Raw genomic sequence first — 53,735 nt, 5'->3', positions numbered from 1 at the left:
TGCCACCCAGGCGCCCCTGTTTTTTTTTTTTTTTTTTTTTAAGATTTTATTTATTTATTTGACAGAGAGAGAGCCAGTGAGAGAGGGAACACAGGCAGGGGGAGTGGGAGAGGAAGAAGCAGGCTCCCAGCAGAGGAGCCCGATGCGAGGCTCGATCCCAGAACGCTGGGATCATGACCTGAGCCGAAGGCAGACGCTTAACGACTGAGCCACCCAGGCGCCCCTGTTTTTCTTTTCTTTGGAACTTTAATAAGATGGATGTTGGAATTTCTAGAGCTATTAACAGTATCTCAACATTTCATCCTTTCTCTTTGTGCTGAGTGCTGTTTGAAGTGTATTTCCTCGGCCCGTCGTTGAGATGGCTGTCCAGAGTTCCTTCTTTCTGTCCAGGAGTACAGCGTATAAGCTCGAGTGCCTTGGGATTCATCTTCTCCTGCTCTTGTTTTGAAATTTGGATTCCCCCCTCTTAGTAACAGCTCCCTATCTTGCAGGGATTCAGCAAAACATTCACGCACCATAAGACATAGCTTTAGGTTTTTGATATATATTTTTTAAGATTTTACTTATTTATTTGAGAGAGAGAGAGAGCACGAATGAGCACGAGCAGGGGGAGAGGCAGAGGGAGAAGCAGACTCCCCCCTGAGCAGGAAGCCGGATGCAGGACTCAGTCCCAGGACCCTGAGATCACGACCTAAGCTGCAGGCAGATGCTTAACTGACACCCAGGCACTCCAGGTTTTTGTTATTTAAAAGTCTTTATAACTTAGTTAAGCCAGGTCAGAAACTGCTCTCCTTTAAGGAATGTTCAGTGAACATGGTCTTTTGAACCTTAGCTAGAAGATCCCATAGTGACACAAGTCAACAGTCAGCTTTTCTCAGAAGCGTCCCCCGACATCTACAGCGGCGGCACAAGGATAGAACCGGCCTAACTCCTTCTTCCATGGCGCGCTGATAAACTTCAACGCTTTATTATGGTTTTCGGTAATTACACTTCTCCCTGCCAACTGGTTTAGTGTAAAGTACATTTTTAGCTGCTAGCACTGGATTCATGTGTATGGCCGTGGAATGAAGAGGAAGGAGGAAGTGCCCTCCCCTAATGGAGCTGGCCAGATAGGTTTCAAGCAGGAAATGCCGGGTATCGATAATCTTAAGTCACTCTCGACTGCTGAGCTTTATCTCTAATCACATCATTCTCCCTTAGGTACTGCTTACTCCTTGTTTTTAGAGATTTCTTTCCTCTGGATATTTCCAGGCTCACGCTCCCAGGACAAGATGTCTGAATCCTTTTTTTCGGACTTTGGCTTGCTGTGGTACCTGGAGGAGCTCAGAAAGGAAGAGTTCTGGAAATTTAAGGAGCTCCTCAGACAAGAGCCTTTGCAGCTTGACCTCAAGCCAATCCCATGGACCGACTTAAAGAAGGCTTCACGAGAGGATCTAGCGAAGTTGTTGGACAAGCATTACCCAGGAAAGCGGGCATGGGAGGTGACCCTGAACCTATTTCTACAGATCGATCGGCGTGACCTCTGGACAAAGGCTCAGGAGGAGATCAGAAGTAAGTGTAGGGTGAAGGGGCAGGGACCTATGGAGGAAGGTTGGTCTGCTGCGAGCTTATAAGAATGAAGGTGATATTATTGAGTTAGTGGCCATCCTCCATCAGTTGAGAATGTGTTGTGGGTTGAGGGAGCCTTGGAGTTCATGGAGGAATTGCAAGGGAACTCTGGTCATACATGGCTAGTGATGGACCGTGGATGGGTGGTATCCTGCTCATCTAAGGGGTGTCTTCCTCTTTCCTGTCCAAAGCATAGCCCGTGCTGTTATGAGGGATGACCTGGGACTTTGTGTCTACGTCACTAGGTATGCTGAGATTGAGTTCTGTTACGGTAGTCGACTGTCCTTTTGACCAGACCACCAGGGGTGATGAGGCAGAATCCTATAATTAGGAAATAACTATAGAGAGAGCTCCGCCCCCTACAGCGAACACTTCCGATGCCTCAGGTCCTTTTACTCCCACCACTACCCTGAGGTTTACGAATGGAAAAACCATGGTCCCAGCATCATTCCCCCATGGTAGACGGCTTTTGCAGCAGGGACAGATATGACTCCAAATCAGTTATTTTTTGACTTATTGATGGGATTTACACCCTCTGCTGGGAGGATAATTTTTTTTAAATGGGGAAATAGGTTGAGTTGTAAATCCTGGCAAACAAAGAGACAAACTGTCAGACAAGTCATTTTTAAAAATTTACCTTTAATACAGTAGCTGAAGGCTGTAGGATGTTTGCCCAATTTTACATGTTATTCTCACTGATTTCTGTCTATTTGTGGGAGTAGACATTCTGTTCTGATAAGTAAGCTGAGATTCAGAAGAATTGTAATGGCCCTAAAGTCTCACTGTGCCAGTAGTTGGACCGAGGCGTGTCTCCCGGCTGTGGACACCATGCGTAGTGGCTGGACTGCTCACCAGGGCAGTTCCTGAGCAGCAAGCCACTGTTAGGTCAGCTTGCCACACGCCCATAAATTTGGTCTGAAAGGACATAATGAGCCCCGATGGATTTAGAGGGGTCATTGCTACCACACAACAGGAACACGAGATTCATGCTCATGTCCATTCCTCTTGTCCCTTGACTCTCTCGGGGTGGGGGCGGGTGGGCTTTGGAGATGAGCTCAGGCAGATCCGTGTCATTGGAGCCCAGAAAGTCAGAGATCCTGATCTTGCGTAATGCCTGCTGACTGTCCTGTCCCCTGCCCTCCAGAGACAGATACTAGCTTTATGACCCTAGCATGTCTCTGCAGAGTGAGAGACCTCTCTGAATTTCTGCAGAGGGGAAAGAAAGACCTGTTTTTAGAAACAAATCTTCCTTTGCCCCAGAGAGAGGAAGGACCGTTGCTACATCCTAAGAATGTTTTCTAGTCCTAAATCCTTGAACAAAACCATCAACACCCCTTGCTTGGAAGACATGCAGAAATTCCTCACTGAGGGTGGCGTATGTTTCTCTGGTATAGGACATGATCCTTGGCCACTTGTGTGATGTGTTGCCTTGAACACGGAAGGTACATCATAAGGGCGGGTTGAATGAACGATGGTTCAGTGGTCGGTTTCTGAAATTCACCTGCGGTCAGCATGGTGGAACAGAAATTGCTTATGGTTTCAAGTCAGACAGATGTTGGACAGACACCTGACCCTGATATTTATTCACTAGTGCAAATTAATCAGGTGATACATTCTGCCAACACCTTTTTGGTAAAGTGCGAGTAGAATGAGTCTTGGTGGGTTACTGACATGGAAGACATGGTATCGGTAGGAACATCCTCAGCCCTGGTTCCTGGCTGGCACTCAGTCCATGATAGTGCTTATGGATTCTTTACTGGGGAGATGCGACCACTCGCCTTCTGGTTGGGAATGTAATTCTGAAGCATTCACACTGTGTAGCCTGTAACTCTGAGACAGGCTTCCAGTTCGCATCAGTTTCCATGGACGTGATTTTAGACGGATTGTGGTCCTAACGAAAACTAAGTTAATCAGCGTGGTCATCCGTGGACACGCAGTAGTCCTCGCTCACGTGCTCAAGTAAATCTCTAGGGGTCATTCTGAGTGCCAATGACTATGCTTTGTAATTGTCTGGTATTCTCTCCCTGTGAATTCAGATAAGCCAAACCCATACAGAAATCACATGAAGGAAAAATTCCGTCTCATATGGGAAAAGGAAACCTGCCTTCCGGTTCCCAGTGATTTCTACAAAGAAATCACAAAGCGTGAGTATGAGAAGCTGTGTGCCGCATATCACGCCAGCCAGGCAGGCGAGCCCTCACCCACTGTGGTCTTGCAAGGCCCAGAAGGAATCGGAAAAACGACGCTTTTGAGAAAAGTAATGCTGGACTGGGCGGAGGGGAACCTATGGAAGGACAGGTTCACATTTATCTTCTTCCTCAATGGCTGTGAAATGAACGCTATGACCGAGACCAGCTTAGTGGAGCTCATCTCCAGGGACTGGCCTCCGTCTTCAGACCACATCGAGGGCATCTTTTCTCAGCCGGAGAGGATCCTGTTCATTATGGATAGCTTCGAGGAGCTGAGATTTGACTTGGAGCTTACAACTCAGTTGTGCGATGACCAGAGGCGGCGACAGCCAACGCAGGTCATCCTGAGTAGTTTGCTGCGGAAAAAAATGCTTCCACAGTCTTCCCTGCTTATCGCGTTGGGAACAGTGGGCATGAGAAAAAATTATTTCCTGTTGCAGTGTCCAAAATACATAACCCTCTCAGGACTCTCTGAACACGAAAGGAAGCTGTATTTCTACCATTTCTTCCGCGAGAGGAGTAAAGCCCTGAAAGCCTTCAGTTTTGTGCGGGGCAATGTGCCGCTCTTTCTCTTCTGTCATAATCCGCTCGTATGCTGGCTGGTCTGTACCTGTATGAAATGGCAGCTGGAAAAAGGAGAAGACCTCAGCATTGTGTCCGAAAGCACCACTTCTCTGTATGTGTCCTTTTTTATTAGTGTCTTCAGATCAAGAAATGAGAACTGTCCACCGAAGCAGAGCAGAGCCCGTCTGAAAGGCCTGTGTGCCTTGGCTGCAGAGGGAACGTGGACTCGCTTGTTCGTGTTTGGCCGTGGGGACCTCCGGAGGAATGGGGTGTCTGAGTCCGATGCCTTGATGTGGGTGAGCACAAGGCTCCTTCAAAGGAACGGAGAGTGCTTTACCTTCACGCATGCGTGCCTGCAACAGTTTTTTGCCTCCATGTTCTATCTGCTCAAAGAACCCAAGGACGGTGCTCACCCGGCCATTGGAAGCGTGACCCAGCTGGTAACAGCAGGCGTGAGTCAGGTCCAGGGCCACTTGTCCCAGATGGTAACATTCTTGTTTGCTTTTTCAACTGAAAAAATAGCCAACATGCTGGAGACATCCTTTGGTTTTCTCCTGTCCAAAGAGATAAAGCAGGAAATAACCCAATGTCTTAAAAGTTTGAGTCGGCGTAACCCCGATCAGGAAGCGGTGAATTTCCAGGAATTGTTCAGCGCTTTGTTTGAGACCCACGAGAAAGAGTTTGTAGCACAAGTGATGGATTTCTTTGAGGAAGTCAGTATTTACATTGGTAACATGGAAGACTTGGTGATATCTGCATTCTGCCTAAAACATTGCCAAAATCTGCAGAAACTTCACCTGTGTATAGAAAATGTCTTCTCAGATGACTCTGCATCCAGCACAAAGTGAGTCCGTCTATAATCTCTCCCACCCGCCATGCCACACACACCATACTTGTCGCTTGTCTCAGGTCCCAATGGGTCCTTCATGGATCCTTGACTTAGAGACAACATGGCTTTTGTACTTAGACTTTAATTCGGTTCTGGCTCTGCCTTCTGCTGGCTGTGTCACCACGAGCAGTAACTTCTTAAGTTTTTCTATCTGTATAAAGAAGGGTGACACTTTACCTACTTCATAGGGCCGGTCTGCAGTGGAAAGGTAAGCGGCTTTTATAGTTGCCACGAGTATGCTCCCCCCGCCCCCCCTAGCATTTGAGCGTATCCACCAGGAAGGGACTCTTGGAAGCTTATGAGTGGTTTCCTTGGGCTTTTCCTCTTTGCTGGTCTAACCTGTATCTTTTCACTAGCTGGTTCAGATTAACAGCTCACACTTCGGATCTCGAATATATATCACCTTTCATGGTCACATTTTTAGTTTTTTTTTTTTTTAAGATTTTATTTATTTATTCGACAGAGATAGAGACAGCCAGCGAGAGAGGGAACACAAGCAGGGGGAGTGGGAGAGGAAGAAGCAGGCTCATAGCGGAGGAGCCTGATGTGGGGCTCGATCCCATAACGCTGGGATCACGGCCTGAGCCGAAGGCAGACGCTTAACTGCTGTGCCAACCAGGCGCCCCCCCATTTTTAGTTTTTTAAATTGAGGTATAACCGACACACAACATTACGTGAGTTTCAGGTGCACAACACCACGATTCAGTATTTGTATACATTGCAAAATGATCACCACGATATGTCTAGTTAACAGCCCTCACCAGTAGTTACACTATTTTTTTTCTTGTGAGGACAAATTTTTTTTTTTAAGTGAACTTTATACCCCCTGTGGGGCTCGAACTCATGACCCCAAGATCCAGAGTTGCATGGTCTTCCGACTGAGCCAGCCAGGCGCCCCATGATGCGAACTTAAGATCTGCTCTCTCAGCAACTTTCAAATATGTAATACAGTATTTTTTTTTTAAAGATTTTATTTATTCATTTATTCGACAGAGATAGAGACAGCCAGCGAGAGAGGGAACACAAGCAGGGGGAGTGGGAGAGGAAGAAGCAGGCTCATAGTGGAGGAGCCTGATGTGGGGCTCGATCCCATAACGCCGGGATCACGCCCTGAGCCGAAGGCAGACGCTCAACCGCTGTGCCACCCAGGCGCCCCTCAAATATGTAATACAGTATTAATAGCTACAGTCACCAGGCTGTACATCACATCCCCATGGCTTTATTTCATACCTGTGTGTTCATAGTTTTGGACGTAGTTCTCCATTTCACTGGTTGATCCGCGAATATCAACCTTCATTTGCACAACAACCAAGCCTTGTCACCTAAAGGAGGAAGAAGTGGAGACTGAATACGGTTGAGTAGCTTGTCCAGAGTCACATAGCTAATAAATGGTTCAGCTGGGGTTTGATCCCGATTGCTCTGGCATCAGGGTCCATTTCCTTAACCCCTAGGCCACACTGACTCAGTGTACCTGGCTGCCCCTCTCCTTGTCCAGGTGCGGGCTCCGTCCGTCAGCTTTGAGGGGCCCTGGGAATGGCATTCTGCTTGTTTTGTGAATGAGTTGAGTTGCTTCGAGCCACTGGACAGTCACCGTCTTTGTTCTCCCCGTAGTCTCAGTAAGAAGCTCTCCTTTTGGGAAGACTTTTGCTCCGCGTTCACCACCAGCAAGAACTTCCAGATGTTAGATTTGGACAACTGTACTTTCAGTGAGGCCTCCCTGGCGATTCTCTATAAAGCTCTGGCTCAGCCCGTTTGTAAACTCCGAAAGTTCACGTAAGTTGGATGTTAACCTGTTCTTTAAATAACCGTTTCATTCTTTCTACTCTGGCTTTTTTTGGAAAGACCAGTATGTAAGTGCAGGGCTACAATCCAATGTCTCAAGAGAAGTTTTGGAGCACTTTCCCTGATACCCATGTTTTATTGAGCAAGAAGCAAACTGTTGGCAAGTGGGGACTTCAGAACCAAACATGGCCAAGGGGCTCAGTCCGCTGTTGCCACAGGTCAGTTTCTAAGCACGAACAGGGAAGTGCTTGGTTTTCTGTGGCAGGTGGCCGCCAGAGAGCACCCCCCCTCTCAGCACACCGGCTCACTTGCATGTAGCCTGTACATGGAAAGCTACAAGTTCATGCTGGCACGAAGAAAGCATAAGTCTTTAGACCAGAGTATGCATTTTAGGGACATCAGTCTTACATTTGGGTTACGTGACCATGTGTGTTTTGGTTTAGGGGTACATTTGGGGGGGTTTTCTCTAACATGTTTTAAATGTAGTGGTTGGAGAGCTGCAGTGGGAATTTGGTGACACTTGTTGGGATGTTGTTAGGTGAATAAATGTTTCCCAGGTAATGAAGGGACCAATGGGAAGGTAGCCTTAAATTCATGAAGGAGAAAAATAATAAGAATATGCATAGAGACTAGGCAGCATTTAGGAAGCCGCCCTTTAGCACAGAGCTGGATCCTTGACGCACACTCATTACCTGTATTGTTTCCTTTTAATCTTCGAACGATCTCACCATCACCTTAATACAGATCATGTGCAGAAGCCCAGAGGAGCATGCTGCTGCTCCGGGCACTTTGGGTATCTGGGTTTGCCTGGGCCGTGCTCTTCTTTTCACCCTCAGAAGCTTATCTCTTTCAACTTAAATGTAACTCCTCCTTCAGCTCAAAGCTCGCTTCTTTTTTTTTTTTTTTTTTATAAAGATGTATTTCATTATTTGAGATGTGGGGGGCAGAGGGAGGGAGAATCTCAAGCAGACTCCCTGCTGAGCATGGAGCCCAAAGTGGGGCTTGATCCCAGGACCCTGGGATTATGACCTGAGCTGAAATCAAGAATGGGCCACTTAACCTACTGGGCCACTGAGGTGCCCCAAAGCTCACTTCTTCATGGAAGATTTTCTATGCTCCCAAAGCACTTTCTAGATGTCTTTTTGGTCATAGTTACCACACGTCTAATTATTGGCTGCTATCTTTGTGCAGAAGAGTTAACGTAGCAGGTCAGAGATTGTTGTCCTTAGAAAGTCCTGCTTACTGGGTTGGCCCTTGGGTGGCATGTTGGAACTTGGATTTGGGGGAGAATTCCCACCACCCTAATTGATAAGAGGGGCTCACTGTTCCCATACTGTGTAGATAATGTGGTTTATGCTGAAGGCTTGCTTTCCTTCTGTGTGAGTCTGAGATTTTGGCTCGTGCTGGGCATGGGTGTCTCTGTGACCACTCCAATAACCCCCTGGGTGCTGAGTCTCCAACAAGCATCCCTGGTAGATGACATTTCACATGCATTGTCACAGTGCATTGCTGGGGGCATTTAGCACGTCCAATGGTGACTCCATTGGCAAAGACCCTCGGAAGCTTGCGCCTTGTTTCCTCTGGATTTTGCCCTTATGCCTTTTTCCTTTGCCGATTTTGCTTTCTGTCTTTTCACGGTAATCAATCATAGGCATGAGTGCAACTATCTGCCAAGTCTTGTGGGTCCTAGCAGGTCACTGAGGCCAGGGGAGGTCTTGGGGACACAGTGTTTCTGTGTTGAGTACACCACCATGATGGGAGAGATAACACGTCTGTCCTTTGCAGAGGCTCATTAAATACCTGTTGATTTCACATAAGGAAACCCACTGAGAAATGAAGTGGTAAAGAGCCCACACAGAGCAAAATGTGGATCATGGCATTTTGTTTTCCTTTGGAAAACGTGTTAAAGTAGGGGACTGGTGTGCTCATAAAAGAGCTTTCAGCGTGAATTTTAGTGCTAGATATGAGGAAGAGTAAAGCAAGGGAGAGGTTGGAGTGGGCTTGAAAGTGAGAGGTCTGTCAGGGAATCCATTAAATGCTTAATTAATTTTATTGGTGAATTTAGATGTGGTCAGTGTGATGACCGCATGAAGGAGATGAGTAACTCGAGGCATCCGGCTGAAGGCTGAGTTAAAATGTGCACGTCTTCCCTCAGGTTGCAGAATGAGGAAGACAGTTCTCTTCATAGCGCGTGTGGAGACTGGTCCGTGGATTTCGGCCTGTGGTTCTTTAGCCGCAGGATCACTGGATTCATTTTTAAGTGGTCAAACAAGACAGATGACGGGTTTGGTCATTTGTCCCCCCACATATCTAGCCATATGTCCTGGAATCAAGAGGTAGTGTTCCTCCTCTTTCTTCTCCTGTACACGAGATTTTAAAATAGTGTGATTGGAGGCGCTGGGTGGCACAGTCGGTTTAGTGCCTGCCTTCAGCTCAGGTCCTGGTCCCAGGGTCCTGAGATCGAGCCCCGCTTCTCCCTCTGCCCCTCCCCTCTGCTCGTGCTCTCTCTCTCTCTCTCAAATAAATAAATAAAAACCTTACCCCCCCCCAACAGTGTAATTGCTAGGATGAATAAAGAATGGGGAGCCTGGCTCATTCCCTGAACTTCAACTCCAATCTCTGTCCAGACATAGGGTTTGGGGAATGTTGGAGGTAATGGTATTTGGAATAGACCAATCTGTCTGTGATTCCTAGGCCATCCCCCTCCGTGAGCCAGGGAATCCATTTCTTTCTCTTAGTCTGTGCTGCTGCCACTAACCGCCAGCAACCAGCACCATTCACCCGGGATGGTCACTCCAATAACCTGCCTCAGTGTCTCGGATCCTGTTTTGTCTTCCATCACTGTGTGTTTTCTTTCCTCCGTATACAAGCCAGAGCAATCTTAAAAAATAACATACACCTTAAAATCCTTCCCATGATTTCCCATAACTAGGAAAAAAATTCCAATGGGTGTGAAGAGAAGAGCATGGCCATGTGGTCGATCCCTTCCTTCCCCCTGCTGCCGTCCTCACTACAAGCTGTGGCCCGAGGGTGGTGACTCTCTTTCAAGCCCTTGACCGAGCTCATTCCTGCTCAGAACCTTCATTCTGGCTCTCCTCGTTTCTAGACAGTGTTTCTCTAGACTTCTGCTTGGCAAGCTCTTCCAAATGCCTTCCCTGACCACCCCTTCCCCCAAACGGAGCAGCCCCTGCCCCAGTCACTCCATAACCACATCCTGCGTGCTCTTTTATGAAGTCGTGTCTTCCCCTTTGTCCTGCATGTCCCCTGAGCACGGGATATGTCCTGTGTGTGCCTGGTCCTGGACCATCCCATTCAGAGCTATACCCTCCACACACCCTGGCCCAGTTTGGAAGTCAGGATTTGCTGGATGAAGAGAGGGCACAGGCAGTTTGTGGTGGTTGGATAGTTTAAGGATCATCCTTTAAGGCAGAAGATCTCGTGTCGATAAGTATCTGTATCTTTCCCCGGGAATGCCTTTGGAGCATGGGTCTTTCTTCTGTTACTTACCCCCCTCCCACTTACACCACTGCTACCTCTCATGTAGGTATCACAAGACGCCAGATTGTTACAGAAAGTGTGTGCCTACTTGGGACAACTTTACTGAGTTCTTAGCTTATTCTTGCTTCTGCGTCTTGTTCTGTCCAGCTGAGTTCATTGTTCTATGTCATTGTGTCCTTTGGCTTTTCCAAGAGGCTCTATGAGTCCAAAGTTGGAGTAAATTTGAGGCTAACATCCTCTCCCATTTAATGGTACCTTTTAATGATGAGAATGCACATTGAGTATTTGAGATGCTTTTCCCTTATATCTTTGAGTCTATTGGTTTATTTCTTAAATCCAGCTTTGTAGAGTAGAGATTCCCCCCAGCTTTATGGAGGTGTAATTTCCTTATAATACTGTATTCGTTTTAGGCGTACGCCATGATGATTTGATAAATCTACACATTGTGAAGTGATCACTGTGATAAGTCTGGTGCACCACTTCTCAGAGGGACACATTTTTTTTTTCCTTTGGAACTTTAAGAGGGGCGCCTAGGTGGCTCCATCACTTAGACCTCTGCCTACGGCCCAGATCATGATCCTGGATCCCGGGATTGAGCCCCACATGGGCTCCCTGCTCAACAGGAGCCTGCTTCTCCCTCTGCCCCTTACCCTGCTCGTGCTCTGTCTCTGTCTCTGTCTCAAATAAATAAATTAAATCTTTTAAAAAAGAGAAGTTTAGGGGCGCCTGGGTGGCTCAGTCGTTAAGCATCTGCCTTCGGCTCAGGGCGTGATGCCAGGGTCCTGGGATCGAGCCCTGCATCGGGCTCCCTGCTCCGCTGGGAGCCTGCTTCTTCCTCTCCCACTCCCCCTGCTTGTGCTCCCTCTCTCACTGGCTGTCTCTCTCTCTGTCAAATAAGTAAATAAAATCTTTAAAAAAGAGAGAACTTTAAGAGAACTTGAAGATCTGCTCTCTTAGCAGCTTTCAAATATACAAGACAGTATTACCAACTGTAGTCACCACGCTGTACGTTATATTCCCAGGACTTATGTATCTTATAACTGGACGTTCCTATGTTTAGACCCCCTTTACCCCTCTCACACACCCCTCTGCCCCCACCTCTGGCAGCCGCCAATCTGTGCTCTGTATCTAGGAGTTAGTTTGTTTCTAGATTCTACATAAAGTGGAAACACACAGTACTTGTCTTTCTCTGTCTGACTCATTTTATTTGCAGATACAGAGATTGATGCCATTTTCATTCTTGTTCAGTTGTAGGTCATCTCTTTAAAAAAAAAATCTGTTGGTGGTGTTTCAGATTCTTCTTTATCCCTACTAGTTTACCAGTTTCAATAGAATGGGTCCCTTTAGGAAGTTTGTTTAATTTTCCTGGCATTTACTGGGACTCTTTCAATTGTAGAACTGACAAATGATTAATAAAGTAAATAACTTTTGGGAGTTGTGTTTAAGTTCAGAGAAACTGTCAGAATTGCTTACTTCTGCTCTAGTGGGGAGGTAAAAACTTGAAACCATTTGTCTTAATGTCATCAAGATAAACTTAGATTTTTATAGGGTTTGGACATAAAACTTTAAAGAAAGATTAGCAAGTTAGGGCGCCTGGGTGGCTCAGTTGGTTAAGCGTCTGCCTTCAGCTCAGGTCATGACCCCAGGGTCTTGGGATCGAGCCCTGCATTGGGCTCTCTGCTCAGTAGGGGAGCCGGGTTCTCCCTCTGCCGCTCCCCGTTTGTGTGCTCTCTCTTGCTCACACTCTCTCAAATAAATAAGTAAAATCTTAGAAAGAAAAAGATTAGCAAGCTCTTTATACAGGCTTCTAGTGAAGTCACAGGAATAAGGGATGACACACAGCGAATACGGTCAATGGTATTTTTTAAAAGATTTTATTTATTTCATTGAGAGAGAGAGTGTGCGTGCAACAGAGCACGAGCTGAGGAGAGAGCATGAGAGGGGGAGAAGCAGACTCCCAGCCGCAGGGAGCCCGATGTCGGGCTCGATCCCAGGACCCCGGGATGACGACCTAAGCCAAAGGCAGAGGCTTGACCGGCTGAGCCACCCAGGCGCCCCTGGTCAGTGGTTTTGTAACAGGGTTGCATGGTGACGATGTGGCCACACTTGCGAGCACAGCATAAGGCGTACAGACGCTCAGTCGCCGTGCTGCGCACGGGAACTAAGGCAACGTCATGTGCCAACTGGACTCAAGCAACCACAAAACATTCGTCAGGGCTCGTGCATCATACCAACTGGATTTCACACCGACCGTTGTTTGACTCCATTGCTCTCTCAAAGCCAAGGTCCCAGGCAGGGTCCCTAATTCTCACCCGAAGAGAGAAGGTGCTCACGGGCATGAGAACCCTGGGCACGTCCAGTACCTGCTCTCGGGGTTCTGTTCATTAACTCAGTCTGTGCTCACAACAACCTGCTGAGAGGTAAGCACCTTCCTTTCCTCCTGGCAGATGGGGACACTGAGACCTGGAAGGGGTAGGGGCTTGGCCAAGGTCACACAGGTGGTGGTGAGCCCGTCCGCCTGGCCCCTGCGGTGCAGGGCTCTGAGCTCACTAAGGTCACGGGGTGCTGGTGATTGCGGTGCTGTGCTTTTTGGTTTGTGGACTCCTTTTCCTTAACTCTCAGGACGGCAGAAAGTGAACCAGCTTGGCTGTTGTCAACACTCCTGTTTCAGCTTGTCTGCTTTCCACAAGGCTGAGGGCTCAGATGAGGTGATTCTCCATTACGATGACGCCCACCGCGTTCTCTGCTGGCTCAGCACTTGCTGCCACCTGAAGTTGGGGTGTTTTCAGGAATGAGGTGCTTGGGGGCTGCCCTGTGCGCCTCCGTGTCTCACACGTGTCTCCAGATGTCATGGGCACCCCGTCTTCTCCTTGCTGGCTGGTCAGCCTGTCTCCCCTGCCTGTGCCGATCCTCCCTCTCCACCCCCTGCAGCCCCCCCTGCCGGCCCTCCGCTCCCTCCGTCTCTGGGCCCGAAGTGCCCTGGGTGCCACTCGCACACATTTAGGGAACCCCTCTGCCAGAAATTGCCATAACGCGCCCAGGCTGTCATTTCCCTCCTCCGTCTGTTCTCCTCTGTCTCTGGCCTATTTATAATTCCCGTGCCGGCGTTCCAGTGTGGTGCAATATTTGCTTGTTGTGATCTCGTTTCTCGAAGTTGACCGGGGCGGGGGGAGAAGTCAGGAGCCATATTTTATATGGCCTGTGTTTATGAGTACATATTAATGAATATAAAATATAAATATAATACGTGTATGGCTTTTACAAATCAAAGCCAATGTGCATTGGTCCTGTGCCAGGCACCATAGTAACTTTAATTTACTTAATTAAATTAAATGTTATTTTTTTAAAGATTTTACTTATTTATTTGACAGAGAGGGAGAAACAGCACGTGCAGGGGGAGCAGCAGGCATAGGGAGAAGCAGACTCCTCACTGAGCAGGGAGCCGGGGCTCGATCCCAGGACCCCGAGATCATGACCTGAGCCAAAGGCAGACGCTTAACTGACTGATCCACGCAGGTGCCCCTAAATTTTCATTTTGTAACCATCATGACACTGTTTCATGAAGAAACTAAGAAGTTAATCTGTATTTGCCCAACCTTGCAAAAGCATCCAGGAGAAAAGCAAAAATGGGAGTCCAGTTTTCTACAACCCTGGAACCTAAGTCTTCAACAACTGCAGATATGGTCTTCTGTTTTTATTATTATTGTCTCCTTTAGGGAGAAAACATCCCATAGTTTTTAAACAAATGGATCCTTTCTTTGGGGAGCACGGTCGTGAGCATGAATTCAAACCCTGCACCTCCCTTGTATGTCAGGCTCTGTGCTAGCCCTGCAGAGGCAAAGCGGCACAACCCTAGTGTCCCCGTCCTGACGGTGCTTAGAATTTAATATGGGATCCGTCTGGCTCGCCTCCCTTTTGGTGTGTGCGGTGCTATGCAGACGTGCAAGGACTAGGAGAAACAGGAGAGCGCCAAGCGGCCGAGTCTCTGCACGTGCCGTTGTCTGAAAATCCCAGAGAGAGAGAATGTGTCGGTGGGGGTAAGCAGGTCTCTAGCAGTGTTGTGAGCCTAAGCATGGCAGGCAGGACAGGATGCGTGGTTCGTACTCCGTGCGTGGACTCCACGGCCTGAGCCCCCCATTTCCCCATCTTTCGCAGGTACAATTTTGCTTCTCACCTTGGAAGTGGCCCCTGCTTGCATGAGGCCGTTCTTCATAACCCACATCTGAAACACCTGAGCCTGCATGGCACGCGCCTGTCCCACGCGGACGTCGGGCAGCTGTGTGAGATGCTGAGGCACCCCAGGTGCAGCGTAGAAGAGCTGATGTAAGTCTCGGGGCGGTGCGTGCTCGGGGATGCTTCTTGTCCAGCGCGGAATTTGCAGTTTGAATATGCCCATTTCTTTCCCGCATCGGCCTTTGTCTCTTACATCGAACGCTTTCCATCTCAGCATCTCCAGACCTCTCAGGAGGTTTGTTCCAGCTTTCCTTTCTTTGGTGCTCACTTGGACCACTTCCTGTGGACACCTGACCTGCCTGTTCTTGGTTCTGCCCTCAGCGCCAGCCATGCCAAAACCAGACTCCATCTTCTTTCCTCTGAAGATATGTAGAAAACCTTAGAATGAGAGCTCATATTAATGATCACAAGGGTGCTCTTGTGAATCTGGTAGGTGACAACATGGAGGATGGGAAGCCATTTTCCCCAAATCGTATCTTCCTCTTGAAAATTACCTGGGATGCCTCTACCACGGTTGGGTGGTTTCTAGACAGGCTCAATCCATGTTTCAGCGGAAAGCGAAATGGGGAGGTCATAGAGGTAGCAGTCAACCAACCCAACTCATGAAACCCACCTGGAGAAAATGCTCTTCTCTCTCCTAGTTCAGTGTCTCTTCTTTGCTGTAACAGTTGCAAATGTAATTAATGGATTCACATACGCTTGGTTAATTGTAACTTAGGTCAAGATCATGAGGAGACAGAGGCGCATTCCGTGCATGAGAGTTGTTTGAACACACAGGCTTCCCACAGACCCTGTTCCTCATCTGAGCTCTTTCCATATCGTGACATTTGTTTTCTCTACTCTAGCTCTCTCTACGCAGGGGGACTTTAAAATCTGGTGTCTTGCTCTACTTACTATGCCATTTGCCTCGGGTTTTAATATTCCGCTTTAGCGTAAGAATTGGGAAACAGATCTAGGAAACCGGGGGTCGAGTGTAGACATTTATTGCTGGAAACTTCGCCTCTTTGGAGCGTACCATCCGTACCTTTAACTTCACTGTGTTTTGGGGGTGCGAAGTACCCCAAATCAGGTTTTCCTCAGATCATTAGTTCTCGACAGAGGGCAGTTTTGTCCCTCGGGAGATGTCAGCGTCTGGAGACATTTTTGACGGTCATCGTTGCCTTGGGAGGATGCTACAAGCTTATCTAGTGGATGGAGGTCAGGGATGCTGGTCAACGTCCCACAACACACACGATGGCTCCCACATCAAAGAATTTTCCAGTTCAACACGTCAATAGTGCTGATATTGAGAAACCTAGCCTATGCTCTAGCCTATGAGATGCTTTTCTTTTAAGAGTTTTTATTTTTATTATTTATTTTATTATGTTTAGTTAGCCAACATGTGGTATATCATTAGTCTTTGATGTAGTGTTCAACAATCTGTTACCTGCGTATAACACCCAGTGCTCATCACAACATGTGCCCTTCTTAATACTCATCACCCTGTTACCCCATCCCCCACCCCCCACCCCTCTGAAACCCTCAGTTTGTTTCCCAGGGTCCATAGTCTCTCATGGCTCGTGTCCCCCTCTGGTTTCCCCCCTTCGTTTTTCCCTCCCTTCCCATATGGTCCTCCGTGCTATTCCTTATGTTCCACAGATAAATGAAACCATATGATAATTGTCTTTCTCTGCTTGACTTATTTCACTTAGTGTAATCTCCTCCCGTTCCATCCATGTTGATGCAAATGTTGGGTAATCATCCTTTCTGATAGCTGAGTAATATTCCATTGTATATATGGACCACATCTTCTTTATCCATTCATCTGTTGAAGGGCATCTCGGCTCCTTCCACAGTTTGGCTATTGTGGACATTGCTGCTATGAACATTGGGGTGCATGTGCCCCTTCTTTTCACTACGTCTGTATCTTTGGGATAAATACCCAGTATGCGATTGCTGGGTCATAGGGTAGCTCTATTTTTAACATCTTGAGGAACCTCCACACTGTTTTCCAGAGTGGCTGTACCAGCTTGCATTCCCACAAACAGTGTAAGAGGGATCCCCTTTTTCCACATCCTCACCAACATTTGTTGTTTCCTGTTTTGTTAATTTTTGCCATTCTAACTGGTGTAAGGTGGTATCAGATTGTAGTTTTGATTTGAATTTCCCTGATGGCTAATGATGTTGAACATTTTTTCATGTGTCTGTTAGCCATTTGTATGTCTTCTTTGGAGAAGTGTCTGTTCATATCTTCTGCCCATTTCTTGATTGGATTTTTTGTTTTTTGGGTGTTGAGTTTGAGAAGTTCTTTATAGATCTTGGATACCAGCCCTTTATCTTTAGTGTCATTTGCAAATATCTTCTCCCATTCCATGGGTTGCCTTTTAGTTTTGTAGACTTTTCCCTTTGCTATGCAGAAGTTTTTATCTTGATGAAGTTCCGAAAGTTCATTTTTGCTTTTGTTTCCCTTGCCTTAAGAGACGTGTCTTGCAAAAAGTTGCTTTATCCAAGATCGAAGTGGTTACTGCCTGTGTTCTCCTCTAGGATTTTGATGGATTCTTGGCTCACATTGAAGTCTTTCATCCATTTAGAGTTTATCTTTGTGTATGGTGTAAGAGAATGGTCAGGTTTCATTCTTCTGCATGTGGCTGTCCAGTTTTCCCAGCACCATTTATTGAAGAGATGGTCTTTTTTCCACTGGATATTCTTTCCTGCTTTGTTAAAGATTAGTTGACCATAGAGTTGAGGGTCCATTTCTGGGGTCTCTATTCTCCTCCATTGATCTATGTGTCTGTTTTCGTGCCAGTACCATGCTGTCCTGGTGATCACAGTTTTGTAATATAGCTTGAAGTCAGGCATTATGATGCCCCCAGCTTTTTTTTTTTTTTTTCAACTTTCCCCTGGCTATTCAGGGTCTTTCCTGGTTCCATACAAATTTTAGGACTGTTTGTTCCAGCTCTATGAAAAATGTCGATTTCACAGGGATTGCTTTGAAAGTTTAGATTGCTCTGGGCAGCACAGACATTTTCACAATGTTTATTCTTCTAATCCATGAGCATGGGATGTTTTTCCATCTCTTTGTGTATTCTTCCATTTATCAGTGTTCTGTAGTTTCTTTTCTTTTTTTTTTTAATAATGATTTTTTATTATATTATGTTAGTCACCATACAGTACATCCCCGGTTTCCGATGTAAGGCTCGATGATTCATTAGTTGTGTATAACACCCAGTGCACCATGCAATATGTGCCCTCCTTACTACCCATCACCAGTCTATCCCATTCCCCCACCCCCCTCCCCTCTGTAGCCCTCAGTTTGTTTCTCATAGTCCATAGTCTCTCATGTTTCATTCCCCCTTCTGATTACCCCCCCTTTCTTTATCCCTTTCTTCCCCTACTGATCATTCTAGTTCTTATGTTCCATAGTGTTCTGTAGTTTCTAGAGTACAGATCCTTTACCTCTTTGGTTAGGTTTATCCCTAGGTATCTTATGGTTTTTGGTGCTATTGTAAATGGAATTGATTACAGATATTTTTATTTTTAGGTCATCTCTACACCCAATGTGGGGCTCGAACTCACAACCCTGAGATCAAGAGTCACATGCTCCACCAACTAGCCAGCCAGGAGCCCCCATGAGATATTCATTTAAGCTTCATTAAGGCTCAGACCAGGGTTTTCCAGCCTCAGAACTATTGATAGATAATCAGATAATCAGGCTTTTTGAGCTTCAGATCATTCTTTGCTGTCGGGGGCTGTCCACAACAACATAAGATGTTGAATAGAATCTCTGGTCTCCGTCTACTAGATGCCAATAGCACCCCTCTCCCTATTGTGACAACCAGCAATGTGTCCAGACACTGACAAATGTCCCCTTGAGGTGAAAAATCATTCTCTGTTGTGAACCACTGGCTCCGATTTTCCCCCTAACTTTGGTAGAAAGCAATAAGGGGTAAATAAATAAGGTCGTGTAATTACACTTGTGCTTTTAGAGTCTGGAATGTAGATGGCAGATCTGCTGGGGTGAGACTAGAGGCTGGGATGTGGTCTGTGGCCGGTTTTGCATGAGCCATTGACGCCCGTGGTCACGCCCCTCATATGTCTCACGTGCAGGTTGGGAATGTGTGACGTCACAACAGAAGCTTGTGAAGACATTGCCTCCGTCCTTGTCTGCAACAAGAAGCTGAAGCTTCTCTCCCTGGTAGAAAACCCCCTGAGGAACGAAGGCATGCTGCTACTGTGTGACGCCCTGAAGCATCCAGACTGTGTGCTGGAGAGACTGCTGTAAGTCCGTCTGGGCACGCGGGCTCGGGGGAGACCGTGGCAGTGTGCACACGCGCCCCTCAGTGCTCAAGGGGACCAAATGCTCACTGAGGGAGGCTGTAGAACCCAGACTCTGTAGTCAGACCTGACTCTCCGTGCCTTCGTTGCCCCGTCCGAAAAACGGGGCCACACAAACGCCTCACAGAGGCACCGAGAGGTTGAGTTCCAGAGATTGAGACCTGCCTTAGGTGCCTCACGTCCACTCGAGAGCCCAATAAATCCTGGTTATCGTGAAGAAGGACTGTGCCTTCGATAAACTGGGTGCTGGGGACAGTTGAGACAAGGCATTCATCTGATTCCTTTTAGGAACAGGGTTCGTACATTCTAGGTTATTCTCCAGAGCTGCCGTTTCTGTCCTGCTGCAAACATACAGAGTGCGCTGCTTGCTCTGCCTCAGGCGGCTGACTAGGGCAGTGGGAGAGCGGGTCCTCTGTTTGCCCAGTGAGGCCACGTGGGCAGCTTAGTGTTGAATCAGGCGAATGCTGTTGTGCCTTGAAGTGGGGGCAGGTGCAAGAACGCCAGATCCATGGGTGTGCATGAGTAGTCCAGACACAAAACCGCATTGTGTGCATGTATCTGTGCATTTAGACACGCGCATCGCACACACGTGCACAGTGGCGTCTAAGACCGTAGAGGGAAGGAGTACTCTCACTGACACGACATTCTAGACTGTATAAGAAAAGCAACAGTAAAATATGATCCCGGAACATTAAACACTGAAACCAAACTATGAAAGAAAGAAAGAAAAGCCTTGATCTCTAAAGATTAGAATGAAGAATCTTCAAGGGTATGAAAGAAGTGACACATTGGAAAGTGGAAAGATTTGGCCACTAGATAACTGTTATTACACAATGAATAGAAGTAACATGTATTCAACAACTGGTAATTAAAATGGGCTGTATTTTTCTAAAGGGTTCTTCAAGATCTATCCTTAACGGGTTTTTTTGTTTATTTGTTTTATGCGCTTGAATCTTTATTCCTTAAAAATAAGTGGAATTTAAGAAACAAAGCAAAGAAACAAATAAAGGGAAAAAAGAGACAAAAAAGCAGACTCTTAAATACAGGGAACAAACTGGTGGTTGCCAGAGGGGAGGTGGGTGGCAGGATGGGTGACGTTATGACGTAGGTGATGGGGATCGAGAGCACAGTAGCCGTGATTAGCACTGAGTAATGGATGGAATTGTTGAATCACTCTATCGTACGCCCGGAACTATTATAACACTGTATATTAATTATACTTCAATAAAAAAAATTTTTAATGAAAGACCACTAAACATGCAGGAATGTCACTAGTAATTTTAAAAGCAAAAATGGGGGCACCTGGGTGGCACAGCGGTTAAGCGTCTGCCTTCGGCTCAGGGTGTGATCCTGGCGTTCTGGGATCGAGCCCCACATCAGGCTCCTCTGCTATGAGCCTGCTTCTTCCTCTCCCACTCCCCCTGCTTGTGTTCCCTCTCTCGCTGGCTGTCTCTATCTCTGTTGAATAAATAAATAAATAAAATCTTTAAAAAAAAAAAATAAAAGCAAAAATGTTCAAAAAATGATACGCTTTACAACAAACACACAAAATTTTGAAATCTATTTCACTTGGCCAGGATTCTGCAAAATGGACAAGTGTATACTATGATTTTGCAGTATTAATTTGTTGTTTTTTTTTCAAAGTCAGCAAATAAGTCAAGAAAGTGAAATGAAAGTCTTTTTTTTTTTTAAAGATTTTATTTATTTATTTGACAGAGATAGAGACAGCCAGCGAGAGAGGGAACACAAGCAGGGGGAGTGGGAGAGGAAGAAGCAGGCTCATAGCGGAGGAGCCTGATGTGGGGCTCGATCCCGGAACGCCGGGATCACGCCCTGAGCCAAAGGCAGACACTTAAGCGCTATGCCACCCAGGCGCCCCTGAAATGAAAAGTCTTAATAGTAACCTCAGCACTTCAAAAAAAATTTTTTTCGGTGCAAGGTAGTAATTCAGTATAACTTAAATTGGCAGAAAGTGTAAAGAACGCAAGTGGAGATATTCAGGGAGTGTGAAGAGTAGCAAAGATACTGAAGATTATATTATGCAACCATTAAAGTATTAGTGAATTTTCAAAATACTGGAAAATGCTTATTTCCTTGAAAAAAGTATGAATTATGTGCTCATTGTCTGATTTCAACCATGAGAAGACAGGAAGGAAAAACCATCACAGATGAGCTGTGTTTGCTTATCAGGGACTTATGCTTTCTTCCTGCCAAAGGTCACGCTCAGGGGTCCCCTGAAGCCCAGGTAAGCAGCTGGAATGAGTGTGGGGCTGGATGGGGGTGCTAGTGAGCTAGGAAGCAGCTGCCCCTCCCACACGGGAGTTTCTGTTCCCTTCCACCATGTGACCATCTGCCGTGGAATTCCAAGTAGCTGGCTTGTCTGTGGGAGGTAGACGTGTGGAATTCATGTGAAATCTCTTGGTTCTTAAATACTGACTGCTAATTTTTTAAAAAGACGTTCAACATAATGTCACCTAAATTCACTATATCCAGGGGTGACGTTGGGTGGTGAGCTTCCAGGTTGCGACTTGCATCTTCTGCTTTCCACTATTTTCCAAATTTCCGACAGTGCGTATACAAGAACTCAGAACCAAAAAACTGATTTTTAAATATTTTAAAAGAAAAATCATGTCAAGTAGGACGTCATCCAGCACATTGCACCAAATAATAAACATGCCGTGTCATGGGGAAGGGATGACTTTGGCCCCGCTGATGGCGATGATGGCGATCTGACTCGGGACTGGAATCTGAGATTCTGTTTCCCAGTTGGAGATGCCCTATTCCATATTCCACATTCTTGCTCCTGTGTTTCTGCAGCTGCTGCACGTTCTAACCTTCTTACTTTTCTCAGGTGACCACGGAGTGGGAGGAATGACTTGCAAGGTTTGCATGTGGCTTCACGAAACTATTACAAGACGAGCTTAAGCGGGTTGACCAGTTGAGTGTGTGTGTGTGTCTTTGCAGGCTGATGTGCTGTTGCCTTACCTCTGTGGCCTGTGACTACCTCTCTGAAGCCCTTCTGTGCAACACATCCCTGTCCCTTCTCGATCTGGGGTCAAATTTCCTGGAAGATAAAGGCGTGGCATCTCTTTGTGAGACACTGAAGCACCCGCGGTGCAACATCGAGCAGTTGTGGTACGGTGGGCTATGATCCGCATGAATGTCAGAGTTCCTTTTTTGGATATCAGCATCCTGGGAAGGAAATGGGAAGGGGTAAAATCATGGGGTCTGCTGAAAGAAAGCAAGGCTAAAGGTTGACCCCGCCTGATACTCGTGGGAGTGTCCAGTGGTGCTGACGTGTGTGAGCGCGACCAAAGAGCTTGACAGGACTTGGTAGGACATGCTACTCTGGAGTAGGGTCTCGGCTTCCAGAAGACCGGTAATGGAGTCCCAAGTGCCCTGCGCTGGCTGGGCCAACTTGTGAGGGTGCCTCACCTCTCTTCCAGTGTGACATGAGGATAATTATGTTTCCCACGTCAAAGAATCGAGGTGCCCGTGGGAATAATGCATGGAAAGAAATGTTACCAACGACTTGCCCAAAACAAGCATGCAGTCAATGATGGCAGGAGGCTTAGAGCATAGAGGTCATTCACGGCTCTCCTGGGCACTGGAAACTCTTCTGGGTAGATAAGATGACTTGGTAAATGAAATGCTCCAGTATCTCTGTTTCCATGGAAGTCAATTTTATGGAATGTCCCATGCACACACTCACACACACATGAGTGTGGGCTACAACTATGTGTGTACATATGGTGGTTTCTCAATCTTAGCGCTATTGACATTTTGGCCTTGATCGTTCCTTGTGGGGAGTGGCTGTCCCGTGCTTTGTATGTAGGACGTTTAACACCATCTCTGGCTCCTACCCACTAGATGTCAGTAGTACCCTCTCTCCCAGTGTGGCAAACCAAAATGACAGGCGTGGCCGATGTCCCCTGGGGTGAGGAGGAGAGACAAAAATCATTCCCATTTGAGAACCACATACACACACACACACACACACACGTATATGCCAGACATATACGTATATGTGTGTGTATGTATGCGTGCACACATATCAGACTGATGAATATATGTATACCTTGTTAGCAGGTGGGAAGTGCTGTGGGGAGCTCGGAGGTGGGACAGAGACTGGGGACATGAGACTATATAAAATTTTCAGGGAGGTCCTCACCAAGGTGACATTTGTGCAGAGATTTGGAGGAAGTGAGGGAGTAAGCCCAGTGCTATTTGGGCAGGAGCAATCAGTGAGGACGGGAGCAGAGGCCCCGGGGGAGCAGAGACAGGCAGCAGAATTGCCGTCTAGTGTGTTGGGCAGGACGGTGGAGGAACTGTGAAGTCATGAAATCATCAACCATCACCATCTCAGAAGCACTTGGGCACTTCCTCCTTCATACGGATAAATGAAAACCAGCCAAGCCGTGCGAGATGGGACCTCATGATTGTGTCTGTTGGTGTGTATTTCCCCCCAGGCTGGAGGATTGCTACCTCACTTCTGTCTGTTGTAAGGACCTCTCTGCTGTTCTCGTTTGCAATGAAAAACTGAAGACCCTGAAACTAGGGAGCAATGACATCCAAGACGCGGGTGTTGAGCAGTTATGTGAAGCTCTGAAGCATCCAGACTGCAAAGTAGAGAATCTGGGGTGAGTGTCCACGGAGTGCCTTTACGAGGAGGCGTGCCTATTTCAAGAACAGGAAAACCTGAGGATTAGGGAACGTACGTAAGGGAAGCAAGTTTAAGAACAAGTGTGTCCGGAACGATGTGGTAAGTAAAATGCCATTTGGTGAAGCCAGGGCTTGCTCAGCTTTGGCTCTGTTGACATTTGGGACTGGGTGGTTCTTTGCTGTGGTGGGGCAGGGGGCTGTCCTGCTCTTTGTACGATATTCAGCAGCGTCCCTGGCTTCTCTCTGTCCATGAGATGCCAGTTTTACTCCCCTAGCGTGTCCCCCCAGGGGCCCCAGTGGCTCTGGTGAGAACCACCAGTCTGGACTGTGAAGTCCCTTGCTCAGAGGCACGGAGCTCGGCCTCTCACAGTGCTGTGCCTTCTGCTGTGCTTCCCTGTTGCAGGCTGGATATGTGTCAGCTCACCAGTGCCTGCTGCGAGGCCCTGGCCTCGGCTCTGTCTGTCTGCAGGTCACTGAAGAGCCTCAATCTGGACTGGATCAGCTTGGAGCGTGCCGGGGCGCTGGTGCTCTGTGAAGCCCTGAGCCACCCGGACTGTGCCCTGCGGCAGCTCGGGTGAGTGGATGTCCTTTCCCTCAGGGTGAGGTTAGCCCGCGGTGGTTTTCCCAGGCTTGGCATGACTGGCATTTGGGTCGGAGAGTCGTTTGCTGTGGGGGGCGGTCCTGCACACTGAACAGCATCCCTGGCCTCTCCCTGCATGTGACATGCCCGGAGCGCCTTCCCCTGCTTGTGGCGATCAAAAATGGGAACTTCAAAGCTGCTCATAGACAAGGTTTCAGTCGTTCTCACCACAAAAAAGAACCTATGATAACGTGACACGGTGAGGTGTTAGCGAATGCTAAGTTGGCCGTCATCCGCAATATAGACAGGTAGCCAGCCAATGCGTCGTAGGCCTTACCCTTATCCAGTGGTCTATGTCCATCATATCTCAGTAAAATAATACTAAATTAATTGAAAATTAAAACAGAATAGCTATAACATCCATTCCCTGAAATAAAAAAAAAAAACCAAACGTCTCCGGACCTTGTCAAATGTCCCCTGAGGGGCAGACTTGCCCCAGGCGAGAACCGTTGCCTTGCGGGCAACACCACCTCCGGCTCACAGTCCCGTAAACGTGGAACATCAGCGCAGACAGGGCGGCTGGGTCTAGAAAGGGCTGAGCCGTTCTGACCCAGAAGCACTTTCTGAGAAGCGCAGCGGTCAGCGTTGTTCTGAACGTCCTATTTGCCCGTGAAGTGTGTGTATCTGACCTCCGTAGAATGACTATTGGGGCGCCCTCCATACCCAGGCCCTTGGATGACATGCTGAGGAGCAGAGTGGATCACATCCCTGTTCTCCACGTTCCTACCCTCTAGGACAGACACGCACTTTCTCTGCACACTCACGGCGATTTCCCCAGTCACTTCCGGGGAAGAATGGCTTGGAAGTAGGCCCCGGGACGTAGAGAGGCAAACAATCACGTGTAAAGTCAAGAAAACTTTATTTCTATTTTCCCAGGCTGCGCAAATCTCCTTTTGACGAGGAGATTCAGACGCTGCTCACAGCTGTGGAAGAGAAAAATCCCCACCTGACCATTTCCCACCTACTCTGGGTCAACGAAGAGTATAGGATCAGGGGTGTGCTCACCTGATGGGGGAACACCTCGAGTAGTCTCCTCCCAAAGGCTTCTCCCTGGTCACAGTGGGCCTTCTCCTCCCAGCACACCCGGTCCTGTAAACTGTACTTCATGGCGGTGGGGCTGTGACTTCAGGCCTGTCCCTTTACGGTGTCCCAGCGGTATAGCTGCAGATGTGCCATCCGTGCCTAGCCCCCCACCCCGCCCCGTCCCCACCTTTAAACTTCCCGTCTTACCTTGTGATAGTTAGAGGAATACATTAAATGGATGAACACTTTGGAAAGCATGACTTAAGTTTCTTAGTGAGTGTCTTGGGATGTGGGAGCTTGGATTTGAAGGAACCACAATCCTTTGACAATTTCGACTTAGAAGAGATGGTAGAATGTCTCTACAGATTCTAGATTTTATTGCTATCATTACACTGAGCACCCACCAAACTTTCCATTTTTAGTTTGTGCAAATTTGCATTTGATCAGTTTCACGGTCTAATAAAAAACACATTTCCAAATCTCTACTTATCCTTTAGAATATGCCACTCCAATAGCTTTTTACATAAATTCAGTATTCTCTTTTCCAAATGTTACAGTTTGATCCAATATACATAAATAGCTCATTGTCTTAATTAAACATTGCCTGGTTTTCTGCTGCCTCTATAAGAAATTGTTCATGCCTTATCGACCCTATATAGAACTTAGTTTTTGTTGAGTATTATTTAAAAAACTTTAAACATATTATTTTTCAGAGCAGTTTTACGTCTACCGCAAAAATGAGAAGAAGGTACAGAGATTTTCCGCACATCCCCTGACCCTACATATGCCCATGGTTGATCTAAGGAGTTGTCAAATCCCAGTCAGGATCCATCCCACTCGTGCTGTCTTTGTTGTCCTATTGCTGGAATTGGCAAGCTTACTCTAAAAATAATGTGAACATGCAAAAAATATAGAATATCCAAACCAATCTTGAAAAATAACTAATTGGTTGACTTGCCATAATTAACATTCATATGAGTCAGGGTCATCTCATCTATCTTGTGAATTTTCTCTTTATTATTTTGCCCAATTTTCTATCTGGCTTTTGGCCTTTTTCTTGATTTTAAATAATTCTGATGCTATCCCTCTATCTGTGCTCTATATTACTTCCCCTTGAATCTTGTCTGTGCATCCAGGAATCCTTCTTCCCAGGGAAAACTCTGAAAATAAAGGACAGGCTAGTTGACCAATGAGGGACAAGGGAGCAGTGCTCTCGGAGTGATTTGGGAAGCATATAGTGAGCTCTTGGGGAGTCACATGGACATCAGAGAAGCTCACGGGTTCTGAGGTAGGACAGACTAGCTTCAAGTGGGATATTCTCCAGATGTAGAAGAGGTGGGGCCATAAGTAGCAGGAATTGTGGTATTTAAGTCAAGAGAGAGACCGGTTTCCAGATCAAATGGAGATGTTCAGTATGAGCCAATCATGGTGTCAGCCTGATTCTGGAAACAGGAGAGCATTGAGGAAATGCCCATTTGGAAATACTGTAAGAGGAACCCTTGACCCAACATTGAGTTTCCTTTTTTTTTTTTTTTGGTGATTTATGGCTTTATTACTATTATTATTATTATGTTCAGTTAGCCAACATATAGTACACCATGAGTTTTTGATGAGGTGTTCAACGATTCGTTAGTTGTGTATAACACCCAGTGCTCATCCCAACACGCGCCCTCCTTAATAACCATCACCTGGTTACCCCATCCCCTGACCCCCTCCCTTCTGAAACCCTCAGTTTGTTTCCCAGAGTCCATACATTGAGTTTCAATTCCGCTATAGATGGCAACTTTGACTCTGAACTTAGATTCCTCCATAGGGAACATAGAAACATTTCTCTGCCTGCTGTTCAGCTTTTCAGGAACATTCCATTAATTACCAAAAATTACCATTAATTACCAGAAGTGGCTGGTAAAGACTTGCAATGGGGATAAAATTTGCTTCTCATTAGAGACGCCCTGGGCTCTCCACGCAGACAGTGTCGCTGAGACACAGCTCACGTGTTAATGACATTTCTGTGGGGAGATCCAGTCTAGGAACCCTGTCCCTGTAACTGTGGCTCATCCTGATTGACACTTCCATGCATGGAACTCTGGAGCAAGGACCAGCCAGGTGAGCGCTTCCCTATGTTCAGTCTCAGGGCAAAAACCAGGAGACAAGAAGTCTCCAGCAGGAGAGGAGCTCAGAACTGGGTTTGTGCAGCAATGCTGTAGAGGACAGCTACTACCCCTGCCTGCGCTCTGGCTGGGCTGGTCGGGTGGGCATGTGCCAGGGAGTGTCTGTGGGCGGGACCAGGGTGGGGAGAATCTCTGTAGATCTCTGCGTCCTAGAGTCTTTGACAATGAGAGAGAGAAAAGACGAGATCTCTTTGGAATCCGAGCCAAGCTTTGGATGAGCAGTCACTGACCTCCTCAACCATGTACAAGAGTCTGCTGACTTTCTCAGACCTGACGGGTTTTTAGGCTTGTGTATGAATACGTGTAGAAAGTTGATGTGCAGAGTTCGGGTTATAACTTCAAAATCCTGATAGAAATAAGGTCCATTGATATACACAGAGAAAACCAGTCTGTGGTGTGATGATATTATGATTTAATGACCCTTTTTTTTTTTGCTTTCTGAAATCCTACTGCAGTAGGATTCCTCTGGAGATTTTTGGGGTCATTTTTCTTTGTTTTGTAGTGTGTGTGTGTGTGTGTGTGTGTGTGTGTGTGTGTGTGACTCTGTGAGGCATCAAGGAGAGAGAGAAGAAATGTTAGTGAGATGAATTATATTTAATTTTCAAGTCTCAGAAGTAGTTGGGTGGAACATACCTGAGCCACTTTTCCCCTTTGACATTGTAATACCTTTTCTCCGTATCGCCGGTAGTGAGAGAGAACCGCAACAAGGAAACAAATGTTGTCTACCACAATCACCGTTTCTACTGCTACTGTTCCTACTTCTAACAGTATATGGGAACTAATGTTGTTTTGGCCACTGTGATCAACAGTTGCAATGAAATTCACATTGTGGTCACTCTGAGGTCATTCTAGGGTCATGTTGTATTATCAGAAGGCTACTGATTGTTTGGAAGGTATATCCTATCCAGTCATTCTGATGCGTGGTATTATGCATTCTCAAAAGCTGAGCGTTGATTTTCTTGCAATTTTAATGAGTTATATAATCTTATACATTTGAACACGACTTGGCCTTTTTCTACTTCACTGTCTTAGGTTGATGAATTATGGTGACAAAATAATCATAAATTCTAAGAGGGGTACAGTACGCCCACCTCCTTTCACTTATTTATTTACTAAGTGCATGTTTACTTAACATTTTTTGTGGGTCAATCATATTTTTTCATAAGACAAGCATGGTTCTTAAGTTCAAGTTAGTTTACATTCTGGGGAAGTGTCAGAACATAATAGTAAATACACCATGAGAGACTCTTAACTCCAGGAACTAAACTGAGGGTTGCTGGAGGGAAGGGGGAGTGGAGGATGGGGTAACTGGGTGATGGACATTAAGGAAGGCACGTGGTGTGATGAGCACGGGGTGTTATATGCAACTGGTGAATCACTGACCTCTACCTCTGAAACTAATAATACACTACATGTTAATATGTTGAATTTAAGTAAAATAAAATTTTTAAAAAAGTAAATAGAAGTACAAAGTAATACTGTGAAATTGCGAAGTTGGTGTCTATGGCCTGTTCTCCTGGTCGAGTCTCCTGTGGAATATGACTGTGTCTCCCTTTTCAGGAGAAGAAAAGGCCCAGGATCCTTTTATGAGGTCCTATAACTAAGAAGAGTGCTCATGAGGCACTAACAGAGCCTACTCGTTATTCTAGGCCACTTTGAAGCGTTTACCATGTGTTTGCAGAGCAACGCCCTGAGAATCACAGGGGAAGAGGCTCTGAAAACCATCTTGCTTTTCCAGATGGGCATTGGAGCTCTGGCCAGTGTCACCCTCTTCTTCCGTAACTTCTCTCCAGTCTTGCATGGACGCAAGCAGAGGCCTCCCCACAGGATTCTCACCCACATGGCGGTAGCCAGCCTCTTGGTTTTTCTCTCTGCCGGGATTCCCTACAAGATGGCAGCTTTTGTTTTGAGGAAGCCCCTGTCCAGTCTTGGGTGTGAATTTGTAAATTACATACAGAGAGCGGCTCGCAGCACCCTCTGTGCTCCGCCTGCGGCCTGAGCACCTATCAGATCTTCACACTCATCCCGGGGCGGGTGGTGTGGACGATGCTCAGAGGACAAGCCCCCAAGGTCGTTGGTCCTTCCTGTTGCATCTGCTGCATGGTCAGTGTCTTAATAAACACCTGTGTTCCCGCGAAGTCACTGGTGCACAGGAAGTGGGAAATAGTACTGATTCCGAGGGGCAGTGGTTCTGCTCATCCTCGAGTCCCAGGGCGAGCTCTGTTGTCCTGTGGGTTGTCTCTGATGCCACGTGTTTTGGCCTCATGGTCCGGTCCAGCGGCTCCACGGTGCTGCTCCTGCACGGGCACCACCAGAGTGCAGCGCATTCACACCCCCGACGGCCCCCCGCAGACCAGAGCCGTCCACGCCGTCCTGACGCTGGTGGCCACCTTTGTCACTTTGCTGAACTCCATTGTTGCTTTTTATGTCACTGTGTCACTGCCGTTTTAGATCTCTATCTGGGTGCATACAGACCTCTAGTATCTTGGCTTTATGTTGCCCCTTCCTGCTGATCCTTCGCAACCCTGAGGCTCCTAGGTCCCGCTCTTGAGTTGTTAGAAATCAGATGTAAGTGTGTGGAAGACAGCTTTGGTGACCACCGTGATCTCTCTATTTGGGGACCATGTACTCGGCACCAGTGTTTTATACAACCTCCACGGCGATCTTAGAGGGTAAATCTGATACTTTGGGGCTGCCTTGGGACCTCAAAGTCAACTCACAAATTATGAGCTTGAAACAGACACACAAAACTATTAAGGAAACATGACTCCCCCTCGACCGGTGCAACTGGTGAAACAAAGCTCCTTTCTTCAGGGATAATCAGTGTTTCTGCAAATGTTATCTCAGTGTGGGCACGCTGAACCCCTGGCGTACATCGGTACACAGTCCAGTATTGATACAGGTAAATGCTACTCCAGGGAGAGCAGAGGCTTTGTTTCGCGGATGCAGGTAAGAAACCTGGCAGATGGAGAGGACTTTTCTGCCTGACTTTGTTACCGCATTTCACTCCTATTTCTCTAATATGCTGTAGTATGACACTGAAAATCAATGTTGTCCAGTGGGTTGCTTTGCCTTTATACCTTGTGGGTTTTCTTTACGTGGCTGACCCTCAGTGAAGTTCATTGAGTGGATAAATGAAGTCATATTAAGGAGGGTTACAGCTGCCACCTGTACGCTTGTCGCTCGGATTTTCTAGTCTATCATTGAAATACAGAAACTGGGGACTCAATTTTCCTTTGCCCCATCTGCTTTTTTCTCTCCTTGTTTTTCTTTTTGCCTCCTTTTGAGACAGTCTGGTATTTTTAAAATTAATGGTGTTAAGGTCTAACTATTTTTGGTGATTTTTGTAGTTTTATTTTATTTTTTATTATTTTTTAATTACGTTCAATTAGCCAACATATAATAAATCATTAGTTTTCATTGTATTCAACGATTCATTAGTTGTGTATAACACCTGGTGCTCATCCCAACACGTGCCCTCCTTAATACACATCACCCAGTTACCCCATCCCCCAGCCCACCTCCCTTCTGTAACCCTCAGTTTGTTTCCCAGAGTCCAGAGTCTCTGATGATTTGTCTCCCTTTTTGTTTTCTTCCCATTCAGCTTTCCCTCCCTTCCCCTATTGTCCTCTCTGTTATTCCTTATATTCCATGTAGGAGTGAAATCATATGATAACTGTCTTTCTCTCCTTGACTTATTTCACTTAGCGTAACCCCTTCCAGTTCCACGCACATCAGTGCAAATGGTAGGTAATCATTCTTTCTGATGGCTGAGTGATATTCCATTGTGTATATAAACCACATCTTCTTTCTCCAGTCATCTGTTGAAGGGCATCTCGGATCCTTCCACAGTTTGGCTCTTGTGGACACTGCTGGTTGTAGCTGTTTTAAAGTGGATTTCTAAGGTATTGCATTCTAGTTAGAACTACTGTTGACCATTTCACAGATTATGTAAGAATTTTATAATAGTGTAATTCCATACATCTTATAATGCTTTATGATATTGTTTTTATAAATTTTTATTCTACATATGTTATAACTCACAATTAATGCTATTATTTTGGCTGTCATGAGCCCGTTGTCTTAGAGAAAATAAGAAATGATAAAGTACAGGGGCGCCTGGGTAGCGCAGCCGTTAGGCGGCTGCCTTCGGCTCAGGGCGTGATCCCGGCGTTCCGGGATCGAGCCCCACATCAGGCTCCTCCGCTGGGAACCTGCTTCTTCCTCTCCCACTCCCCCTGCTTGTGTTCCCTCTCTCACAGCCTGTCTCTCTCTGTCAAATAAATAAATAAAAAATCTTAAAAAAAATTATAAAGTACGGATTGAGTATGCAGCCACACGATTGCCAGTTCTGCTGATAGTAATTCTGTGTGTGTTCTCCTCTGGTATAATTTTTCTTCAATACGAAGCACCTCCTTTAGCTTCTTTGAAGCACAGATTTGCTCCATGTTAGTTATTTCAGTATTTTTCTCAATATATCTTTATCTCCCTGTTTTTCCCATTAGATTATACAAAATGCCTATTTGAGAAAAGGTAATAAAATGTGATCAATAATAAAAATGTATTTAGCCATATCCAACCTCGTTTTAAAAATTGAGAAACTCAATGCCTTTGCATTAATTTTATTTTAAAAATTATTAAGTCGAAATCATTTCAAATATACGTAATTTTCCTTACCCCGATACCCCAAGAGTTAACACTTTACTACATTTGAGTACATTTTATTCTGTTATCACCTTTTTTTCCTGAACCACTTGGAAGCAATGTGTGTACACGGCACACCCCGTCCTGAACTCACTAGTGTGATTTTCCCTACAACAGAGACCGTCCTGCAACAGCAACGTCCTGTCCTCTGATTGAGAAAATCGGTGTAGATACAGCCCCACTGCTCTGTCTGCGGGTCATGCTCAGATTTTCCAACGGATCCAAAACATCTCCTTTTCCTTTCTGGCTGGGATCCCCCACCAGGAACGTGTGCTTTGTGGCCGTGTCTCTTCCTTCTTCTCCAGTCTCGAGCTGTTAGGCTGACTTTCCCTTTCTTTCATCCCCTCGCCCTACGTTGTTCTGTTGAAGGACCCTCCCCGTGGGTCTCTCTGGGCTTCCTTGAGACCAGACTCAGCTCGCACTTCCTCGGCAGGAGGACCTGGGAAATGCTGCCGTGCTCTTCCCAGTGCTTCACACGAGGCCACGCACGGCGTTCATCATGCCGATGGTGCTGGTGTTCGCCTCGATCACCTGGTCAGCTTGGCATCTGCCAAGTCTCTCCATCTTATGTTTACCGTTTGGTCTTTGCCACTGATTTAGCGCATGATGGGGGGATGTCCTGAGACCGTCCCGCTGTGCTGCTCCTCGTCACCTTACACTCACCTGCTCAGCTATCACAGCTCCCGTTGGAACAACCAACAGGATGGCTCTCTAACACCAGCCCTCGACGTTCATTAGTAGGAATCTACTGAAGGAAGACGCTTCCCTTCACCCCGTGTATTTATTAGTCATTCATTCTCTTTTATTTATGTCCACAGGATTCCTAAATTCCGGTATGATTCAATGTATTGCATTGTGATGCCATGATTATCTGTTTTCATGTTCATGTCGTCCCCGATTGGCCGGGGGAAGATCAGTACAGCTGCACGATTTCACAAGAGGCATCATTGCAGGCTCATCTCGTGCTGTTCCGGACGTAGCCCTGGTATCCACCACTGCACCAGAGAAATCCGATCCCTTCAGGGGAGGTCAGTTGCTGGAAACCCAGACCTGTTTTCAGCTTTGTGCTTTGCTACCAGTGTGTCACTGCTTCTGGGACCGCTCAGCAAAAAGCTCAGACTGAGGGCTCATAACTGTGCATGCACACGTGTGTGTCATGAACTCAGAGTTACTCACATCTGAGTTATTCACATCTGAATTCCTCCCATTCAGAACCAGCCCCAGGATTCATTCTAGCTTCTCTGTTCTCTGCTTATGAATATTTCCTCCAGCAGCAAGAAAGCTGTTACATTCTATTTGCTGGACACTTCCATGCTTGGGGATCCCACGCTTAACCACACTGCTGGAGTCCTCCGCCTGCTTTCCCCCACCCCTCCCAACACCCCTGTGTGGCTACTACTGTTCTTCCCACGGCTCCCCTACCTCCTCACACCTGCATCCCGGCACATGTGGTGAAGAAAACACACAACAATACAGCTGTTTTGCCGCTTCTGCCCTCACTGCCCTGTGTTCTAGAGGGTTCTCTTGCCACCACCGGGGTGCCTCTGCAGTTCTGCCAGGTGCCCAGTGGCCTGAGGGGGGGTGGCAGGGCCAGCATCCGAAGACAGACGGGTCTGGTAGGAACCAGTAAATGTAGAAGGATTGATGGAATTAGAATATCATCGATTGGCAAACATCATAGAAAAAAATACTTGATAGTGTTTTTTAATGCTCGGACATTTTCATGCGGCCAGATCGAGGAGGACCCATTTTACTTCAGCCCCAAAGTTGTTTTTGGTGGGAGTTCACTTCAGTCCTCACATCTGGCCGCCCAGAGGCCGTGCTGCCCTGACTTCCCCCCGCTCCCACGTCCTGCGCTTTCCGATCCACAGAACGCGCGGCTTGGAACCACCCACGGACGGTCTTGGCTCGGCGTTTCCACGTGGCTGTGACGGGCAGGGTCTCTCTCGGTTCCACACACAGTTTTCCTGCAACCAGAGGCCTTCACTCCGGATCCTTCTAGTTTTGGCCCTTGAGAGAACCGACACGTTCAAATGCCCGTGAGCCCTCAGGGGACGTGGACACGGACGTCACCAAATCCGTGGCACGAGAAAATGACTTGGCTAATAAGCCTCCCCAGCCGACAGCAAACCCTGTCTCCACAAGTGATCAGCCCGTAGAAGGACAGTGCGATGAGCGCAGCTCTGTGGAAGCAGCGAAGGGAACCAAGGGAGATGGAGGGCCTGACCTCATCCGGCGCTACCACAGGCAAACCCTAAACCACTGCTGTCGCCCCGATAAGCACAGGCCCACGATTGTGGGGAAGTTGTTCTCGTGATGGTGACTGTAACAGATTACCCACTTTTCCTCCTTTCTATTAAAGCGAACAGATTTACCTCTGGGCTTTGAGAGCTGATGCTCCTCCCGGCAAAGCCCCCAGGCCGCTGGGTCATCAGCATCTTACGAACCAGAGCAGACGTCCAACCCCATCAACCACGGGGCCCTTTTAAACATTTCTGCTTCATCCGTGCTCTCCGACCATCATCTTCTTTGTGACGCCTGTAGTTAATGACGCTTAGTTTACCTGTGCGGTTGGAGCAGGTTTGGAGGGCCGACTGGGACGTCCCAAAAAGCAGCGGCGAAGCGGTGCTGGGACGCTCCTGGCACGAGCTCCCGGCCGGCCGTCTCTTCGAACGCATGACCCGGGCAGGTTTCCAGCCCGTGGAGGCGTATCCTAGTGCGGCTGCTACCAGGGCCGGCCAGCCATTCCTGCCGGAGTCGTAGCGTCTCCAGGGGAAGGAGGCGGGAGGGAGACACGTGCAGCTGGATCGGCTCAGTGTAAATGACGGTTTAAAGCAGACAAGGTGCTCCTGAGGGGGTGTAGGGGAGGTCTGATACTATTGTCTGCAGTTTCGCGTGCTTGGAAACGGCATTAGAATTGGTACTTCATCTTTTTAAAGTGTTTTATTTGTAAGAAATATTTAAGTAATCTCAGCATGAATGTTGGGCTCGAACTCACGACCCCAAGATCAAGAGTTGCACAATTTCCTTCCGACTGACAGCCAGGGGCCCCTAAAATTTATATTTTGTTTTATTTCATTTTTTAAAGATTTTATTTATTTATTTGAGAGAGAGAGACAAGCGGGGGTGGAGGCAGAGAGAGAGGGAGAAGCAGGCTCCCTCAGCAGGGAGCCTGACGTGGGTGGGATCCCAGGACCTGAGATCATGACCTGAGCCAAGTACGCAGATGTGTTTGCCACCCAGGTGCCCCTAAAATTTGTATTTTAATGAGCAAATGTTAAACAGTGCTCTTTGAAATTATAATTGTTCAAACTAAAAAAATATTGTGGGTGAAATACAGCGTTAAAGATGAAGCCCTGAAGAGTAGAATAAGACACAGGTCACACCCGATAGTAAATAAAAGAGCAAAAGAGCCATTTCTTGGTGCCGAGACTGTGAAACCCCTGGGAGGGCGTGGTTGTCCCAGGGGTGGGGCGCTGGGACTTTCAGACACCAGCGTGGGTGGCGGGCGCTGGAAGTTCGAGCCCTTCGTTTCACGCTCTAGCTCCTCCGTGGCTTTGTCCTCAGCCCAACGTGCAGGCTCAGGACGCGCTCATCCCGTGTGGACGACCGCATGAGAGGAGTCCGGTGGCACAACGAGAGGCACAGGAGGCGGCTGAATGCGGACGGGGAAGCGAAATTATCCTCTTGTTTGGAGTCATGTGGGGATTAGGATACCTGTGTTTGAGGGGGAAAGATGCTTTCAAAATGGGGTAATTTCCAGACTAAAAATTTTCCTAGGGCCGTAGCAGCAAGAACCGTGGAATGAAAGTCAGTAAGACCAGAGTCCTGACCGTGAGGGTGGTCAGTATTTTGAAAGATGAAAAGCACGGGGGCCACCCTGTGGAATACAGGGAAGGGAGCCGTCTAGGGAGCTTCGCTGGTGCCCTGGAAGCTGGCCCCACACACAGACGGCAGAAGGGACCAAAGAGGGACGGCCACTCCAGGTGGTAGGTGACAATTTTAATAGTGAAGGGAACTTACACAGCCCGGTCTTGGGCAGCACCAAGACACAGGGGTCCCTGATCCGCCCTCCAAACCTCCTGAGTTTATGAAGAGGTGCTAACGGGGCTCAGGCAGGTTTTCCAGCATCGCCTCACTGCCTCAAGGCCGTGTCCTGAGCAGCCGCTGGGAGTGGGAAAGGCCCGCAAATCCACGTTCAAGGTCAGGAGAAACGATGAGAGCCTCTGAGCGCCCAGGTGCAGCTCAGGGAAGTCCGGGTCACCGGTGTTTGTGTTTGAGAGCCGGAGAGCATGAGCGAGCGCAGGCGGGAGGGGAAGAGGGAGAGGGAGGAGGGACTCTTAAACAGGCTCCCTGCTCAGCGCAAAGCCGACACAGGGGAGGGGGCTCCATCTCACGACTCTGAGATCAGGACCTGAGCCTAAACCCAGGCGCCCCGGCGGTCACATCTTTTTTATTTTATTTTGTTTTGTTTTATTTTATTTTATTTTTATTGTGAGAGAGAGAGAGAAAGCACAAGCAGGGGGAGGGGCAGAAGGAGCTGGAGAAGGAGGCTCCCGTCTGAGTAGGAAGCCTGGTGGGGGACTTGATCCCAGGACCCCAGAATCACAATCTGAGCCGAAGGCAGACGCTTAATCTACTGAGTCATCCAGGTGCGCCCTCCTCTCCTTTTAAAAACATTTTGTTTATTGATTTGAGAGACAGAGAGCAAGAGCTAGAGGGAGACCACGAGCAGGGGGAGTGGTCTCATCTTCTTGATCACGTTCCCCAACGAGTCCTTGATGTGCCTTTGGGTGTCCCTTTCACGCCGGATTACAGCTTGGATGCTGAACCGTGTTTTTTCCACAGGGAAGGTAGGAAACTTTTTTCTGCCAGCTGCTTGGCTACCCCCGATCTTCTTGTTAATTGCCAGCAATTGTCCTTAATCATCTAAAGAGAATGATGGTGATTTGCACGAGGGATGAAATTAGCTCCTCACGGGCAATGCCCAGGCTCTCCATGCAGGGGGTCACCAAGACTCCAGCTGACAGGGTAAGGGCACCTCTGTGGGGAGATGGAGTCCAGGAACCCCGTCCCTGTAACTATGGCTCGTCCCAACACTCCCCTGCACAGAGCTCTGGAGCAAAGACGGGCCAGGTGAGTGCTTCCTTCCGTTCGGGGCAAAGCCCAGGAGAGCGGGAACCTGGGGATGTGGCTGTCGCCAGCATGCATTGGCAGGACGCATGCCAGCCCTGCCTCACTCTGAGCATCGCCTCTGTGCCCCAGCTGGGTGGACGTGTGCGCAGGGAGCGCAGTGGGGTTTCCAGAGGGGTCACAGGAGCCCTTACTGGGCACAAGATTCACGTCAGACCTTTGGCCGGTGAGGAAGGTTCTATGGGATTCACCGGGGCTACAGTAAACCCAGCACCCTGGAGAGCAGGGGGAACTGCAGGTCATTATAATTCAAAGGAGAGACCAGCATAAACTTGCTGCATTTCCTGCTGCTGCTGTTGGAGGTGACGAGGGACAGCAGGACGTGCTGCTTCTCCCTGTGTCCAGACACTCGGGCTCCAGTATCTCTCAGTGGATCAGGAGTCAATGCCTCACCCCCGCTCAGTGTGGGGGGAAGGGCGAGGATACAGGAGTGAAGAAACAAACAGGGACGTGCTGATGGAGAATGGCCATCAGCTGTCTGCGAGCAGGTGCCCTCGGGCGGGCTGGAGCCTGCGAAGGTGTGAGTCCTGGGAGGTGATGGGGGGAGGGGCTTCCAGGAGGAGGAGGAACGTGCATTGTGGGAAGTGAAAACAAGTCTCTGGTTCTTTCTAGGGAAGTGAATTCAGCTGACTGCAGGAAGGAAAGGGGCGAGGACGGGCGAGGAGTGGGAGACGCAGCTGGCTGCCTGAGCACGAAGGTTGTCCCCCCTCACGTTCCTGCCACTGGTGAGTAGCAAGACGAGAGTCTTTTCCAGAAGCCAGCTCTGGGTTGCAGCAACTGTTTCTATTGTTTTTCTGGTTTCTGTTTCATTATTTCTGCTCTGACATTTGTTATTTCCTTCCCTCTAAGTACTTTGGGCTGAGTTAGTTCTGTTTTTAGTTCCTTGAGGTATAAGCTGAGGTGGTTTATTGAGACCATTGTTTCTTCGTCTTCCTCTTCTCCCTCTCCTCCTTCTCCTCCTTTTTTAATTATTATGTTAGTCACCATACAGTACCTCATTAGTTGTTGATGTAGTGTTCCATGATTCATTGTTTGCGTATAACACCCAGTGCTCCATTGCCCCTTTGGTTCCTTTTTTTTTTTTTTTTTTTTTTTTTTAAGATTTTAAGTAATCAATACACCCAACATGGGGCTTGAACTTACAACCCGGAGATCAAGCGTTATGCTCCACGGACTGAGCCAGCCAGGCGCCGAGATCTTTCTTTTTTCTTAAGGTAAGCGTTTATCGCTATCAACATTCCTCTTACACTGGTTTTGCTGAATTCCGTACGTTTAGTGTGTTGTTTCCACTTATGCTTGTCTCGAAATATTTCTTGGTTTCCCTTTGATTTCTTCTTTGCCCCCACGGGTTGTGCAGGTGTGCGTTGTTGAATCCACGCATATTTGTGAATTTTCCTGTTTTCCTGCTGTTACTAATTACCAGTTTCATGTCCTTGTGGTCAGAAAAGATACCTGATACGATGTCAGTCTTCGTAAATCTTCGTAAATCTGTTAAGACGTGTTTTGGGACCTAACGTATGATGCTTCCTGGTGCGTACTCTGTGGACGCGGGTCGACTCTGCCGCTGCTGGGTCGGGGGGGTCACGATGTCTGTAGGTCGAGGTGGTCTCCAGTGCGTTTGGGGGCAATGCTTCCTAACTGATGCTCTGTCTGCTGAGCTGTCCAGTGTCGAAACTGGAGGTATTGCTCATATTTTAAATAAATAGAATAGAAATAAATAGAATACATAGAAATAGAATAGAAAAGGGCCCCTCTATCTTTGTTTAACTTGATGCAACAGGTGGAGAGAGAAAATTCTAGTAAGATGAACTCTGGTTCGCTTCCAAGTCCCACAAAACCGTGTGAGTGTTGGAACACAGCCAGTCTGCTGTTCCCGTTTTACGTGTCCTTGTTCTTCCCTTGAATCCCTGCAGCGGTAGGTGATCAAAACAAGGAAACAACACTTATCATAAAGATAATTCCTCCCACCGCTTCACGAGAGCTTTGCTCTAGCCATCGTGACCCATAACTGACGTGAAATCCACTTGGCATATCCGCGTGAGGCTTCCGAGTGGAGTTCTGTGTTAACGCAAACTTGGCTTTTCGTGAGGAAGCAGCTGCACAGAGAGGTGGCGCTCCCCAGGTGCGACTGCGCTCCTGAGTGGACGGTTGTGACACAGTCAGAGCTTTCAGGACGCAGAGGATGGAATCTTCGTCCGCTCAAGGATTCAGCCTCTGACCCCAGGTTCCGCAGCCATTCCCACGTCACTGATGAGAGCACAGGTTCTCAGAGCTCGAGGGTCTGTCCTAAACCCCAGCACCACTAACTGTCATTGAGCAGAGGGGAAGAGCAGACCCGTACTGGGGGAGTCCAAAGCCGATGGTCACAAGCTACTTCCTACGCTGTTTCCTGTCTTGTCTACACAACAGTCCCCTAACATGGACCCAGTTTTCCCAAAGAGCAGGAAAGTTTAGTAACTCAGATGTTTTCCCTCAATATCATTTGTTTTCTGACAGCGGCGTCTGAATCCTACAGGAACGGTTAGGATCGTTGCCTTTGGAAGACTTCACACCTTTAACGGAATGAGTCCGTCTTTCTCCTGTATGTCACAGAACCTTCTTTTCCACTCATACGGGCTCAGACGAGTCTCTATTTTAATGGGCCACCTGAATGCGCTATGGTTGCTTTCGAGCTCAGGCAACCACTTTAGTCGGTTCTGGATTTTATAAATGCGAATCAAGAGTCAGACAAGTGTGGGAACTCAAGAACTCAGATGTGAAGCCGTCGCATGGTTTAATGATAGAAGGGTTTTACTAGCTTTACTGAGGCGAATTGACTCATACAATTCTGTATAGTGAAGGTGTACAGCTTGATGATTTTTTAAAATTTTGGTTAACATACAGTGTGACACTGGTTTCGGGACTAGAATTCAGTGATCAGTTACATTCAACACCCAGCGCTCCTCACAGGAAGTGCCCTCTTGATCGGCTGTTCTGAGTAGTGTTTACTTTTTCGTGTGGACTGAGGTGAGTGGGAGACCACTTTGAAAAGCTCTCCAGGAACTGACTTCTCAACCGGTTAGAATCGCTGGAAGTATTAACAACTAGAATTCTTCGGTCACTGGGGATATCTTCTATAATAAATAGAATATCTGAAGACATTTTATTTATTTTTTATTTTATTGTTATATTACTCACCATACAGTACATCATTAGCTTTTTTAAATTTTTTTTATTATATTATGTTAGTCACCATACAGTACATCCCTGGTTTTTGATGTAAAGTTCCATGATTCATTGTTTGCGTATAACACCCAGTGCTCCACGCAATACGTGCCCTCCTTACTACCCATCACCAGCCTATCCCATTTCCCCACCCCCCTCCCCTCTGAACCCCTTGGTTTGTTTCCCGGAGTCCATAGTCTCTCATGGCTCCTCTCCCCCCTCTGCTTCCCCCCCTTCATTTTCCTCTTCCTTCTCCTAATGTTCTCCCAGTTATTTCTTATGTTCCACAAATAACTGAAACCATATGATAATTGTCTTTCTCTGCTCGACTATGTCACTTAGCAAAATCCCCTCCAGTTCCATCCATGTCGATGCAAATGTTGGGTAATCGTGCTTTCTGATGGCTGAGGAATATTCCATTGTATGTATGGACCAAATCTTCTTTATCCATTTGTCTGTTGAAGGGCATCTCGGCTCCTTCCACAGTTTGGCTATTGTGGACATGGCTGCTATGAACATTGGGATACAGGTGCCCCTTCTTTTTACTACATCTGTATCTTTGCGGTAAATACCTGGTAGTGCAATTGTTGGGTCATAGGGTAGCTCTATTTTTAACTTTTTGAGTGACCTCCATACTATTTTCCAAAGTGGCTGTACCAACTTGCATTCCCACCAGCAGTGTAAGAGGGATTCCCTTTCTCCACATCCTCACCAACACTTGTTGTTTCCTGCCTTGTTAGTTTTTGCCATTCTAACGTGTAAGGTGGTATCTCAATGTGGTTTTTGACTTTTTTTTAATTGGCTAAATTTTACAAAACTGAGCCTGACTGCAGTACTTTTAGCTCATCTCGAATGATATATATTATGATAAGGAAGAACATGTAAATAATCTAGATACTTGTTTTTATAAAATCTGAGTTGATCAGCAGTTATATTGCTTATTATTACTACATAGCAATTATTGCTAAATAGGAAGCCCTGGACTTTACAAACGTGCTGCCTGCACTTCCGTTTTGATTTGAATTTCCCTGATGGCTAATGATTAACATTTTTTCATGTGTCTGTTACCCATTTGTATGTCTTCATTGGAAAAGTGTCTGTTCATATCTTCCGCCCATTTTTTAACTGGGTTATTTGTTTTTTGGGTGTTGAATTTGAGAAGTTCCTTATATATCTTGATACTTGCCCTTTATCTGTAGTGTCATTTGCAAATATCTTCTCCCATTCCGTGGGCTGCCTCTTTGTTTTGTTGACTGTTTCCTTTGCTGTGCAGAAGCTTTTTATCTTGATGGAGTCCCAAAAGTTCATTTTAGCTTTTGTTTCCCTTGCCTTTGGGGATGTGTCTTGAAAGAAGTTGCTGTGGCCAGTGTTGAAGAGGTTACTGTTTATGTTCTCCTCTAGGATTTTGATGGGTTCCTGTCTCACATTGAGGTCTTCCATCCATTTAGAGTTTATCTTTGTGTATGGTGTGAGAGAGTGGTCGAGTTTCATTCTTTTGCATGTAGCTGTCCAATTTTCCCAGCACCATTTATTGAAGAGACTGTCTTTTTTCCACTGGACGTTTTTTCCTGTTTTGTCAAAGATTAGGTGACCATAGATTTGAGGTCCATAATGGGCTCTCTATTCTGTTCCATTGATCTGTGTGTCTGTTTTTGTGCCAGTACCATGCTGTCTTTGTGATCACAGCTTTGTAGTACAGCTTGAAATCAGGGAACATGATGTCCCCAGCTTTGTTTTTCTTTTTCAACATTTCCTTGGTGAAACTGTGTCTTTTCTGGTTCCGTACAAATTTTAGGATTGTTTTTCCAGCTCTTTTAAAAATGCTATTGGTATTTTGATCAGGATGGCGTTGAAAGTATAGATTGCTCTGGGTAGCACAGACATTTTCACAATGTTTATTCTTCCAATCCATGAGCATGGACTGTTTTTCCATCTCTGTGTCTTCTACAATTTCTTTCATCTCTTTGGTTAGGTTTATTACAAGGTATCTTGTGGGTTTTGCTGCTATTATAAATGGAATCGATTCCCTAATTTCTCTTTCTACACTTACATTGTTAGTGTATAGAAAAGCAACACTTGTCTGTGCATTGATTTCTGTATCCTGCCACATTACTGAATTGTTGTATGAGTTCTAGTAATTTGGGGGTGGAGTCTTCTGGATTTTCCATAGAAAGTATCCTGTCATCTGCAAAGAGAGAGTTTGACTTCTTCCTTGCCAATCTGAATACCTTTTATTTCTTTTTGTTGTCTGATTGCTGATGTTAGGACTTCTAGTACTATGTTGAACAACAGTGGTGAGATTGGGCATCCTTGTCCTGTTCTTGATCTTAAGGGAAAAGCTCTCCATTTTTCTGCATTGAGAATTTTATTGGCTGTGGGCTTTTCATAGATGGTTCTTATGAAATTTGGGATGTTCCCTTTATCCTACCCTCTAAAGAGTTTTCATCAGGAAAGGATGCTGTACTTTGTCAAATGATTTTTCTGCATCAGTTGAGAGGATCATATGGTTCTTGTTCCTTCTTTTGTTAATGTGTTCTATCATAAGGATTGATTTGCGAATGTTGAACCACCCTTGCATCCCAGGAATAAATCCCACCTGGTCCCGATGGATAATCATTTTACTCTACTGTTGGATCCTATTGGCTAGGATTGTGTTGAGAATTTTGGTGTCCATATTCATCAGGGATATCGGTCTGTTATTCTCCTTTTTGATGGGCTCTTTGCCTGGTTTGGGGATCAAGGTAATACTGGCCTCACAGAATGAGTTTGGTAGTTTTCCTTCTGCTTCTATTTTTTGAAACAGCTTCAGGAGAATAGGTATTATTTCTTCTTTGAATGCTTGGTAGAATTTCCCAGGGAATCCATCAGGCCCTGGACACTTGTTTTTTGGGAGGTGTTTTTTTTTTTTTTTAATTGTTGAACAAATGACTAGTATTTCAAAGAACAGATTTGGGGAAGCATTTTTTTTTTTTTAAGATTTTTTATTTATTTGACAGACAGACAGCAAGAGAGGGAACACAAGCAGGGGGAGCAGGAGAGGAAGAAGCAGGCTTCCAGCAGAAGAACCTGATGTGGGGCTTGATCCCAGAATGCCAGGATCATGCCCTGAGCCGACAGCAGACGCTTAACAAATGAGCCACCCAAGTGCCCCAGTTACGGGAGGTTTTTGATCACTGCTTCAGTTTTGTTACTGGTTATTGGTCTATTCAGGTTTTCAGTTTCTTCCTGTTTCAGTCTTGGTAGTTTATAGGTTTCCAGGAAGGCATCCATTTCTTCCAGGTTGCTTAATTTATTGGCATATAGTTGTTGATAATAATTTCTAATAATTGTTTCCATTTCCTTGGTGTTAGTCGTGATCTCTCCCCTTTCATTCATAATTTTATTAATTTGTGTCCTTTCTCTCTTTTTAAAATTTTTTATTATGTTAGTCACCATACAGGACATCATTAGTTTTGGATGTAGTGTTCCATGATTCATTATTTGCGTATAACACCCAGTGCTCCATGCAATACGTGCCTTCCTTAATACCCATCACTGGGCTAGCCCAATCCCCCACCCCACTCCCCTCTGAAACCCTCCTTTCTCTTTTCTTTTGGATAAGTCTGGCCAGTGGTTTATCGATCTTATTAATGCTTTCAAAGAACCAGCTTCCAGTTTCGTTGACCTGCTCTACTGTATTTCTGGTTTCTAATTCATTGATCTCTAATCCTGCTTATTTCTCTTCTCCTGCTTGGCTTAGACTTTATTTATTGTTCTTTCTCCAAATCTTTAAGGTGTAAAGTTAGCATGTGTATTCAGGATTTTTCTATTTTTTTGAGTGAGGCTTGGATGGCTATGTATTTCCCCCTTAGGACTGCCTTTGTGGTACCCAAAGGTTTTGGACCGATGTGTTTTCATTCTCATTGGCTTCCATAAATTACTTAAGTTCTTTAATTTCCTGGTTGACCCCAACATTCTTTTTTTTTAATTTAATAATATTTTTTGTTATGTTAGTCACCATACAGTACATCCCTTGTTTTTGATGTAAAGTTCCATGAGACCCCAACATTCTTAAGCAGGATGGTCCTTAGTTTCCAAGTGTTTGAATTCTTTCCAAATTTTTTCTTGTGATTGAATTCCAGGTTCAAAGCATTGTGGTCTGAGAATATGCAGGGAATAATCTGTCTTTTGGTATCGGTTGAGACCTGATTTATGACCCCGTATATGGTCTATTCTGGAGAAAATTCATGTGCATTCGAGAAGAATGAGTATTCTGTTGTTTTAGGGTGGAACATTCTGTATATATCTATGAGGTCCATCTGGTCCAGTATATCATTCAAAGCTCTTGTTTTTTTTTTTTTTTTTTTTTGTTGTTGTTGTTGATTTCCTGCTTCGATGATCTGTCTATTGCTGAGAGTGGAGTGTTGAGGTCTCCTACTATTAATGTATTATTATCTATATGTCTCTTTATTTTGGTTAACAAATTGCCATATGTAGTTGGCCGCTCCCATGTTGGGGGCATAGATATTTACAATTGTTAGATCCTCTTGCTGGATATACCACTTAAGAATGATATAGTGTCCTTCTGTATCTTTAACTACAGTTTTTAGTTTAAAATCTAATCTCTCTGATATGAGAATTGCTACCCCAGCTTTCTTTTGAGGTCCGTTGGCATGAAAAATGGTTCTCCATCCCTTCATTTTCAGTCTGGATGTATCTTTAGGTTCAAAATGAGTCTCTTGTAGATAGCGTATGGATGGTTCATGTCTTTTTATCCAATCTGCAACCCTGTGGTGTTTCATGGGAGCATTTAGGCCATTCACGTTGAGAGTGGTTATTGAAAGATATAATTTTATTGCCATCATGTTGCCTGTGAAGTCCTTGTTTCTATAGATTGTCTCTAAATTTCTGTTCTGTATCACTCTTGGGGTCTTTTTACTTTTATAGACCCCCCCTTAATATTTCTTGTAAGGCTGGCTTGGTGGTCACCTATTCTTTCAGTATCTGCTGGTCTTGGAAGCTCCTTGTCTCTCCATCCATTCTGAAGGACAGCCTTGCTGGATTAAGTATCCTTGGCTGCATGTTCTTCTCACTTAGTGCTCTGACTATGTCCTGCCAGCCCTTTCTGGCTTGCCAGGTCTCTGTGGACAGGTCTGACATTATTCTGATGTTCCTCCCTGTGCACGTAAGAAATCTCTTCCCCTTTGCCGCTTTCAAGATTGTTTCCTCGGATCTAAGTTTGGTGAATTGTACTGTTACATGTCGTGGTGTTGGTCTGTTCTCATTGATCTTGGGAGGGGTCCTCTCTGCCTCTTGGACATGATTGCTTGTTTCCTTCCCCAGATTAGGCAAGTTCTCAGCTATGATTTGCTCAAACATACCTTCTAGACCTTTCTCTCTCTCTCTCCCCCCTCAGGGATCCCTATAATTCTGACATTAGAGCATTTCATGGTGTCATTAATCTCTCTCAGTCTGATTCCTTGGGCTTTAATCTGTTTTTCCCATGCCACCTCAGTTTCTTTCTTTTCTATCATCTTATCTTCTAGCTCACGAATCCGTTCTTCTGCCTCGTTTACCCTGGCAGTCAGAGTATCCAGTTTAGACTGCATTTCATTCATAGTATTTTTAAGTTCAGCCTGATTAGAATCTCTAAGGGCAGAAATGAGATCTATATTGTCACTGATGTTTTTCTCAAGCCTAGGTAACGACTTCATAATTGTTACTCTGAAGTCTATTTCTGACATCTTGGTTATATCCATATCCATTAGTTCTGTGGCAGGAGCCACAGTCTCTGATTCTTTCCTTTGTTGGGGGCTCCTCCTCTTGGTCATCCTGTTGAGGGGTGGTTGAGGGAATGTACAGAGTCCAAAGTATTAACCACAATCCAAGCAAGATTCACCTGTTTTATAGGGACCTATGTCCTCCTCTAGTTCTTCCAACCTGCCCTCTGGGGGAGGGCCTGCCGCGCTGTTACTCAGGCGACCCTGTTTGGGCAGAGTTGCCCTGCCTCCTGTCAGGGGGCTCAGTGAAAACCGTTTTTTTTTTTTTTTTAATTGCGTTTTTTTTTAAATTCTTTTGTTCTCTGGCGGCTTTCCACATCTCTTCTGAGAGTGAGAGCAGAAGTGACCGCATCCAAACCTCTGTCTCAGAACAGAGAGATCGCAGTCTGCTCTTCACTGAGCTCTCCAGGCCACACTGTCTCCGTTTCTGTCTGCCTGTGCTGCTAAACACCACAGCGTCTCCTGTCGTGCGCCCCACAGCAACACTCCTAGCGGTGGAACCCAGGGCTGGGCATGTCTCTGCCCTTGGTGCTCCTAAAACCGCAAGCTGCCCCCGGTGAGCGTGCATGCGCCCGCAGCTCCTGGATCCTGTGTGGGGGCTGCACTAAAGTCCCTTCCCCGCTGCTCCCGGTCTGTGAGTCTGTGCTGGGTCCCCAGGGTGGGACGCTGTTGGCTCCGGTGTTATATCACCTTCCCAGTGCCAGCTTATGGCAGCTCCCTCCCCCTTCTATTTCTCTTCCCATATCTGTGTGCAGAATCACAGCTCCCCCCTTCATACCTCGGGACCATCAGAGATGTTCTGTTTGTAGAGATCCAGGTATATATTCTTACATCTCAGGCTGATTTCGTGGCTGTTCAGAATGGCTTGGTAGATACCCAGGTAAATTCAGGGGACCGGTTGAAATAGGGTCCCCTACTTCTCCGCCATCTTTTTTCAGCTCCCCCGATAATAATTTTTTAAATGATTGGAGGAATTCAGCAATTGTGCCATCTTGTTCTGGGTTTTTCATTTTTAGATCTTTGATTACTGATTTAATCCTCTTGCTGGTTATAGATATGTTTAAATTTTCTTTTGGAGTCAGTCTTTGTAGGTCTCTAGGAAATTACTGATTTCTTCTAGGTTATCCAATTTTTTTGGCAAAAAATTGTTCCTTCTATTTTCTTGTAATCCTTTTTATTTCTGTGACATCAGTTGTAATGTCCTCACTTTAATTTCTGAGTTTGCTTATTTCTCTTTTCAAAAAACCCACTCATTGCTGGGCTTTCTCTTCTGTTTTGATTATATCTGCTCTCATCTTTATTTTCTTTCTCCTGCTAAATTTGAATTTAGTTTGTTGTAATTTTTATAGTTCCTTGAGGTGTAAAGTTAGGTTATTTACTGATTTCTTTCTCTTTTTTACTGTAGATGCTTATCACTATGCACTCGCTTCTTAGTACTGCTTTTGCTGCATTCCAATTTTTTTTTTTTTAAGATTTATTTATGAGAGAGCGAGAGAGCGTGCGCGCAAGCAGGGGGAGTGGCAGGCCGAGGGAGAGGGAGCAGTAGCTTCCCTCCTGAGCAGGGAGCCTGACATGGGCTCCATCCCAGGACCCTGGGATCATGACCTGAGCTGAAGGCAGATGCTTAACTGACTGAGCCACCCAGGCGCTCCTGTGGCATCCTATAAATTTTGATATGTTGTGTTTTCATTTTCTTTCGTTTTAAATTTTTATTTAAATTCTAGCAAGTTAACATACAGTGCAATATTGGTTTCAGGAGTAGAATTCAGCGATTTGTCACGTAAATACAACAACCAGTGTTCATCACAAGTGCCCTCCTTAATCCCCCTCAGCCATCTAGCCCATCCCCAGCGTTTTCATTTTCATTTCTCATGGTATTTTAAAAAATTCTCTTTTGTTTGAATTTTTTTCCAAGAGTGGTTTAATTTCCTCCTATTTGTGAATTTCCCAGCTTTTTTGTTACTGATTGCTTCTTTTATTCCACTGTGGTCAGAAAAGATACCTGGTAGGGTTTCAATCCTCCGAAATGTTTAATGCTTGTTTTGTGATATAATCTGGGATCCGTCATGGAGAATGTTCTATGTACAGTGGAGAAGTGTGTATCTGGTCAGTGGGCAATGTGATCAATGTTGGCTCCACTTGGTCTGTAGTGTTGTTCACGTTTGCTGTGTCCTTACTGCTGTTCTGTCTGGGTGTTCTCTCCGTAATTGAAAGTGGGCTGCTGGAGTCACTAATGCTCTGTTGCTGTGTATTTCTCCGTTCAGATCAGTGTTTGCTCTATAGATTTAAGCCCTCTGGGCCCTCTGGTGCTGAATGCATAGATGCCCGTCATTGTAATATCCGCCCGGTAGACTGACCCTATTACTATGTAGTCAGCTTCTTTGTCTGTATGACAGTTTTTGAATTTAAAATCTACTTTATCTGGTAAAAATACAGCCACCCTTTCTCTCTCTTCGTTCCCACTTGCATGGAGTGTCTACGTGTGTCTTTAAATCTTCAGTGGGTCTCTTAACACAGCACATAGTTGGATCTTATTTTTTATTTTTTGACAGATTTGTGCCTATTTATTGGCACAGGGACCTATGGAACCAAGACCCTTCCCTCTCCTCCCTCCTCCCTGTAAAAATAAACTCTATCCTTGCCTCTCCCTGCTCTGTCTGCTTTTCTGCTTGGGCCAGGGAGCATCAGCCAGCCCCTAAGACTTGTGCCCCCAGACAGGAAGAACCAGCACCCCGTGCATACACGCCACACACACTTCGCCTCTGAGCCCAGGGACGCTAGGAGGCAGCAGGAGGCCTTGCAGAGGCCCTCGGGCTTCCACGAAGAGCTGAGCACAGCTGGTCAGTGCAGGTTGGCAGCGGTATTGGGAGCAGCAGTGTGAGGGGCATGGGGTGGGGGTAGCTGCTGAGAGTGGGGCTGAAAGGGGCTGAGTCCACTGAGTGGGCCTCAGGGAGAAGCAGGGGAGGCAACCACCCATGCCCTGTGTGGTCAGAGTGGGGCAGGGACAGGAACCCCCAAAGCCACCAGTCAAATGATCTTAGGACTAGAGGAGGCAGACTCCTTCCTGTGGGAGCTGGTGCCCCCTGCCCAGGCCTCCTGCAGGCAGGGCGACCTGGAAGGATATGACCGTGAATGGTGGGGGCTCTGCTGGAGGTAGGGGTACACCCAAAGCAGAGGCACAGTGTGGTGTTTGAGGGAGGACTGGGACTTGCATCACTAACGGTGTGGAGGGGCTGGACCCTGCCCAGAGGGCATCTGCCTTCTCTAAACCTGGAACAGCTAAGCTTGCTGGGCAAGCCACCCCAGGTCCTGGCAACGGCCAGCCATTCCTCCCCAGCCCCAGGTCTGCCACACCTCGCACAGCTGTCCTAGGTTCACAGGGGAGCCAACAGGGCCGCTGAAGTGCTGCAGGAAGTCACGGGATTTGGGGAGAGCGCCTAGCACGAGGGGTCGGTCACCAGCCCCTCGTGAGAGCTTTCGGGTGTGCAGACTGAGCACCACACCTGGCCAAACCCCACAAAGATAGAGCTGGTGACGGGCGAGCCCCACGGGGGCAATCGCTGCTCCTCCCTGTGCTCAGCCATGCTCTGCAAGTGCCGCAGGCAGCCTGAGCTCCCTGCTGCCGGTGATGTTCTCCCCCAGCAGCTGGGGGCGCTGAGCCTCCTCCAGGTGGTACTGATGGCTCCTCCATGCAGGTCGTGTGACTCTGGAAGGCTGCCACAGCTTCCCTTCCTCGTCATATTCACCCCCTGGGTCATCAAAGGTGTCCACTCATGGCCCATCACCATGCCGATGCCACCGAAGTTCAGGGCGTTGGGGTGGTTATGGCTGTAGAAGGGGGGCGGCAGGATGCTGGCAGGGAAGATGATTTCATTCTGGTTGGAAGGTGCTAGGCATTCACTGTCTGGGGCTCATGCTCCACTGGTCCTGGATGGGAGGCTTGGGCTGCTGATCAGCCATCACTTTGGCACAGAAATTGAGCAAATTCAACACATTCTGGAAGGAATCTTCAGAGACTTCCTGCCCATCATAAACATCAACCAGCTCTTTGGGCTCCGGGATGAAGTCCAGGAAGCCAATCATATCATAGATGGGTCTGCTTTCTCCTTGGCTGCCTGGTGGGTCTTCTCATCCATCCAAACGAGCTGCCCCAGGGCCTCCCCAAGGCGGTGCAGAGGTCACCGATCATCCCCTTAGCAATTACCTTGCTTTGCCAATCAAATTCGGCTCACAAAGCGGGAGCCCAAGGCGAAGCTAAGTGCGGCATCCGTGTTGGAGACACAGGCTGCCGCCCCGGAGTGCAGGACTTCTTGGTGCCACGGAGGGCCTCCAGCAGCTTCTTTGTGCAGACTCACAGCAGTGGTCCAGGCTCCAGGTCATCTTCTGCACCAGGTAATTGTTCAGGATGCTGGGCTCTGTGTGGTTGATGAGCTCTGACACTTGCTGCCAAAAATCTGTCCCATACACCACCATGGGCTCAGAGTCCCCCAGCTCCTGTGGTGACAGCAGGAAAGACACTCCAGCCAGTTCATGGAGGGTGCCAGGACCTGCAATTCCGCAACGCTCATAGTTGGATCAGATTTTAATTTTTTTTATTATGATATGTAAGTCATCATACAGTATATCATTAGCTTTTGATGTAGCGTTCCATATTCCTTGTTTGCGTATAACACCCAGGGCTCCAGGCAATACGTGCCCTCCTTACTACCCATCACCAGCCTATCCCAGTCCCCCACCCCTCCCCTCTAAAACCCTCAGTTTGTTTCCTGGACTCCACAGTCTTTCATGGTTTGTCTCCCCCTCTGAATTACCCCCTTCATCTTTCCCTTCCTTCTCCTAATGTCCTCCCTGCTATTCCTTATGTCCCACAAATGAGTGAAACCATATGATAATTGGCTTTCTCTGCTTGACTTATTTCACTTAGCATAATGTCCTCCAGTCCCATCCATGTTGCCACAAATGTTGGGTATTCATTCTTTCTGATGGCTGAGTAATATTCCACTGTATATATGGACCACATTTTCTTTATCCAGTCATCTGTTGAAAGGCATCTCGGCTCCTTCCATGATTTAGCTATTGTGGACATTGCTGCTATGAACATTGGGGTGCATATGGCCCTTCTTTTCACTACATCTGTATCTTTGGGGTAAATACCCAGTAGTGCAATTCCTGGGTCATAGGGTAGTTCTATTTTTAACTTTTTGAGGGACCTCCACACTGTTTTCCACAGTGGCTGTACCAGCTTGCATTCCCACCAAGAGTGTAAGAGGGATCCCCTTTCTCCACATCCTCTCCAACATTTGTTGTTTCTTTCCTCGTCCATTTTTGCCATTCTAACTGGTGTAAGGTGATACTCAATGTGGTTTTGATTTGAATTTCCTTGATGGCTAATGATGTTGAAAATTTTTCATGTGTCTGTTAGCCATTTGTATGTCATCATTTGGAAAAGTGTCTGTTCATATCTTCTGCCCATTTTTTGATTTGATTATTTGTTTTTTTTTTAATATTTTTTATTATGTTAGTCACCATACAGTACATCCCTGGTTTTTGATGTAAAGTCCCATGATTCATTACTTGCATATAACAACCAGTGCACCATGCAATACGTGCCCTCCTTACTACCCATCACCAGCCTATCCCATTCCCCCCTCCCCCTCCCCTCTGAAGCCCTCAGTTTGTTTCTCAGAGTCCATAGTCTCTCATGCTTCATTCCCCCTTCTGATTACCCCCCTTTCTTTATCCCTTTCTCCTCCTACTGATCTTCCTACTTCCTATGTTCCATAGATTAGTGAAACCATATGATAATTGTCTTTCTCTGCTTGACTTATTTCACTTAGCATAATCTCCTCCAGTCCCGTCCATGTTGCAGCAAATGTTGAGAACTCGTTCTTTCTGATGGCTGAGTAATATTCCATTGTGTATATGGACCATATCTTCTTAATCCAGTCATCTGTTGAAGGGCATCTCGGCTCCTTCCACAATTTAGCTATCATGGACAATGCTGCTATGAACATTGGGGTGCATATGGCCCTTATCTTCACTACGTCCGTATCTTTGGGGTAAATACCCAGTAGTGCAATGGCTGGATCATAGGGTGGCTCAATTTTTAACTTTTTAAGGGACCTCCACACTGTTTTCCAGAGTGGCTGTACCAACTTGCATTCCCACCAACAATGTAGGAGGGATCCCCTTTCTCCACATCCTCTCCAGCAATTGTTGTTTCTTGGCTTGTCAACTTTGCCATTCTAACTGGCATAAGGTGGTATTTTAGTGTGGTTTTGATTTGAATTTCCCTGATGGCTAATGATTTTGAACATTTTTTCATGTGTCTGTTAGCCATTCGTATGTCTTCATTGGAAAAGTGTCTGTTCATATCTTCTGCCCATTTTATGATTTATTTTTCGTGTATTGAGATTGAGAAGTTCTTTGTAGATCTTGGATACCAGTCTTTTATCTGTAGTGTCATTTGCAAATATATTCTCCCATTCCGTGGGCTGCCTCTTAGTTTTTTTGACTGTTTCCTTGGCTGTGCAGAAGCTTTTTATCTTGATGAAGTCCCACAAGTTCATTTATCTTTTGTTTCTCTTGCCTTTGGAGATGTGTCATGAAAAAGATTGCTGTGGCCGATGTCATAGAGGTTGCTGCCTATGTTCTCCTCTAGGATTTTGATGGATTCCTGTCTCACATCGAGGTCTTTCATCCATTTAGAGTTTATCTTTGTGTATGGTGTGAGAGAGTGGTCAAGTTTCATTCTTTTGCATGGAGCTGTCCAATTTTCCCAGCACCATTGATTGAAAAGACTGTCTTTTTCCACTGGACGTTTTTTCCTGCTTTATCAAAGATTAGTTGCCCAAAGAGCTGAGGATCCATTTCTGGGTTCTCTATTCTGTTCCATTGGTCTATGTGTCTGTTTTTGTGCCAGTACCATGCTGTCTTTGTGATCACAGCTTTGTAGTACAGCTCGAAATCTGGCATGGTGATGCCCCCAGCTTTGTTTTTCCTTTTCAACAGTTCCTTGGCGATTTGGGGCCTTTTCTGGTTCCATACAAATTTAAGGGCTGTTTGTTCCAGTTCTTTGAAAAATGTCTTTGGTATTTTGATCGGGATAGCATTGAAAGTGTAGATTGCTCTGGGTAGCATGGACACTTTAACTATGTTAATTCTTCCGATCCATGAGCATGGAATATTTTTCCATCTTTTTGTATCTTCTTCAACGTCTTTCAAGATTGATTTGTAGTTTCTAGAATATAGATCCTTTACGTCTCTGGTTAAGTTAATTCCAAGGTAACGTATGATTTTTGG

General features: G+C 46.4%; 1 protein-coding gene, 1 long non-coding RNA gene and 2 pseudogenes across 2 annotated transcripts; 3 read left to right on the top strand and 1 right to left on the bottom strand.

Annotated features, from left to right (window-relative positions):
• The first annotated feature begins 691 nt into the window (after window positions 1-691).
• On the top strand, window positions 692-25,560 carry NLRP9 (NLR family pyrin domain containing 9). Its single transcript, XM_008709777.1, has 9 exons — window positions 692-1,551; window positions 3,645-5,205; window positions 6,862-7,023; window positions 14,686-14,853; window positions 18,850-19,020; window positions 22,042-22,212; window positions 23,547-23,717; window positions 24,143-24,313; window positions 25,256-25,560. Exons 1-9 carry the CDS (start codon window positions 1,272-1,274, stop codon window positions 25,386-25,388), a joined length of 2,988 nt encoding a protein of 995 aa, XP_008707999.1. The 5' UTR covers window positions 692-1,271; the 3' UTR covers window positions 25,389-25,560.
• A 3,650-nt stretch (window positions 25,561-29,210) lies between these two features.
• Window positions 29,211-30,124, top strand: LOC121103323 (annotated as a pseudogene).
• Window positions 30,125-36,969: 6,845 nt separating this feature from the next.
• Window positions 36,970-40,621, top strand: LOC103680251. Its single transcript, XR_573083.2, has 3 exons — window positions 36,970-37,988; window positions 38,083-38,195; window positions 38,572-40,621. It is a non-coding gene; the product is annotated as an uncharacterized LOC103680251 (long non-coding RNA).
• Window positions 40,622-48,130: 7,509 nt separating this feature from the next.
• LOC103680250 lies at window positions 48,131-51,069 on the bottom strand (annotated as a pseudogene).
• Window positions 51,070-53,735: the final 2,666 nt, after the last annotated feature.

Source organism: Ursus maritimus, unplaced genomic scaffold, assembly GCF_017311325.1.
Source record: "Ursus maritimus isolate PB19 unplaced genomic scaffold, ASM1731132v1 scaffold_19, whole genome shotgun sequence".
NCBI lineage: Eukaryota > Metazoa > Chordata > Mammalia > Carnivora > Ursidae > Ursus > Ursus maritimus.
Note: the sequence above shows the minus strand (reverse complement) of the source record. Positions and strands in the feature narration are given on the sequence as shown.

Bases quoted from the DNA above. Each gene is read 5' to 3' on its own strand.
- NLRP9 (XM_008709777.1), top strand. From the start codon at position 1,272: ATGTCTGAATCCTTTTTTTCGGACTTTGGCTTGCTGTGGTACCTGGAG. The intron at 19,021-22,041 runs GTAAGTCCGTCT...GTGTCTTTGCAG, and splicing joins TGTGTGCTGGAGAGACTGCT to GCTGATGTGCTGTTGCCTTA. The intron at 22,213-23,546 runs GTACGGTGGGCT...ATTTCCCCCCAG, and splicing joins TGCAACATCGAGCAGTTGTG to GCTGGAGGATTGCTACCTCA.